This window comes from Rhinolophus hipposideros, assembly GCF_964194185.1.
Source record: "Rhinolophus hipposideros genome assembly, chromosome: 16".
Classification (NCBI taxonomy): domain Eukaryota; kingdom Metazoa; phylum Chordata; class Mammalia; order Chiroptera; family Rhinolophidae; genus Rhinolophus; species Rhinolophus hipposideros.
The window spans coordinates 42,695,658-42,767,746 of record NC_138062.1 but is presented as its reverse complement, the minus strand read 5'-3'; the positions used below and the strand labels follow the sequence as shown (position 1 = coordinate 42,767,746).

Here is a 72,089-nt window from a genome sequence, read left to right as displayed (position 1 = left end):
TAGTTTTTAGTGTATAGATCTTGCATATCTTTTGTCAGATTTTCCCCTAAGTATTTTAATAATTTTGGTGCTATTGTAAGTGGTATTTAGCATTTTCCTTTCCAATTTGGTTGTCTTTTATTTCTTTTTTCTTGTACTGGCTGGAACCTTCTATATGATGATGAATAGAAGAGGTGAGAGTGGCAATCTTTGCTTTTTGATCTTTAGGTATAAAGTGTTTAGTCTTTCACGATTAAATTTGGTATTAACTATAAGCTTTTTTTTTTTTTTTTTTAGGTGCCCTTTGTCAGGTTCCTTTTAAACCTAGTGTTTTAAGAGTTTTCTTTTTTTTGGTTTTTTGTTTTTGGAATTGATGTTAGATTTTGACAAATGTTTTTTGTCTCAAGATAATCATATGATTTTTATTTTGTAAATGTGCTGAACTGAGTAGATTGGTTTTTGAATTTTAAAAACCCTAGCTGGTCATGATGTGTTAGCATTTTTATATATTATTGACATGATTAGTGAAATTTATATAAGAATTTTGCATCTATGTTCATGAGGAATATTGGTCTGTAAATTTCTTGTAATGTTTTTGTCTGGCTTTGGTCTTATGGTTATGAGGCCTTATAGAATGCATTGGAAGTATTCCCTTCTCTTCCATTTTCTGGAAGAGTTTGTGTAGAACTGGTATTATTTCTTTTTAAATATTTTGTAGAATTAACCAGTACAGTCATTTGGGTCTGGAGTTTTTTCTTATTTATTTTGTGAGAGGGTTTTTAATTACAAATTATTTTTTTTTGTTAGACATGGAGCTACTCAGGTTAGCTATTTCTTTTTGAGTAGTCTTAGATATTTTCTGTGTTTCAAAAATTTACCTACTTAATCCCAGTTGTCAAATTTAATGTGTGTTGAATCAACTCTTTCACACCTGCTATTCGTATTTTTGTATTTCTTCCATTTTTGCCTCCCTGCTCAGTTTGGCTAAAATTTTATCATTTTTACTGGTTCTCTCAAAGAACCAGCTTTTGGTTCATTGATTTGTTGTAATGTTCTATTTCATTGTTTTTTGCTTTGATCTTTATTTTGTTCTGCCTACTTTGGATTTAATTTGCCTTTCTTTTTCTAGTTTCTTAAGGTAGAAGCTAAAGTCATTGATTTGAGACATTTTTCTTTTTCTAATATAGGTATTTAGTGATAGAAATTTCCCTTTAAGAGTGATATCAGGGAAGATGATGGAGTAGGAAGTACCAGGAATCTGTGTCTCCACCTGGAGAACAATTGTACTGGCAGAAATTGTCTGAAGTAAATATTTTGGAACCCTAGAGTTTATCTGAATACCTACCTATAACTTCCAGGGGATAGCTTGTAATAGGTTAAAAGTGAAAGGATGGAAAAGATATTCCATATAAATAGTAACCAAGAAAAGCTGGAATGGTTATACGAATATCAGACAAAATAGATCTTAAATCTAAAAGATTCAAGTGATAAAGAAGGATATTATGTATTAATAAAAGTTTTAATATAGCAATATGCTATAACAATTATAAACATTCACACACTCTCAAAATGTATGAATCAAAAAATTAACTGAATTGGAGAATTAGACATTTCTACAATAATAGTTAACACTCCATTTCAATAATGATAAATCAACCGGACATAAATAAGTACAAAAATAGAGGACTTGAACTACATAATAAAGCAACTAGGCATAACAGACACATATAGAACACTTCACCCAAAATTCTTTTCAATTGAACAAAGAATATTTTCCAGGATAGACCATATTTAAGGCCACAAAACAAGTCTCAATAGATTTAAAAAAGATATCACACATAGTATCTTCTCTAATCACAACAAGATAAAGTTAGAAGTCAATAACTGGAGGAAAACTGGAAAACACAAATATGTGGAAATCAAACAACACATCTTTGGGGACGGCCATGGCTCAGTTGGTTAGAGAGTGAGCTCTGAACAACAGGGTTGCTGGTTTGATTCCCACATGGGCCAGTGAGCTGCACCCTCCACAACTAGATTGAAGGACAATGACTTGGAGCTGATGGGCCCTGGTGAAACACATTGTTCCCCAATATTCCCCAATAAAATTAAAACAAAACAAAACAAACAAAAAAACCAACACACTCTTCAACCAATGGGTCAAAGAAGAAATCAAAAGGGAAAATGGAGAATAGTACAGGTGAATAAAAATAAAAACACAGCATACAGAAATCTATGGGATGCAGTGTTTACAAGGAAATTTATATCTGTAAATGCCTATTTTAAAAAAAGAAGAAAGATCTTAAGTCAACAGCCTAACTTTATACCTTAAAGAACTAGAAAAAGAAGACCAAATTAAACCCAAATCTAGCAGCATGAAGAAAATAATTTTTAAAAAAATTGGGCAGAGATAAACAAATAGAAAGACAATAGAGAAAAGCAATAAAACCAAACATTGGTTCTTTGAAAAGATCAATTAAATTTACAAACTTTTAGCTAGACTGACAATGAAAAAAAGAGAAGGCACAAATAACCAAGATCAGAAATGAAACCGGGAACATTACTACAGACCTTATGTAGATAAAAAAGATTATGTGAATAATTGTATTGCAACAAATTATATAAAGTAGAAGAAATGAACAAATTCCTTAAGACATTCAAATGAACTAAACTGACTCAAGAAGAAATAGCAAATCTCATCAGATGTGTAATAAAGAGAATTAATCTGTAATCAAAAAACCCTTCCCACTGAGAAACGTCCTGGATCAGATGCCTTCACCAGTGAATTCTACCAAACATTTAAAGAATTAACACCAATTCTTCTCAAACTCTTCCAAAAAATTGAAGAGAACACTTCCTAACTTATTCTATGAGGCTAGCATTACTCCGATACAAGAGCCAGGTAAAGACATCATAAAAAAAGAAAATTAAAACCATATTCCTTATGAATACAGATGTAAAAATCCTTAACAAAATAGTAGCAAAATGAATCCAATAACATAAAAAGTTATTCACCATGAGCAAGTGGGATTTGCCCCAGGAATGCAAGGGCAGTTTGATATAATTAATGAAACACAATTGATAGGAAGAAGAAAAAATATCCATATGATCATCTCAACTGACGCAAAAATAGGCATTTGACAAAATTCAATACCCTTTCATGATAAAAGCTCTCAGAAAATTAGGAATAGGGGGAAAATTCCTCAACCTGATAAATGATATTTATGAATTACCCACAGCTAACATGATATCCAATGGTAAAAGACTGAAACCTTTTCCTCTAATATCAGCAACATGATGAGGATGTTGTTATTCTCTGTTACTATTCAACATTGTACTGGAAGTTCTAGCCAGAGCTACTAGAAAGAAAAAAACCATAAAAGGCATCCAAACTTGACATGAAAAGGTAACACTATCCCTGTGTGTAGATGTATAGTAAATCCCAAGAAATTCATAGGAAAGTTACCAGAGCTAATAAATAAATTCCACAAAGTTGCAGGGTACAAGACTGATACCCCAAAATTTGTTTTCTTTCTATGCCTTAGCAATGGAAAACATGAAAAAAAATTAGGAAAGCAATTCCATTTACAGTGACAACTAAAATAATTAAATACTTAGTAAAAAATATAACAAGAAAGTAGAAGACTAGTATACTGAAAACTACAAAACATTGTTGAAAGAAATTAAAGACTTAAATAAATGGAAATACATCTTGTGTTCTCTTGGATAGGAAGACTTAACATTGATAAGATGTCAATACGACCCAAATGAACCCAGAGAGTCAATGCATTGCCAATTAATATTTCAACTGCTTTTTATCAAAATTAAGAACGTTTGTGAAGCAAAGGTTACTATCAAGAAAGTGAAAAGACAGCTTATTGACTGGGAAAAATATTTGCAAATCATATATATGGTAAGGGATTTATATCCAGAGTATATAAAGAATACCTAAAACTCAACAACAAAGAGACAACCCAGTTTACAAAGTGCTTGAACAGACATTTCTCCAAAGAAGCTATACAAATGGCCAGTAAGCATATGAAAAGATGTTCAGTAACAGTAGTCATTAGTGAAATGAAAACCACACTGAGATACTACCTCACACTATTAAGATGGCTACTATAAACAAACAAACAAACAGGATATAGAGGAATTAGAATCACCGTGCACTATTCTTTTGAGTGGGTTATGTTTCCCTACTGTATGTCTGCCTTGCGATTGTTTGTTGAAATGTGAGCATTTGGAAAAAGCAACCACTTCTTCCAGTCTTTGCAGACTGCCTCCATGCAAGGGAGGCCTTCACTAATCAGCCAGGCCTGAAGGCTCACATTTGTCTTAGGGCTTTTCTGGGAATGCATTTCTCTTGGGTCTACGGCGTGTGCTTTTCCCCGTTTCCTTATAGATATCACTGTTTTCAAATGTCTTGATTTTCTATGAGTCTTACATTTGTTTCTTGTCAGGGCCTTACGTGTTCTGTTGTATTGCTCTTCCCATAATCTCTTGTTTTCAGGTGGCTGTGGATCTGCAATCTCCTTGCAGTGCTCATTAACTGCAACACCTGCCACTACTTTTGAAGAGTTCCATCTGCTATTTACACTATGCCATTGTTTCCATCAGTGCTCTAACTCCTGCGAGGCAGGAACCAGTTCCGTGGGTGGCTCCCAGACAAGCCAGAACATTGCAAGTAAGTTCTACTCTTTTTCTCTTTCTGGAGGTTGGGGACCAGGAATTGAATAGGTTCTACTTGATTGTGCCATACCTTGGCAAAGGCAAGGAAAAACGCTACAAAATTCCCTACCTGTTTGAGTGTGGCTTTTTCTTGGTTAGGCATTCGCTGGGTCGATGCCACTTCTGAACTGGTTTCTAGAGTTCTTACAAAGCTACTTTGGTCTTTATGTTATTGTTTATTTGGTGTTTCACGGGGCATGAGGGCCTGGAACTTCCTAGTCTGCCCTCTTGCTCACCTATCTTTCAGTTTGTTCCTTTTTACCACTGGTCTAGCTGTACCACAATTTGTGTAGCCATTCATCCATGAAGGATACCTAGGTTGTTTCCAGATATTGGCTATCATGAATGAAGCTTCTATGAACCTGCGTGTACATGTTTCTATTTTCTGGGATACATGCAACAGATTTTGATATGTTGTATTTTCATTTTTATTCAGTTTAAAATACTTTCTAATTTCCCTTTTGATTTATTCTATGGCATGTGAGTTATTTAGAAATGCATTACCTAATTTGCAAATATTTGGAAAATTTCCAGGGATAATTCTATAATGATTTCTAATTTAATTCCATTGTGATTAGAGAACATATTTTATATAAATTGAAACCTTTTGGATTTATTGAGACTTGTTCTGTGGCCTGGAAGATGATCTACTTGGAAACTGTTTCCTGTGTGCTTGATAAGAATGTGTTTATGCCGTTATTCAGTGTGTTTTTCTAAAATGTCAATTAAAGCAAATTTATTCATAATCTTCAAGCTTTCATATACTTTCTGTTTTTCTGTATACTTGTTTCAGCTTTCTTTTAATGAGTGTTTACATAGTATTTTTTCCCATCATTTTAATTTTAATCTATTTGTGTCTTTATATTTAAATTGCATTTCTTATAGGCAGCATATATGGTTGAGCCATTTAAAAAATCCATTCAGTTAGGAAGTACAATTTTCCAGTTATAAAAATAGTCATGCTGTAAAGAACAGCACAAGGATTATCGTCAATAATATTGTAATAACTATATATGGTGTCAGATGGGTACTAGGTTTGTTGGGGTGATCACTTGGTAAGGTATATAAATGTCTAATTACTATATTGTACACTGGAAACTAGTATAATATTGTATGTCAACTATAATTGAAAAAAATTAACAAAACAAAGCAGTCCATTCAGACATTATCTCTTTTAATCAGGTTTTAGACCATTTACATTGAATATGATTGTGGATATGTTTAAGTGTATCATTTGGTTATATGTTTCATTTGCCTTATTTATTCTTTGTTCTCTTTCCTCTCTTTTTCTACCTTTTTTTTGGATTATTTGAATATTTTGTATAATTTACTTTTATCTCCTTTTTTGATTTATAGCCATAACTTATTGTTTTGTTATTTTAGTATGTGCTCTAGGGTTTATAGTAAGCGTCTCTAATTTATCACAGTCTACCTTCGATTGCTACCATACCACTTTGTGTGCTAGGTAAGAACCTTGCATGGTATCATTTCATTCCTCCTCTTCTGGCCTTTATGCTATTGTTGTCATATATTTTAATTGTACATACATTCTAAACCCACAGTACATTGTCATAATTTTAATTTAAACAGTTAATTACCTTCCAAGATATTTAGTAATAGAAAAAACAAAAACTCTTACATATCAACACACAGTTACCATTTCTGATGCTCTTTATTTCTCTGTGTAGACTCATATTTCCATGTAGTTTCTCTTTCCTCTGTCTGAACAACTTCCTTTAACATTTTTTGTAGTGTGGGTCTTCTAATTATGAATTTTTTCAACTTTAGAGTGTCTGAAAAAACTCTTTATTTCACCTTGGTTTTTGAAAGAAAGTTTTTGCTGGATATTGATGTCTAAGTGGATAATATTTTTCTTCTAGTTCTTCAAAGAGTTTGTTGTGTTGTCTTTTTACCTGTATTGTTTCCAAAAAGAAACCTGTTATCTTTTTATTTTAGAATAGTGTTAGATTTACAGAAAAATTGCAGTATGGTACAGTGAGTTCTCATATACTTTATTCTCAGTTTCTCCTATTCATATCTGTTCTTAGTATGGTACTTTGTCATAATTAATGAACCAGTATTGACTAAAATCTATACTCAATTCGCATTTTCTTAGTTTTTACATGATGTTGTGTTTCTGTTCCAGGATCTCATCCAGGAGACTTCATTATATTTGTCATGTTTCCTTAGTCTCCTCTTAGGTGTTACAGTTTCTCAGGTTTTTCTTGTTTTTGATGACCATGTCAGTTTTGAGGAGTATTCGTTAGGTATTTGATCGAATGTCCCTCAATTAAGATTTGTGTAATTTTTTTTTCACGGTTAGACTAAGTTTATGTGTTCTTGAGAGGACTACCGTAGAAGTTCAGTCATCGTGTTAGAGTCACACCATGTCAAGGATAAATGCTATCAATATGAATTACGGCTCATGATCACCTTGATCACCCGGTTGAGGTATGAGGTAGGATTTTCAGGTTTCTTTGCTGTATAGTTGCCCTCCCACCCCTGTTTTAATATTGTATACTTTGAAAGGAAGTCATTATGCAAGCATACATTTAAGGAATGGGGACTTATGTTCCATCCTCTTGAGATCAGAGTATATTTATAAATTATTTAGAATTCTTCTGTGATTTGTCCCATTTATTTATTCAATTATTTGTTGATATCAGTGTGGACTCATTTATATTTATTTTATATTTTGGATAATAACCCAATGCTACTTAATTTATTTTGTTACTCAATGTTTCAGAAAAATAGTTTTATTAGCCATTATTTTTTAAAATGTTTTTTCTCCTTCCTCCTTCTTTGGGGATTCCCAAAACATGTATATTAATCTAATTAAACTCGATAGCTGATGCTCTTTCACTTCTTACCTCTCTGTCTCTTTTTATATCACTTCTATTGCTATATCTTTAAGTTCGCTAGTCTTTTTTTCTGCAATGTCTGATCTGCCATTAATCTCGTACAACATATTTTACAATTCTGACATTGTAATTTTAATCTCTAAACATTACATTTGTGTCTTTTTTGTAGCTTCCATGTCTGGAATACTGTTATATGGACATATGGAATACTGTTATATGAACGTATGGAATACTGTTATATTTTATGTTTATTTTAACGTTCTTGGATACTAATTCTAACATCTATGCAGATCTGGATTGGTTTTTATTGATTGGTTTCTCTCATAAGACATCATATTTTTGGTGTCTTTGCATGTGTGGTAACTTTGATTGGATTGTAGACATTGTGAATTTTACTTTGTTAAAGGCTGGATATCTTTGTATTCTTACAAATGTTCTTAACCTTTCTTCTGGCATGCAGTTGAGATACTTGCAAATATTTTGATTCGTTTGGTGTCTTGCCTTTCAGAGTTCAGTGGTACAAGGGCAATGTTTGGTCTAGGGCTAATTATTTCACATTACTGAGGTTAAGATCCTTCTGAGTACTCTACCCAACACTTTGTGAATTATGAGGTTTTCCAGTCTGACTGTTGGAAATAGACAATATTCCTGACCTTATGTGAATACTGGGTACCTTTCCCCCTAATTCTTTGGATAGTTCTTTTCTTGGCTTCAGGTAGTCTTTTCACAAGCATGTGCTGGTCAGTATTCTGCTGAATACACAATAGGGACCCTTGGCAGATATCCAGGTTTCTTTCCCTGTGCAGCTCTCTCCCTTCTGATACTCTGTTCTGTGAGTTCTAACCACATTGGTCAGTTTAGTTTCCTCAATTCAAGGAGTCCTCTGGGCTCTGTCAAGGTTCCCATCCTCCCATGCCGTAGCCTGGAAATTCTCTCAAGGCAATATACTGGGACAATGGTAGGGCTCCCCACATTTGTTTCCCATCTGTCAGAGACCACTGCCCTTCATTACCTGATGTCCACTTTCTTGAAAGCTTTTTTTCATATGTGTTGTCTTTTTTGTTTTGTTTGGTTTGATTGTTCCAGGCAGGAGGTTAAATCTGGTTTTTGTTACTCTGTCTTGGATAGAAGTTGAACATCAATTTGCTCATTTGCTAAATACTTGCACATAATACAGAATTTAAAAAGATATACTGCAAGCAAACAGAAAACATCTGGGGTTGCATTTAGCCCTTAGGTCATCAGTTTGTGATCTCCAAGAGAGAAGATTACAAGGACAGGCAAAAATGGCACTTTGCAGACAGTACAGTAAGAGCTATGACAGAAGTTCCTGTGGGAGACTCTTCACCCATGCTGGGTGTTGAATTCAGCCTTCTTGGAAGAAATGACACTTGAGTGAGCCTTGAAGACTGGCAGATATTATCCAATAAAGAAAGCATCGTAGTGGGAGAGGCTAGTTCTGGTCAGAGGTCCACTATGAATAAAAGCATATTAGTGTGGAATCACATGACATAAGATGGGAACTCCAAGCAGTTTGATTTTTACCAAAGCATAATAGGAAAGGTAGGAAATCATAGAGTGAGACTGGAGAAATAGGTAGCCAGCTCATGGAGAGGTTCATATGTCACGCTAAAGCATTTATACTTCGTCTTGTAAGCAATGACGAACCACTGAAGGGTTTTAAGCAGGGGAGTTATAAGTCATGTTTGCATCTTACAGAGGTCACTGTGGTAGCAGCGTGGAGGATGGAGTTGAAGTACAAAGATTGACTTTGAGGAGACAGGTTGGGAAGCCGTTCTATTAGCCCAGGGAAGAGATCGTGGAGCCTGAACTATGATGTGTGGTCAGGGTTGGACATTCAGGCAGATGTGTGAATTATTTAGGATGTAAAATGTCAGGACATCTTGACTTACTGTGTGTGAGGGAGTGAGGGAATGGGTGTGGATATAAAATAAGTTCCAGGCCTTTGGCTAGAGTTACCACATGAAAAATGCTGAAATGAACTGTTAGGAGCTGTTAACGGGAGAGGGAAGTTCTGGAGTATGGAGAGTTCAAGAAATGCTGAACGTGACATGGCTAGGAGAGGATATGTTTGTGTTGAACTGTCTTTGACCCTTGCTTTTACACCGTTCCCCTAACCCCCATTCATTCCTTTTGAAGTTAAATCTGCCATAGTGGATAGAGTGCCGGGTTCAGGGAAACTTTGTCCCCAAATCAGTTGCCTTCTTGTAGAATTCTGATCATTGGTACTTTAATCAGTAGTCTCTGGGGAAGCAGCTTAGGGCTGCCATCCTAGATTGTGGAGATTGTCTATAGCTCTATTCTATAGTCACCATTTATGTATCATAGGACAATGAATCATGCTCCCTGGAATTGGACAGTCTGCACTCTAAGCAGATGTATGTGGTGGTGCATTGCTGTGTCATAGAAAAAGCTTATCTTGGACACTTTACACATGGGGGACCTTGATCAACTCACTTAAATTTTGTGGCCTTCAGTTTCCTTTTTTGTACTGTAGGTGTGCTCCTACAGGGCAGATTGTTAAGATGAAACATGTTATAAATTCTAAAAGTGTTAGGTATTCATATTTCCATCCCATCTTTTAAATCTATTTGCTGATATTAGGGAGATTTAATGATAAGCTTTGGGTGACATATTTGTTCCATGGCAAAGGTGGCTGCAGCCAAAGTAAAAGAGAAGAAAGAACAAGATTCAGAACTTGAGGACAGACAGAGTACAAGATCTTAGTTGTTTGTGTTGCCTTACTCCCTTTAACCCAACCACCTTATTCCTAAATCTCCCTTATGCTTCCTAAGAGGATTGGGCTTGCTATGAAAATGAGATATAAAGGCTAACAGTGGTTTTCAACCCTGGATGCGCATTAGAATCACATGGGGACCTTTAAGAAATACTGATGTATAAGAATCACCCCAAGTGATTGTGACATAATTGGTCTGGAGTGTGACCTGAGTATTTGAATATTCTAATGAATCCATGGTTCTAATGTGCATCTGGGAGTCCAGGATTTAAGTTGGTGCTGGGGCAGGGAAGGGTTCTGTTTGTTCTCTTTTTGTTTTGAGATTAGTGTTTATTATTTAAAGAGGCTGGGCTGGAACATGGGTATGAAGATAAGAAGGGGGCTGGGGAGATTTCTAAGCTCTGAGCTTTTGCCTTTAGAATCTTGTTTTGAGAAAAATACTGAATGTATTTATGAAATAAATACATAAATAAAAAGACATTCTATATTTTCAGGAAGAATGAATTTGGCAGCTTATGTCTCCCTTTCTGTTGTAATGTTGGCCAAGATCATTACTATATTGAAAATTTTGGGGTATAGGAGAAGAGGTCAATATACGAATAAAATAGAGTTGCTAGATTCAGCAAATAAAAACACAGAGCACATTTAAATTTGAATTTAAGTTAAACAAGGGCTACATTTTTAGTATAAGTAATGCCATGCGTGATTTGGAACATATATACACTAAAATATTATTTGGTGTTTACCTTAAATTCAAATATAACTGGATACCCTGCTTTTTTTTTGGGGGGGGCAACTCTAGGATAAAACTACTCAATGAAGTTGGGAGAAGAACCTGAAGCAAGTCAGGGTGAGCTGACCTAGGAATCAAAAGTCATGTTTTTACTATAATCCTAAGTAGGTTGTCACTGGCTTAGGTCTTGGGATTAGCTTGTCTTTGAAAGAAAGAACTGAACACCAAGTAGCCCACAAAACTGTTTTAATAATATGATTTCTTACATTGATATAACACATATGCTTTTCCAAAGTACTTCCACAATGCATTCTCATTATCCCCCAAACTACCAGAAGTTTAGTTCACATTAGCTGTAGCCTGACAGCAGAAAAAAACCAAGGGCTAGGGAAAAGAGGGTACTGTGAAGTCCCCAAACGGTTTGGTGTTAAATCAAGACCTAGAATCTCTTTTTATCGTGCTTGTAGCCCATAGTCATCTCTAGAGGAGGAGTTGATGGTTTTAACATAGAGGTGCCAAGATTCAGACTGTGTGTGTGTGTGTGTGTGTGTGTGTGTGAGTGTGTGACTGTGTGTGTACACAGACAAGTAATTGTGAACGTGTTGACATTCCTAGCAAGGGAGAAAGGACTTAATCTGCTTAATATGTGCCCAATCCTGTGAGTTTAAAATAGGCTACCGTCTCCACCTCTATTTCATAGCTGAAACTGAATCAAAGTCGGTTTTGGACATCACGGCTCTGGTGGAGGCATTTCTTTTGGTCGTGCTCACTTCATTTCTATTCTTCTTTCTCCCTCTGTTATGGCCTCTCTTTGCCTCACAGCCCTTGGATTTGTCTCCCATATCTGGATCCACAAAGACAGAGTTCAGGTTCTTGGGTTTCATAGCTGTCATCCTCTAGATGCAGCTTGACTTGTTCTCACCTTCCGGTACTTCCTGTTTCTGCCATCTTGATTGAGCTCCAGCCCCCAGGACTGGACCCCAGCCTGCTGTTGACGTGGTGAGCTGACATTCTCACCAGGGTTGGACATTTGAAAGAAGCAGGTGGGTAGTAATCTTGATCTGTGACGAGGTGCTTTGGAAGCAGCCAATTAGCTAGAGATCTTCTGCAAACTGGTCTGTTGGCCATTTCTGAGACTTGTGACGTGCTGCTAGTCTACCCACCTCTTAGTCTGGAGTGCTATGACACAGTCCACAGCGGTGAAGGCAGGAGACTTCCTGGCGACTGGCTCTAAGTGTTCACTTAACCCAGGGTCATCAGCATATGACCCCTAAAGTTTACCTCTTAAGCTGCCAGCAAATGTTTATTGAATACTGTAGTTTCATTAATTTATTTTCATTCTCTTTCTCTGTTTTTGCCTTCTCTTTACCCCCCTTCTTTCTTTGCCTCTCTCTTGGCTTTTCTCAATTCAATCTTGAGCCATCTGAATGGAAATCAGGAACATACTACAGTATGGAAGGTACAGCTCTTTCCAGTAATATTTTTCACTTTTTCTCATTTCATATCCATCATGCCCCAAATCCAGTACTAAGCCAAACTTGGAGATGTACCTATAGCAATGCATTTTTATCACCTGCTTTCAGTTAAGGATAGAATACAGTGGCTGCTTGAATTGGAATTTTTTATGGACACTTACATGTATATAACAAATAGGGGTATGAGGTGATCGTTTGTATACTAGTCAAAGAAACTCCCTGTATTGACCTCCAAATCTGAAAATTTTAGGAGAAAATGACATATGGGTGTCCAAATTCTCTTAGTACCAAGTAACTTCGGAGTTGGAAAGGGCATGGTAGACTCTGAGATATTGACTGAGGTAGACTCAAGGCAAAACTCAAAGCCCCTGCGCTTTATGATAATCTGCTGTTGTAATGTACTTCCTTTTGTTTCCTTAGTTTTTCACTTCACTCTGTGAAGCTGAGAAGTTTCAGAACAATGTGGTGGGGTTAGGTAGGTGGGACTAACCCAACTGAGAGTCTAGGTCTTCATCCCATTAGGATAGACCTGATTCTCCTCTAATTCTCCTCTACAAGGCAAATTCCAAATTCCTTGGCTTGGCCATTTAAGATCACTCCCCCCCTCCCCCCCCTGAAGGTGATCTCTACCTGCTTTTCCATCTTTACTCCTGATGAGTACCACCTGCTTTCCCAGACTGTTTCCCTTGCTGCACACTGAACACTCTTCATGCTTTGTTTCCTCTGGGTCTAACTTTGTTTCTGGAATGGGCGTCTCCTTTCATGCTATCTACATCCTACACCATCTCAAGGCCTAACTCAGATGTCATCTTTATGAAACTTATCTGACATCCTGTGATCTCCTAGGCCATTTTTGTCTGCCCCATTCTTTGAAGATTTACTATATGCCAGGAATGATATTCAAGATAGTGCGCACTAATTGATCAAAATGGCACCGGCACAGGGTTCTAAGGACCCTCCCTCTCTTTAATTGCTAGATGATGAAGTCTTTGGGGTCTCGAGGATGGGACAGAGTGGCCAGAGTAGCAGAAGCACAAAGGTAGGAGGGCTTTGGGACAGATGACATTTAACACCCAGAATAAAGATATTTCAAAACTTTAAGAGTCAGCAGAGACATAACAGTGCATACCAGATGAATGTCATTTCTCCAGATTGTCTGATTATTTCAACCTATTTCTATGTGTATGTTTTATATAGCTTTAGAACTGAAGATCTATTTCAGAAATCATTCAATCCAGGGATTCTTAGCCTAGGATCTGTACTATAGACTCTAAGGGAGTTGACAGCTTTCATCATATTTTCAAAGGTACTTGTAACGCAGAAAAGGTTAGGAACCACTGGTCGCTCCAACTCTTCCATTTACAGATCAAGAAACCATAGCTGACGGAGGTTGAGTGTAAGTGCTCTGCGTGCAGTAGTTTTCAGGGGAATGTTTGCTGCCTGCAGTGTAATTTATGTTCCCTTATCGAAGGTACCATTATTAGTAAGCTTAGTAAAGGTATTCTGTGACACCATGGTGATTGTCCACACATTTTCTTCTGTAGGGAGCCCTTGGAGCTTGCCTGCTAGGTCAGGGTTCTTGGTTGGGTGGGAATGCGGAGCTGATGGAGGCACTAACTCTTATCTAAAACAATGGGTGATAGTTACACTGAAGTGGTACGTAGACCATGCAATCTGTTGGGAGCTGCATTCAGAAGAGTCTAAAATGGGTTGTCAGGCCATGGGAGGGGTTGAAAGCAGATATTAATAATTTGTATGTTATCTATTATATTAATAGAGTACTTACTATCAAATAGGTACTTTGCATGTATTAAACTATTTAACCTTTGGGAGAAACTGATGAGGTAGGAACTGCCATCTCCCCTCTAAAGAGATGAAGAACTCGAGGCTCAGAGGGGATAATGTAACTTGCCCAAATTCACACAATTAGGACAATTAGGATTGGAGCTGAAATATCCCTGTTCCAGCATCTTTACTTCCCACCGCTATACCAACTACTGCCCCTTGCGTTGGCGTGTAGAGGCAGGGAATGAAAAAGTAAGGAAAGCTAGGTTTAAGTGGTTGGTGTAGAGGGGCATGGAGTGGGGGAGGCTGGCTGACGCCTCTATCACGTGCTGCTGCCCACACTGGCTTTTATGGGGCGTGGTGCTGGGATCTGGCATGGTATGAAGGGCAGTGATGGGGTGGACAGGGTCTCTTGAGAGTCTGAAAGCAAATGGTATTTATTCATCCACATAACTCCTGTGCTTGGTATAAGGCACACCAGCTGTACCTACTGCACGGTACCAAAGAAACTGGGTAGTTCTTTCCGAAGGAATAGAAAACTACGTAAGAATCTGCCGGTTTATCTTTGGGACTATATCCTCCCCTTTCTTGGACTTTCTGCTCCATGATACCTTTCTCCTTTCTCTTCTTCAAGGTCCAGTGCCCTCACCCGTGCTTCTCCTCTGTCAAACATTCTGCTGTCAGGAAAGGAGGGGAAACCCTGAGGTGTACATAACCGAGGGGGCATAAACGATGACACTGCCCGGATGTTATTTTAAGCATGTTCTGTCTAGCGCTTCACGTTGAACTCCTTTGCCTCCCTGAAGAAGTATGTAGTCAGGACCACTGTGCCTAAGTTCCCCCATCTTGTTCTCAACCCAAGTCTTGGACCCTCTTGGCACTGGGTCTGGCTTTTCCTCCTTTCTCTGTGCCTGCACTGTCCTTGGATCCGATGATAGCATCTGTCTCTTCCTTGGCACTGCCTGGCTATTGTCCTTGTCCCTCTGCCCCCTCCCCCAGCTGTGTCAGGATGAGCCTGGATGGGAAGGGGGACTGGGCTGGACTGCCTTGTGCCAGGGCAGCTACTTAAAGTGCTTGGGATGGGGAACACCCAGGGGACGAGTGTGACCATTCCTGAGGTCTTACCAGCATCTGGACTTTACACACTTCATCTCATTTCATCTTTCCAGTAACCCTGTGTGGCTGGTATTGGTGAGCTCATCTTACAGATGAGGAAACTGAGAATCAGAGAGTTTCAAAGAACTTGCTTTCACAGCCAATACATGGCAGAAATGGGACTCCATCCTTCTCTATCTGATTGCAAAGCCTATGTGTGATATTTCCCCCACTGAATACCACGGAAGCAGAATCCCATTGTCTAGATCAAGGTGGCAAGGAAGGGACCAGAAATGAAAAGGAAAAAATGAAAGGCTTAGAAGTTGAGTGGACATTGAAATGGAGCAGCCAGAGAAAAACGAGAAAGGGCAAGGATCGAACTAGAAAGTTGGAGACAATCACACTGAATGAAGCTGGAGTGCCTGAAGCTTTGTATGTATCGGTCCCATGATTTGTGGGAAGGGTGACCTGGTGAGGGGCTACTCCGGAGGTGGGTAGTCCGCTGTCATGCTTTGACTGTCACTCTGGGCCTGTTCTACTGCACCTGACTCAGCTTTGTCCCCCAGGACAGTGCAGCAGAATTGGACAAAGACTGTAAGCCCACAAGCAGAGCTGGCAGCCTGGGATCTTAGATATTAGCAAGTTTGTCGGGAAGATAGTCTTTTTCATTCAGGGGGGTGGGGGTGTCCTTTTCAATATCCCTAGAATTCTAGCACTGAATGGCAGCTGTCTATTTTCCAAAAGCCTGAGGCTGGCTTCAGATACAGTTATAGAAGTGACATAGTCACATTTTGGTTTTCTGATTTCCTCTACAGTTTCTTTCTAGGGAGCATGCTCTGCCTCCCTTTCCCTGCCCAACATTATATACTTCCTGGCTGAGATGTGAAATGGAGTCTGCAGATGGCTTGGAGGGGCCCCAGTGGTCCCTGGCTTGGCTCCTGAGGCTGGAACTAGAGGATTCCGGCTCTGCCCTGAATGGCTGACTAAACTCAGCTCCACTTCTAGGGCTCAGGGTTGTGCTGTTCTCTGCTTCTGGGCTTTAGGCAGTGTCTTGAGAACTGCATGGCTCAGAGAGAGGAAACAGGTGGACACCACGTGGTCTGGAGGAAGCCCAAGGTCACCAACTCCCCCTGGGGCCAGGAGGCGATGGCTCCCTTTGGAAAATGGTGTGTTAATCATCAGATCGCAGAGATGTCAGGCTGCAGAGAGACGAAAGTTAGTCAGGGCTTGTTAGGTTTGCAACGAGGAACCAATTTAGCACCGGCTAGAGTCACTTTCCGACCTTCTTGTCCTCAGCAATGAGTTAGATGCTGGCAAGATTTGAACATTGTAATTTACACCAGGCAAATTGCACTGCTCTCTACATTTTGGAGGTGCTTTCCTAGAGCCGTGAAACTTGATCGCTGCAAGAGCCCGCCTGGTCCAGTGCCTGGTGCTGAGTGGCTTTCTGTCAATGTTTATTGAATCATAATTTTATGGAGAAGGGACCTGCCCAAGGCTGTATAGCATTTTAGGACTGGAGGAGATGGGTCCCAGCAGGGAAGTCCTTCTCCACAGGGAATCGTTGAATTCTGCATCCCTGGAAACCTCCGTCATAAATATGATTACCAGGATGAACTGAATGGGAGGGAAAATGTAAATAAGAATGTCACACATTACATGTTACTTTCCGATGGATTTATTAATCTTAAAGATAATTTATCTCATTCATTAGTTTTAGCATTAATAGGCATTTAGATTTCTAGGCCTTCTCCCTTAGCTGCTCTGCCAGGCTTGTTTGTTTGTTTTGGTGTTTAATACTCAGCAGACATCACATGTTCTATGGGGGTCTACATATTAGTTGGGGAGGAGTGTGGTTTAATGGAGAGAGAAATAGGTGAGGAACCAAGCAGTCCTGGGGTTCAGATCTTGTCTCCACTAATGATTAGATATGTAAACTCTGGCTGATTACTTAACTTCTCAGCATTTCTGTTATCTGTGAAATGGGAGATAGTAAGAACCCTTTCAATGGGTTACTGTGAAAATTAAATGAGATAACACATGGTTAGCATGGCACCTGGGATACAGTAAGCCCTCAATAAAAGTTACTGCTATTTAAATGTAAAACTGAGTATGTGACATTAATTTTCTTCTACTTACAGGACATTCTGTTTTCAGCGTAGGATCCTCCTTTTTGAAATAACCAAAATAGCCATTACTTTGTAAAGCTGAATGTTCTTATATTGGCTCACATGAATGGAAATACACATCTGTATTTTAAATAAGATCACCTGGTGTTTATAGCATCTCTAGGGTATACAAAAGACTTTTACATCAGTTTTGTTTAGTTTTTTTATAAGGTCATTAATTTTCACAGCATTCTTATGAGACAGAGATTAGACGTGTTGTTCATGAATGAATGAAGGCACGGAGAGGGTTCGGCACTTGTCCAACATCACAGAGGAAAATCAGTGACAGCCAGGAGTAGCATGGACATCTCCAGGTTGCAAACTCAGTGGTGGCTTCCTCTCAGCTGACTGTGTGCTGGTGTGCACGTCTTTGCTCCTGCCCTTTGGTTGTGCGTATGTTAAGTCCTCTGGGGTAGCACGCAGGGTATGAAGGTACACATGAAGCTTCTAGCAGATGTTGACCACTGACCATTCCCACTACCCACCCCCCCAATATAGTTTTGATTGGATGAGAAGGAAAGGGCCTAACTGGAGCAGCGCTGATGAAGGTAAGATGGAGCCTGTGTAATAGCCAACTTTCTTCTGTTCCACTTCACTTTCCACACCTCTTTACCTTCCATGATGCCCACAACCTTTCTGGAGCCAAGTTGTCCTTCCTCTCTCACTCTGTTCCTGGGGACAGTGCTCCCTATTCTTCTCTCTCTGTCTATAGCATCTTAAGTCGCATTCTTATTCATAAAAGCCAGCAAGTTCTATTCTATACCCAAAGGCGTTTCAGACATTGGTGTGGAGGTCGTGGTGGTAGAGATTTTGGTGACCAGCAGTGCCATTTTCTGTGTTCTTAAAATCACATTGTAAAGATGGGGAATTCCTGCCTCTGGGTGAGATGTACTGGTTGAGATCATGGCATCAGATTCTTGTCTCCAATTGTCTTGCTCTAAGGGTGGATACAAACCCTTCTGTGGCAGAAGAGGTCTGGTTCTCATAGATAGCCTTGGAATTGATTCTGGAATGACCAGGTCACCACCTGCTCCCATACTTGGTCTCCCTGTTCGTGCTGGCCATCTCAAACCCTGGGGTTGACTCATTTACTCTTCCTCCTCAATGTTTTCTTCAAAACTTGATTGTCTTCCATTGCCTTGTCTGTTAATTAGACTTGGGACCAGCCCCCACTCTATTTTGGCTGTTGTAACTGTGTTTTGATTTCCTCCTTTTAGTTTCCTGGCAGCCTAGGCCATCTCTGCTTTTGGACTCAAACACCTCCCTTGGTTTTGACTGCTTAGTTTTGTCCCTTCTTGCTATAAAATTAGAAGGAAGAGGATAGCATCAGCTGATGATTCACACAAAGTTTCCTGTACGAGGTAGGAATTAAACTGGGTCTTGAAGTTTGAGTAGCATCTTAATAAGCAAAGGGAGATGGAGGGGGCCTCAGGCAGAAGGAACACAAGTGAGGAAGTGCAATGCTGCAGGTGTCACCGAAAAAAAAAAAAACATGGATTGATGTTAGATAGAACTGGATTCAAAGTGTATGTGGGCTGTGGTACTTAGGAACACATATGCAGGCTTTCTGTATGTTTTCATCACAGTGGTTTTCTTGCCGAGTTCGGGTCAAACAAGAGGGGTGCACTAAAAAAATTCATAGGAAATTCTTTTCTCTTTCCCCAAACTAAATACAAGATTGAGGATGTGGTTATACATGTTTGTATATACATGTTTGTTTTTAACTTCTAAAGCTCCTTTTTCCATTATAAAAGTTGCACAGTCTCCATATGATTTGTTTTTTACTGTGAAAGAATAAGCTTCTAAAAAATGTATTACTAGTGCTTTGAGTATGAGAAATTGTCAGAAAGGTTCTTGGGAAGATCCCTTAACTTCCCCGGACTTGGGCTTTCTTATCCGTCATAGAAGGTAACACAACTTACTTGTCAGTGTTGTTGGGACTATTAAATAGTGCATGTGAAAGCAGCTAGTCCAGTGTTTTGAGTAGGTTCTCAAAAACCTGTGGATTTTATTTCATGCTGCCTGAAATGCTGGTTTACTTAGGTAGGCTGGTGAGAGCTGGAGAGAAGGAAGAGCTCCTGTTTCTGCTTCAAACACTTGTCTGGCCAATTGCTCAATGCCGAGCAATGAGAATGCTTCCTCTACAGTTGGGCCTGTTCCCCTGGGCCCTGGCTTGAGTATCTTGATTGCTAGAACTTGCACACTGGGCTAATGATGAGTTATCTTGCCCTTGTTAAAGTTCAGCCTGTAGATGTAAAGTGAGTCAACTCCTTCTTCTCCCAAGTGCCTGTGAACCTGTCCTCTTCTCTAGTAATGATGAATTCTAGCATCGGTGGCCTTGTGCCTTTAATACAAGGCATTGTTATGGAAACTCCTGCTTTCCACTGAGTTCAGGGTGACCTGATGTTGGGAGTAGCTTGGGCTCTTAATTAGCAATTATTTGCTCTTGTTAATTAGATGTGCTTACATGCTTATGCTGGCATGTCTTGTACTGGCTCAAGAACCATGATGTTTTGTCACGAGCCCCTTCCCCAGAAGACCGCAGCCCCCCATCATGTCCATCTTGCTGCTAACTACAGCTCTTTCTATATTTATTGATCACCTGCTCTGTTGCTGGCTTCTGATTTTTGTTCTAGGATTTTCGTCTTTGGACTTGAACCTCTGCGAAGAAGATGCAGCCATTGTCCTTGGTCTTCAATTCCTAAGTTTTTATTCTTCTATTTGATCTAGAAGCCTCATTGGGCTCCATCTTTTCTCTTTAGTAACTGAAAGTTACTAAAGCTACTAAAGATCATTGTCCAGGTACCAATACCTGGGTCGGTGACATTGGATGTCCAGGATTCCACAATTCTAGTTTTTAGCTGAGTCCCTGGAACCAAAGTCTTTTATAGATCAGAGTCGACCTGATCACCTATATCCACCTACCTGTCCAGAAATGCTTTGCCAGAAATGCTTCTACACCTCAAACTCTAAACCCCAGCAGAGATTCTGATTCCAAACTTTTGTTAGAGAAGGGGCTAGGGTGATAGATAGCTAAGGGAGAGGGGTGCAGCCTAGACCTTCCTAGAACTCTGGGTGCTTCTGACACAGGTGGTTTATGGATCATTCACTCTGAGCCACACTGACCAATACGAAAGTTTCTAGAATCTGACTTCCATGTCAAGGGAAATGTTGTCATGTTGACCAACTGAGTGTGAAAGGCACAGGTAAGAATGACCTGTTTTAAATCAGAGCTTCTTCAGGGAATGAAAACAATCTAATTTCCTAAGTAAGTTAGACATTCTCTCTCCCTACGTTTGTCTATCCTAAGCATTTTGCTTGATTAGCTTTTTATTCAGAGGAAACTAAGAGAGGTGAATTTCAGGCCATGATTTGTTTGCTCAAGTAACTTTAAAATTTGAATTTGCTCAAGTCTGTGTTTATGAATTATGTCTGGGCTTACAAGGAATAAAGTGTATTCTCAGGCCCATTGTCACTTTTCCCCCCTCCAATCCTTGCCCTTACTCTGCCCCATACTCCAGCTGGCTCCCACTAAATGTCAGTAATGCTTTTTTGATAAGTGCTTCATGGGTGATCTTTCTCTGAGCCATATTTTTAGAGGAAGAGATAAAAGGAGACTGAAAAATTAAAATCAAGATAAGCGGTCTCTCCCTTGGAATGTTATTAAGAGGATGTGGTCATTTAAAAGAACTTTTCCCTCTTCTCCCCACTGTTTGAGAGCTGAAGTCATGGAAGATGCTATCACACCTGGCTTTATTAACATAGCTACAGTCACCTGTTTCAAGAAGCCTGGGAATGTTAATCTTAAATGAAAAGAAACTGGAACGAAAGGAAGGATAAAGGGAAACTAGGTTTTGGCAGCAGGAGATGCCGGCTCTCAGCCAGGCCCCTGCAGCTACTCTGTTAAATGGCCCCATGAATTTATTTTACAGGGAGATCGCTTCCACTATCTGAGTATAATGAGTCTGCCATTGTTCAGACAAGATTCAGAAACCCAGTTAAGTTATATAATGTGTTGATCTTCCAGGAGAACTAGGGAAGGGGGTCGTAAATTAGGGAAGGGAATAGACAGTAGAGATGGTCAGGATTGGCCTTCTTTGGAACCCAGCAGGACTTGCCGAGAAGGGTCAGAAGGTTCAAGAGAAGTTGGATAGAAGATTATGTACACTAACACCACAGTCTTCGAGCCTGCGGCCAAGGGCGTGTGCTGGCAGAGCAGGGCTCACGCAGGAAAGGCGAGGGGGTGAACTGGAGGTGTGGGCCCTGCTGCTGCTGGCAGGAGACTCAGAAAAGAAGCTGGTGCTAATTCCATTTCTTTGCACTGAGTGCTGGGCTTACCAGTTTATTTCTTGTTGTTAGAGATTGAATGTTCCTGAAAGATGGATGGGGTCGGGATGGCGTATGACTAGTCCTTTTGGGTGTGACAACATTATAGGCCAGATTTTATGAGACATGCAGATTCCCAGTGTCCTTCTTCACTGACTTCATAATTCACCTGTCAAACCACATGTCCTGATTTGAGGGATGGAGACCCCAATGCTTTGTTTCTCTAACAGCTGGTGACAGTGGCTTTGGGTCCTGTAAAACTTCACTTCCAGGTCTGCTTTTTTTCCCCTCTAGAGTCTAACAAGGCAAGTCATTTTAGTCCATTAGAATATTAAAACAGCTTGTTGTTCAATAGAATAGAGAACACTCGGAATGGGTTTGATCAAAAGCGGGGCAGTTGGTTTTGCTGGTTCCTGAGCACAGGCAGAACCTACCTTTCAGCAAGCTACCTTGCACATGGTCTCCTTTGATCATAACGCCAAAGAGAGAGTGGGGTGCGGGGCAAAGATTGGGTGTGAATCTATTTTCCCATTAGGGAAAACAGCTCTAAGTCCGTGCCATCCTCATGGCCTCATCATCATATGGAAAGGAAGCGCATATTTGTACCCTGGTAAGAAGTGTTTTTCACTTATAAAAATTAAGAAAACATTATGAACTGTTACCGTTTTGTGGGGGTGAAGGGTGTTATTGGTCCTGGACTGTGATGAGTACCGAGCTTGGCATTTAGTGGGAGCTGGCACTTAGTAGGATAATGATGTTGCGTGATGTATGAATTGACCTTGAATTGTGTGAATCAGAAGTTTTCTTGAAACACACATATCTCTTAAATATTAAACTTGTTGGATGTAAATATGAACAGCTGGTAATCAAATATAGCAAGGGTATTTGCTATGTTAAAGAGGCCTTTTATATAAATATATATGGTGAGAACATGGTATCAATATTTCGGATCCTTTAAGGTCAAAATAGAGTAGTTTTACAGTAATAAGTGACTTATTTGTTTAAGGCCTGCTTTTTAATTTTAATTCTTTAAATTTTTATTTTTATCTTATTAAAAAAATAGTAAATTGTAAAAATATTTTAAACCTCCTCCCCCAACCAAAGCCTAATGGCAAGTAACTTTGAAACAAAAACAATCACTATCAACATTTTGTTATGTAACCTTTTAGTCTTATATAGACATATATATGGGTACATATACATATATGTATATTTTTTACAAAAATGAGACCATATTGTACATACATTTTGCTAAGTTCTTTTTTCAATTATATATTTTAAACCTTTTCCTAGGTCTATAAATACGCTTTGTATCCTTTTTAATGATAAATATTGTTTTACCACAATTTCTTTAATCAATCTATTATTGCATATGTAGATTATTTTTGTTTATTTGGTAACAGAAAAGTTTTTGTGAGAAATATCGCCATAGTAAAATATTACATATGGATATTTTATTGTACTACATTTCTATGTGTGGAATTACTAGTTTAAAGGCTTTGTAAAGCTTTAGGACACTGTACGGGTATTGATAGAATATTCCCCCAAAAAAGTACTCCATTTTGCATCCCTATCAGTAGCGTTTGACAATTTTGTTTCCTTAAAACAAAACTGATCAACACTGGAAATTATTATTTACAAAAACCTTCCACTTTTATAGACGAAAGTGTACATATCCTGAACCTTTTTCATCTGCAATAGCCAATTGTATTTGTCCTTTTGGAACTTGCTTTCATTTCCTTTCCCACTTTTCCTACCGGAATGTTTATGCCTATAGATGCTAAGAACAATTTGTGTGTCTCACATGTATGTTGCTGTTGTCCCCCAGCAAAACCTGGAAAGAGAATGACCAGCTTTTAATTAATTTAACTACATCACATTCTCATTCAATTAAATCCAACAAGTATTGAGAACCTATTATGTGCCAGGCACTGTGCTAGACAATAGGCATACACTTTGGAAAAAAGACACTGACTTGCTCTGTCAAAGAACACATAGTCTAGTGAGGAAAGAAAAACAAGTCAACAGGCAATTTAATTCTCTAATAGAGAAGTAAGCACTGGAAGCTTTGGAAACAGTAGAGAGAGTACCTAACTCAGTCTTAGGTAGTCATAGAAGACTTCTTGGAGGAAGGGATAATTTCACTGAGTTCCAAAGGATGAATAGCTGTTAGCCAGACATGGAAGTGTGTGTGTGTGTGTGTGTGTGTGTGTGTGTGATAGAATAATACTAATGAAGTATTATTGAATTATTAATACGGTAGTAATAGAAAAGGTCAAGGAAGCAAAGTAAATGCATGGATGGAACTGCATATACTGCATGCGTGGCTGGAGCTCACAGTGAGAGGAGGAGGACAGTGGTTGAATTGGTTAGCAAGAGATGAGGCTGAAAAGTGAGAAGTGGCCAGGTTATGTAGCATCTTATATTACATGCTAAACAGTGTGCATCTTTTCCTGATGTTTTAGAGCTTCAATTGATGGTTTTCAAGCAGTGGAATGACAGACTCAGATTTAGTCTCTGGAAAGTCTTCTGGCCCCAAAGTAGGGAATGGATTTGTGGGCAAAGGCAGAGCATTCCTGGAATCTGAGAGAGAATTTAGGGAGCTCTTGAGAATGGTATTCAAATCAAGATAGTAGCAATGTGAATGTGGATAAGTGGACTGATTAGAGAGGTAATTAAGGGGGGAATCAATGGTTATTATTTCCTGAGAGGTGTGGGGAGAGAGGAGTCAACTGGTACCTATATTTCAGTGGGAGTGGGGTCGGGGGGTGGGGGGCAGATGTTGTTCAACGAGGATGAAGGAGTTTGGAGAATTCAGGTTTGGGTATGTTTTGGTCTTGGTGACTATCATGTGTCAGAGTGGAATTTTCCAGTTAGATATGTGGATCTGAAGCTCAATAGAGTTTTCAAGGAATATACAGAATTGGGGTTATTGACACATACACAAAAATTATTAATAAAATATGGGAGTAGATGATAGTTCCAAAGAAGAATATATAGAATGAGAAGAAAAGAGGGGCCAGGACAGAAAGCTGAGAAGCTCCAATTTTTAAGGAATTGAGAAAGGAAGTAGAGACTGAGAGTATTCATAGAAAGAGAAAGCATTGTCCTGGAATGCCTTTTAAGGAGGACAGATGTTCATCAGTGCCAAATGATGCAGATTAGTCACATAAGATAAGGATTTAGCAGCAAGAGGTATTTTGGTCTAGGTTTGAGTCATTTCAGTGAAGGTGGAAGCCAGATTATAAAGAATTAGAAGAGTGAATGGAAGGTGAGAAAATGAAGGAAATAAATGCAGACATTTTGTTAAGGAAGATTGATTGTGAAGGGAAAAGAGAAATAGGGTGGTAGTTGAAATGTGAGATGGCTCTGAGAGGAGGCAGAGAGGGAGAGGCTGCTGATGTACATTTTGTGGCAGGAAACATAAAAAAGGATAGGTGTGGATGGGTATGGTGGCAGAAAATTGAGGGATTTCCCATGTGATGATTTCAATTTTGTCTGTGCAGCAGGAGGCGAGATGTTCTGCTGGGTGTTGGAAAGGTGGTTGGGTGGGAGGTTTGAATAAATGGGAGAAAGTTTTAATTGTTGCTATGTAGAGTGGAAAAGGGAACTGAACTGGAGTGGATAAGATCGTCAGGCAGCACCGAGGGTCCTGTTGGGCTTGAAACTGACACATTTTAAGTGATACCAGATCTGGGCATGGCTTTATGATTTTCTTTCTCTAGCTGAGATGGTAGACCTCAGGGTTGGTATTTTTCCAGTTGAGTATGACAGAAGATTGATGGAGGCAAACTCTTTGAGGGCAATGCAATTGCATGGTTGAAGTGGTTAACCATGGGTTCAAGTCTGGTCAGGGAGAGGATGATGATAGGAGGGGGTCTGAAAGATCAAGAGATTGTAGAAGGGTGAAGGGCCTGGAGATTGGGGTAAGGTTAAAGAACTGGTATAGTGCAAATACATTGGTAGGAGAGTTGGAAGGGATGGTGCAGTTCGAAGGAATTTTGGATTTCAGATTTCAGAATTGTACCAGTTTCAGAAAAGGGAAATATTTAACACATTTAATCGGTCTGACACAGACAATGGCCAGAGTAAACCACGTATAGCCATACGTAGTGTGCATATGGGGTGCGGCTGAGGAAAGAAGAAGAGTTTGAGTGCTGCATGAAGCATGTCCATGGATATTGAATTTGTTCATACTGATGATGTGACTTGAGAATGACAAGGAAAATCATGAGCGTCTTACCAATATTGTTGATAAATGAGAGGCAATGCTTGTCACAAGCATTACAAGGTATTTTGGGGCTAGACAATAGTGGTAAAGAAAAGAGGACAGTGCTATAGCCAGATAGCCTATGTCTTAGTCCCTTAGGGCTGCTATAAGAAAACACCATAGACTACTGGGTGGCTTATAAACAACAGAATTTCTCATAGTTTTGGAGGCTGGAAGGCTGTTGGCAGACCTGGTGTCTGCTTCCTGGTTCATCGATTAGTTTCTCTACTCAGCATGGCAAACCCCATTCTCTAGCATACCCTGCTATTGCTCCTAAGGTCCCAGCATCCTACTGGAGGAAAAGTCATGGATTATTTGTTGGTGGAAAGATTTTTTTACCTCCCTTCTTCCCTCCACTTACAAATGCTTATTGGCAATGCTGGAGAAGGCTTCCCAGGTGACATGGACTTTGGTGAATGAAAAGAAGTTTGGGCAGAAGAATATTCATTGGAAGGAATGATAGAGTGAAGGTGACATATTAACGTGATGAGGCAGAAAGGGTCATGATGTCTTTGGAGATAAATGAGAAGTTAGCATTAACAGAATCAAGGGTGCATGCTGGAAAGAAGGGCCCAGATTTTGAGGGGCTTGTATTTGAAGTAGAGATGCTTGATTTTTATCTTCTAGGCAATGGGAGGCTACTAAAGCAAGGACATGAAATGATCATACTTGCACTTGAGGACCAACCTTTTAGTCGCTGTGTGGAGGTCTTTAGGATTGAGGAACTGATTCAGTCATGTTGAAACAGTTGAGGCTTTGCTACTCAAAGCATCCTCTGTGCAGCAAGAACATGAGTGTCACCTGGGAGTGTGTTAGAAGTGCAGACGCTTGGGCCTCACCCAGAAGTACCAAATCGCTTCACCGAGATTCTCAGGTGATTTGTGTGCATGGTAAATCCGACAAGCACTGACACAGGAGCTACCCTGATAGCTCTTACGGCATTTGTGTAGGTCCCATGGAGGGATGGCCTGACCTTTTTCTCCTCTTGTATCACAGATTTACAGACCATTCCATGATCTTTTTTTTAACCCAAGTTTTGAAAGGCTGATAGAAATGTAAACAAAATTAAAGTATATGAGAAATTCTATCCACTTCAGCCATGACTTTTCAAAAACAGCTGAGTCATGGATTGTTAAGGTTTGAATGATTTCAGGGAGGTGCACGAAAGAGACTATTAGATCTGTGCTGTTTCATTTGTTAAGCTTGGTGATGGGATGCAGATGTTCGTATATTTGCCATTTTTGGTAGTTTGCAGCATTTTATGAAATGCATAAAATCTTGATTAAAAAGTAATGTATAGTGATCTAAAAAGACAAAAGAACAAGAACCTTCATCCAAAATGGTGCCTCAAGGCCCATGTCACGGGTGGAAATCGAATTTAAATGATGGCGATAGTATTCATGTAAATGGTAATAGTTAACATTTGTTGAGTGCTCAATAAATATTATTTTGGGGGCACTTGCTATTTGCTAGGCACTGTTTTAAATGCTTTCTATAGAACTCAGTTAATGCTCACAATTCCTCTAGGAGGTAGGATCTATTATTTCTCTCTATTTCATAGGAATAACTTCATAGGTAAAAAAAAACTAATGTGTGAAGATATCAGACACTTGGCCCAAGGCCACAGAGGTAGTCAAGGAATGAGGATTTGAACTCAGTTCATGGAAATCCCAGGTCTAAGTTCTTAAACACTACACTATAGTGTAATATATAGCCTCTCTGTATAGGTAGACATAGATAAAAGAAGACTGAGGATGAAAGATTGTAATGAAATAAATATACTCTTTTTCCTTGGCCAGGTCAGAGAAAAGTAAATGCAATACATTTTTGACCTTGGAGTGACAACTCTTGTAGTGCTTATTAACTGTCCTGTTCATATCTGAACTTGGGAAAATGCAATGTGGAGTTAGAAAAGAATGATACTGAGAAAAATGTCCCTATTTGAATCTAAAGTATGAGAAAAATCCACTAATTAAAAAAAACGCTAAGACCTCTCCTTGAAAAAACTATACCATAGAAGCCCCCTTCTTTCTGTGACTGAACTTGTGATCATCTTTGAAGACCCAGCTAAATGGCATTCTGCTATGAATCCTTCCCCTATTTTGTGAGAGGGGGAGTTCCCTCCTTTTACTCTCAACCCTTTTACTTGTAATGATGATAATGGCTGAAACATATTGAGCGTTCCAAGTGTATTGGGCATGTAAGCACTTCACTTATTTTATCTCCTTCTAATAGCCTTCTGGATAGTTATCGCCAGCCTCATTTTATAGGAAGAAACTGATGTATTTTGACATTAAGTAATTCATCTGACAACAAGCAGTTAGTAAGTGGCAGAGCCAGAATTCAAATCCCAGAAGTTTGACCCAGAGCTGGACCCGTCTCATCACAGAGCTATCTGCCCCCCTTGTCACATTGATGCAATTGTCCCCTCTTCTGACTCTTTCTAAATCGTTCACTCATTTAAAGTATTAGTGAGGGCATCCTGCAAGCTGGGTGCTGCTTCAGGGCTGTGAACACATTGGGGAACAAGCAAAGGTGCTTCCAATCTAGGTGAACGACAAGGTCTTCTTGAAAGTGAGAAACGCATCAATAAAGTTCTACAAGGTGAGAGCGCGAATCCTTTCTAGAGCTCTTGCACCGCTGGGTGTAGAGTTCATTAAACTGGAGGAAAAGTGAGTTTTGAGAATGAGCAGAGACCATAAAGCTTCTTCTGAGCTTGTAATGAACTTGGGTTGCAATTTTACTGTGAGGGTAATGGGAGCCACTAAATGGTTTTACGGAAATTTGGAAAATGTTGATTTTTCAACTATGTTCATTTACATATTGACACTTTAAATTAGTGTCAATTAGTGATTTAAAAGAAATTAATCAGCTATTAACTTCATGTTCAGAAAGTCTCATTCAAGAAGTTTTTAAAGAATAACAATGAAAGACATTGGGGAAAAAAACCAATAAAACGTAACACTTTATTATTATTTTTTATCTTAGAAGGAATTCACCAAAGGTTTCATATTAAGCTATGGCATCTTTAATTATAAAAATAAGCAAATAAAATAACTTGCATCTGTCATTACCATGATATGTTTCATAACCTTTATATGCACATGGAGCTTAAAAATGTAATTTAACAATAAATAATGACATATACCAGATATGCTCACTGTTTATTCCAGTACTCAGCCAAAAACCTAAATATCATTTAAATTATAAATACATAATGCAAATATAATGGCACAAACATGTCTAAAGTGCAACCAAATCACAACAGGAGAATCATGCAAACTGTTCTAGGTCAGCTGGAATCACTCTGTGCAGGAAACATAAGACGAAGCTTTGGAAGTTTTAGAGGAAGTGGGGGGAGTGGGATGGGGAAAGAGAAGCAAAAAACTAGCAACATCGTGAGAACTGCTTCTTTCCGTATGTGTAGATATATGTATTACAGATACATATATAAATATCATTGTGGGGAGAAAAGGGGGGTACCACGGTGTGAAGAGGTCACAGCAAAAAAAGAGAATCTACTGGACTAAACTAAGAGAGAATTTTGCTAGGAATACTCATGAACGACTTGTCGCATTGGGGTCCTGGTTTCGTGGGTTTTGCGAAATGGACACAACACACACACTTTAATAGCGTTTCTGGTTCGGGGAAGTCAGCCTTGCCTGGTGGGGGAGGGAGGGAGGGAGAGAGTCAACTTAGAGTATGGTCTACCTGATTTCCAAGAGGCTAAGGCAGTGTCCATATGTTTGGGGACCTGGGGATAGGACAGTTCTGAGTATAAAAATGCTCTTAACAATCTGATGTCAGCACGCTTAGAGGCTGTATGGGGACAAAGGCAGCATTGCTTGTGCTGCTGCTGCTGGGTCTGCTGCAATCGCTCTTGGTCCTTGAGCAGCACGTTACTGGTTTTAAAGGCTTTATGGTAAAGTTGTATTGCTTTTCATTTTTCTGGAGATGTGCCCTCCCTCCTCCCACCAGGATCCCTATCACTCGATTTGGTCAAATCTTGAGTTTTGCCTGGTAAGAGTCAAGCACCAATAGTTTCTACTTGAGCAAGTTTGGAGTGGCCCTACAGTCCTACCCCTCCTCCCTCCTCCTTTCTCAACATTGACCTTTGGTGGGCAGTGACGCTCATAAGGGACTGTTGGGTTCAAGGACAGGGACCCTGAGAAACTACTGTTGTTCATAGATAGGTTAATCGTTTGGCTTTGGTGGTCGCCATCTTGTAAACATCACGGCAGAAATGATCAAACCACCAGCACTGTTTTCCCTCATTCTTTTTTTTTCTTTTTCTTTTTTTTTTTTGCAATCCTACAGAGATGGCCCAGCTGCCAGGACTACTTTGGCAGGCAGCGTGCTACAGGACAAAAATGTAAGAGGAGTCTATTAAGGCTGGACAGCCCAGGGTTGTTTATACCCCCTCAGCCCCATGGCCCCTGAACTAAAGACCCAAAGGCTGATTGACTCATTCCTGATTGATTTCATGAAACTCTCCCACCCATCATCAGTTTACAGGCATACCAGGCACTGAAGAAAGGTGGTGAGTCAAGAACTGCCACTTCTCAAGGTGTAATAGGCCTTATCACACTCTAAGTGGTCCAAGCCAAAGGGATGCTCTTTTTGGTTCCTGTCATTTCCAGTTAGATGTGACAGAGCTGTTTCAGCATAGGTCTAAGTCAGAGTCGCCTCTGGGTTGAGGTGGGCTGGGAGATTAAAATCGTAACCTGGGGTCCTTCAGATAAACCTGTTGGTGTTTCCTATCTCATACAGGCCCATCTTAAGTTTTGATGTTGACGAAAACTACTTCTACCCCCTTAGTTATAAAAAAGGCCACAAGGAGCATTTATGTGGATATCTGGAAGTGAGATAGTTATTCCATTCCCAGGAAAAGAAAAATAAAGCTAAGTTACAAAACTAAATCTATATGCAATAAAGTTATTATATACTGCTTTGTTTAAGCAGAGTCCTCTGGAAATTTATGTACAGTACATTAGTTTTCAGCTATTTATATTCCACAGTTAGACCTTAAGATTCTCTGGTTTTAAGACAATTGTTAAAGATAACTTTTAAAGCTCTGAGCAGTTACAGTACATAAAGATGTTAGCTTTTTGTTTTTCATTAGATGCAAGAAGAGGCAGGCTCAAAGTCTGGTTGGAGAGCCAGGCTTGAGCAATTTGGTAAATGTGTTGGAAAGGAGATGAGACATTGGAGAATCAAGACCATAAGACATTGGCTCATGAGAGATCAAGAATTCAAACATGACATTCATATTCGTCCATGGCCAGCACAGATTCATAACACGAATTCCATTTAACATCTTTATGAGCATTTAAGACATGCATTTAAATTAAGTTGCTTCTTATCAGCTAACTCTACTGGGGGCAACCATTCTAAAGGGCTCTTCAAATTACAATGACTGGGGAATTACATGAATGTTTTATCTTTGAGAGTAGTTTTGAGGGGAGCTGGGAAAAGACATGGTAGAGGAAAGTGATAAAAGAGGGTCCTTTCTCCTGAGGAGAGGCAGAAAGACACACATGTTCTGTTTGTGGGAATACTGCCATCGTGGAATGTTGGGGTATTGATTACAGAAGCCTAGTTTCATGCAATTTTCTTTAAGGGGGGATAGAAACTACTTAAAAAAAAAAATCAAACCAGGCACAGTACACTCAAAGTTGGAGGGTGAACACCCTTAAATGGGATTAGTTTGGTGAGGTTGTGAACACCTCTCCCCGGTTACGCACTCTCTTGTGAGGTGCGTTTCATGTGGGTGGGAGAGGCCACCTCACCTCGGAGGTTCCTGAGGAGGACTTTCAGCTTCTGTGGCTCACTGGTGCGCCTCCTGTTGAAGTCAGCTCGTGGGTGTGTTTGGGCACAGTGATCTGTCTGCAGGATGTGAAAAAGGCTGGCCATGTTGGGCCCAATTTTCTCCATCAGGCTGTCTCTGATTGTGCTGACGGTGTCACCATCACATTCCAGTAGGCTTCGGACAAGTCTGTTATAGTATCTGCATTGAGAAAGAGAACACGTGAGACAGTCATTCAGTGAGAACAAAGCCAGAGCGGGCTTTCTTTGGGGCTCCAGCCAACACTGATCCCGAATGGCCAGACCGTGCAAACCCAAAGAGGTCATCAGCTGACAGTCTCTTTGGAATCTAGCCTTCGTGCAGTGTCTTCTTAGTTGGAGCACGCACGCCTCCAGGATTTAGCACACAATGCAAGACAGGTCTGCCTTCGTGTGTAGAGCTCATGGGATCTACTTTGGGTGGTAGGCTGACAGCGATGTGTAAAAGTTTTAAAAACAGAATCATAGAGCTAGATGAAATTGCAGAGATCGTTTAGTGACTATTTCAGCATCTCATTTTATAGAGGAGAAACTAAGGTGGAACCGCTGAAGTGACTTGTCTAAGGTCATACAATGGGTTAGTAGTAGAAGTGGGACTTAGTCAAATATCATGGGGTGAGCCCAACACTTGGGACTTATATTAATAGTTATTGCACATAGATTTGCAGTTATTTTGATGCCTCTTTGCAACTTTCCTTTTTCTTGGTGCCATATGTGTGTAGGTATCCATGCATGTGAGTACATATTCTAACTAAACTTGTATTTGTAAAGGAATCTCCTGTCTTCAGTGTCAATATACTCCAAAGGTATAGTGTAGTGAGAAGGCCAAATGCCAGGCAATGAGGATATTACATGGAACGATTTATGGTCTTTAATGGTTCATGCCTCAATAATTCCAGGAAGCCTTCTCTCACTGCTCTAGCTTTTTCTGGCCTTTTCCTTTTTTTGGACATTTAATAGATGTGTGGTTAGCAGCACATAGGACAGCATTTGGTGGTTAGTGATGGTTTTGTTTTCCTGAACTAGACTCTAAACTTATTGAAGGCAGGATTTGTGTCCTTATTCTTTGTATCCCTCATGTGCCAGTAGCATAGGGGAATATCACCCATTCACTGTTGACTTATTTTGTGGCCACAGGGGAAATGAAGCTTTAAAAATATAATTCTTTCCCACAAGTCATGATTCGATCAGAAAAATTATCTGTAGGTGTGGTAAATATTACAAAAAAACCCTTGTGTTTTGTATAAACTACCTTCATTTTTGGTGCAAATCCTTTAAACATCCGAAACACTGCCGCTGAGTGTTATGGCTCAGAAAGGATTTAAACTGTCTAATATTTATACCTAGAAGTTATTTGTCCTGTTCTGTGGGAGGACAGTTCAGGTATTTTCTGATTTGAGTTGGGCTGCATTTGCTCCATTTTGAGGTGGTGACTATTGTGAAAAGCCATTATCTCTGTGTTCACTATTAACAGACTCTCCTGATGACAGTTATCTGCAGTATTTATGTGGAGAGACCCTTTCCTCAGAGGAGCTTGGGGATCGACAGGGCCATAAGATCATCCGTGAAAAGAAACCTATTTATTTTTAACTCACCTCCCAGAGCACAGGATCAAACATCTTTCCAGAATAACTTAACCCCCCAGAGAGGTCCTTTCAAGGATGTACAATAAATAGGGTGGAACGTGGTTAATGAAGCAAAGCAGTCACCCTTCTGTGAGTGAGCAGAATGAATTTGGGGACTGAAAGACGAGTGGCCTATCTGGGTCTCAGACATAGACCTGGCTCTATCTCTCCCACGAGGATGGGGGGTTTTATATCCAGCTGTTGTTAAAATTGGGATTCTCTGGCAGAGAAACACATTTTCCAACTCCTTGGAATTATAAAGCACATGAGTCAAAGCAGATCTCGCTTGGATGGGGAAGTAGGGAGAAAAATGGTTTTGGAAAACCAGAGAATAAGCCACTTGTACCAAACACTGAGAATAAGCTACTTGTTCAGAAGTCTACACACCCACATCGATCCCCAGGCATCTCTTTACTTGTGGATTCTGCTAGGTCATGGGCCCCCTGGATCAGGGTGATTAGATCCTAGAGAATAAGGTTTCTGACCCTCCCTCCCCTCTCCAATGAGGACTTTATAACTTAGAAGTTAACACTTCCACTTCTAGAAAGAACTATTTATACCAGATGACCTCCCATATGGGCTGGAGAAGATAGTCTTTCCTTAAATCAACATTGAAAGCTCTTGCCTGGGTGAAGAAGTCTAATGCCAGTAAGGTAACTCAGCTTCTGTAGCTGGCCATACCTCTTTAAGGCTAGGTGTGTCCCTCTGGCCCCACTTTGTCCAAGGGAAGGGCTTACTTTCTTTCCCCGAGGGCTCCCACCTTTACTGTTGGCTTTCTCTTCTGGCCTTAGATAGGATATCTGTTCTTGGTGTTTCTTGGTACCTTGCCATCCTGCTCTTAGTGACTAAACCCAAACCTACCCTTAGTTTCTCTCATGGAGCTTTGTTACCTCAACAAGGGTAGGCCAAGAGAGCTCCTTGGAATAGAAAACATTCATGGCTCCATCAGCAGCTCCTCTAAGTAGAAAACCTGTCAGGCGGCCTTGATGTCAATACCATTTGCCAGAGCAAGAAGTAGGCTAATTCTGTGCATCTCCATTAAGGGATGGAATATGACATTGACCTCTGGGATTGTGTGAGTTAATGAGACGGATTTGTCCTATATATAAGTCACTGAGATTATTTAGGAGATTAGGTCTCCAGTAAAAGATGATTTAGCAATTATCACATATTTATTGAGCACCATCTGGTACCAAGTCTTGATGTTTCTATAGCTATTGGTAAGATGTGCCTTCTCTTTGAGGAGAGGATGTACACAAATCTAATTGTTGATCACCCTGGGGCACATTTATTCAATTCTGCTTGGTTGGTATTCTATTTTTGGATTATCCTGCAGGTTTTATTGGCTGCCATTTTTGAAGTAGAAATCAAATAGCTTGGCTTGAGGCCATGGGAGTTCTAGGCTCAACTCTGTCATTTACCAGCTGTGTGACCTTCAGCAGGTCGCAACCCTCTCTGGGCTTTTGTTCTTTAATCAGTAAAATGAGGCAGTTAGTCTAGATAACCTCTATGACATTCTGTGTTCGTCGGGATTTGATACATATGTTCCTTCTCAATTTAACAAAAAAAAATAGTGCAGCTCTGCTTAAGGCCCATCCTTTACATGATGGGCCTTAAGATTTCAGATTTCTGATTTAAGATTTAAGATTTCTTCATCTTTATGAGAGGTGGTGGGGATCTGTTGCAAAGACTTGGTGAACTAAGCGTTTTGATTAACCCACCCTGGAAGGACCTTATAAAGCATCTCTCTTCTTTCCCAGTTTGGAAATTCCATTACTGCCTTTTTTTTCCTTGGAAAAGAATAAGATCAGATATTCTCCATAGCTACTGTTTCAGCCATGCTTACCCAAATACACACAAACTGCCTAGAAACATACTGTGTGAGAGTTTATAAATAGTCCTTTGTTTCCCTTGATCAATATTATTCTTCTGTTTCCTGTTCCCTATCCATGCCCTAGAGAGCTGGAAGCTTTGTCAGTTTTCCCATCCTGGATCTGGGTTGGTCAGATTCCTTCCCAAGCCTCACACTGTCCAGCGTGCTGGATCAATTTTGCCTGCTTCCCTCATGGTTGAATGAGTAGTTTGCCAATTCAGCCAGGGGAACACTCCAGCTATCCTGCCACTTCTAAGTGCATTTCTCTCATGGAAAACTTCCCTGTGCTGGCTCCTGGTCCAGTCTTTTGGATTCTCCCAGGCCCAAATCTCAGGCTAGATAAGTCACAGGAAGGTGGAATGAACCTGTAACTACTTCCTTTCACAATTCTGTGCCAATTGGCACAAGTTAGCGTGAATCTATGGTGGGACAGAGGCTGGGAAAGCAGGATGTTTCAGGAGAGTGAGGAGCTTAAATAGAGCAAATCAAGCCCAGAATGGAACCGGAAACCTCTACAGTTCTCAGCAGGAGTAATATTAGTAGTTGAAGTGCAATAATTGGAGAAAGGTAAGAGTTGCATGGAAGGTTCTGGTCTTCAAACCAAGATTCTGGTGGACATTTTCCCCCCAATTTCCTAATACATGTGATTCCCCTACGATGAAAGAAGGTGATAACAAGATTCTTTGTGATCATTTTATGGAGGTGAGAAGAAGGCACCTATTAAAAGGAATAGTGGCCTGATTAGAACTATTACTAGTCTCTTCTTACACAGTTAGGCTCACCAGTCCAGAATCTGTGTCATCCTTTCTATAAGACCTCTCTTCATAATGGAAGATGCTACCTCAGTTGAAATAGAGAGATGATGAGTATTGCCTCAACATTGGTTGGTTATATGCCATATTATAGATTATGAATTGTGACAGGCTCCTTAAAGGTCTACACTTATAATAATTGCTTCACTACCATACCCCTTGCCCTCCAGCTACCACACTAATACATCCTTTGTCCCTAGCCCCTGTCAGACTAAGAATTCTTTATTTCTCTTCCTTATGGTAAAGGGAGTCTCCAACAATTAGCCAGGTTCTTTTTCTCGCCAGATGTAATAAGAATCTTCCTAGGAAAATGTTAAGACCAAGGTCAATATAAAGGGATAGGCCATTTGAGATAAATGCTGGATTTGATTTTCCTGTTCTGAGTAAATCAGTTAGGACCTATGACAAAGTGGCTTCCAAGGACCAAACAAATGATGTTTATAAATTGACACCAGGTTCTGAAGACTGACCTACAGTTAAGAGTGAATCAGAACTTCTACAAAATTTTAATGTCAAGGGTCTTAACCTTTCTCTAAGGAGGAGCTACTTTTCCCGTTTTCCAGTTGCCTTTACGTACATGCCTGAATCACTGGGAAACCCCAGAAGGACAAGGCTGTAGCCACTATCTGAAGAAGGGTGGCTGCATCTGGTTAGGAAATTAATCAGGCAAGTCTGCATTAGCTCCCAGGTGGTCAGAGTAACACGAATAGGACTGATCTTTGTGAATATGTGCAGCTTTGGCTGGAGAGTTAACGAATCACAGCATTTAAGGATTGAGAGTCGAGTTTTAGCCTGTGGGGCGTCACAGTAGGCTGAAGTCTGCGTTGCCTTGGTCATACCTCCATGCGAGCCCCATCAGCACCTCTGTTAAGTTGGTCACAGATAGGGAAGCCCAGGTCTTGCTGGGAACCTTTCTAGGCCATGGAACAAGGATGTCGGCCCTCTCATGTGGTAGGGATCCACTCCTGACTGGTGAAGACCTTGAGTCAGGGGCACAATAAGGCATGATGCTCAGATATTACCAGCTCAGTGGCTTTGGGTGGCATTAGATTACTAAGATGAGACTGTGATCTGGGCTGTCACCAGAACCTCATTGCAGGAAATCTAGGAGTAGAGGAATGGCATAACATTGGCCTGGAAGAGAATATGGGAATCTTCTAGTCTAGCCATTTCACTTTTCGCAAAGGAAATGTGAGTCCCAGGGAAGTGAGATGGCTTGCTCTGGGCTACCTAGTGAAATATCTGATTGGGCTTGGGGCTGTCTCAAAATCCATGCAGATTTAAAAGACTGCTCTATGACCTTTGATCAGGGTTTTTATAATGGCCTGTTGTACTGTGCATAGTCATTCTGCTAAATTTGATGTCTCAAAAGCTTGTTTCCATAGACTTCACAATTCCCTTCAGGCTTATGGCAAGAAAGTGACAATGAAAGTGCACCCAGGGATGCTGAAAATAAAGCTTTCTATTAGCTGCATGGGGAGACTTTTCCTGTCACAGTGGGGGAAGGAAAAAAAAAATCCCAGCCTGCTTAAGCTGTCACAACCAATCACAAACATATTTTTCCTACAAAAGCTGGGAAGACTGCAAGCTAAAATAACAGCATGACTGTGGCAATTTTGCCCCCTTTCTGTGTCTGGCTCTGTCAGCCAACCACTCCTCATCCCACCCTAATTGCAAAAAAGTGGACTTGTTTCGTACCTGTTGGAGAAGTGATTGGGGAGCTGGACGACTTCTGTGATGGCTTCGGGGTTCCGCTTGGCGATACTGCACACATTCAGCTTGCTGTAGCACTCCTCCTGCACTTCGGCAATCATCCTCTGGAAAGTGGAGCACCTCCGAATGGCGAGGAAGACCTTGGCGGTGACCCCATTGGCGATGCACTTCAAGCTCTCTTTGACAAATGCTTTTCCCTGCCAAGGAAGGGGGTAGGAGGAAACGCTTCAGCTCAAGCTGACAAGAGAGGACAGGGCATACACTGTGTGGAACTTAAGGGGCCTCTTGGCACTGTACCATGGCCATCTGCATATCCTTGCAATGAGAAAACTGTATGCTGTGGCCAGGATAAAAAATGTCCCTACTCCCTAAGATTACCTTAAGAACCGAGCTCCACAGAAATGAAATGGGACAAGAGAAAAAAGAGGTGAACCTTAATCAACCACCCTGCAGCTTAAAAATAGTCATGATGTGGCTTTGTATTCTTGGGATTGAGACTTTGATAACTCAAACCACAAGCTAGTAGGCTAGGTCATATAGTGAGAATAACTTCTTTGCTAGAAGAACATTTTTATTTCCCCTTGAAGAGGCAAAGATTTTCTGCTCATCACTCCTCCCTTATAAGACATCCTCTGTCAGCAGCATGTTACAATTTTGCCTTCGAGTGGGCGAGGAGTATCTTATACAGAACCTATTTCCAGGCCAAAAATGTGTGTGTGTGTGTGTGTGTGTGTGTGTGTGTGTACGTGTACAAACATTGGAGATGAGAATTTAGAATGGGGATGATGAGAAGAACTGGTTCCCTACAAGACTGATTCCTCAGAACGATAGTCTAACACAATGTTAAAGACAAGCAGCCAGTGGGAGTCAGGGTCAAGGTCTTATTACCTGAGTGTCAAATTTAGCAGCGCTGTACAAGAAGGATTTACAGATGTCGTACATCCCATCTGTGTCACAGGTGGAGTTTTCCAGGCATGCAAAAGCCCCACAGCCAACCTGCAGAGCACTGTTGAGGCAGCGAACCACTTCAGCTGAAAGAGACAAGTCCATCCAATCTAGGTCAGATAGTGAGGGAGGTTGGTTCCAAAGGCTCAAGATGGTGTGGTGGCAAAATTCAAGGACATGGGGTCAGAAGAACTTAACCTAGAGGTCTGTAATGGGGCCAGTAAATAGACCCATTCAGAGGGGAGTGGAGGCTGAGAAAGCGAGGGGATGGGCAGATCCCTTTGGCTCATAAGAGCCAGAGCACATGGATCAGAGAGAATGCATTTCTCCTCTGAGATACAGGCTCTTGGTCTCACCATTCCCACGCAGTTTGGGGGGCTGGAGAGTAAGATTGGAGTCCTTGGAATGCACAGTGCTTGAAGCAGCTCTGCAGAGCCAAAGGGCATCACTTAGAGCCTGAAAGCATGGGATAGCAAAAGCAGTGGCTGGTAGTCAGGTTTAGGAGGTGGAAAGGTGAGGGAGTCCATTTGGCTCCTGAAAATGCACTTCAGAATAATAAGGATGGAATTTTAGTCCAAATGGCAGAGAAGTATTTGCCAGGAGTCCCTTCCGAATTAGGGCTTTTAACTTACCTTCATATTGGCAGAAAGGAATCTGATCCGTTCATGTTTCACCCCAACCCCCCACCATAGGACAGTGCTTAGAGGTATGCATAATCTCTCTCATATTAAAAGCCATTTTTTTCTAAAAGAGAAACACAGGTGTGGAATAATAAGGCCAAGGTACCCCTTGTGCAAGACTGGAAGAAAAACGCAAAGAACTTGCATGAGGCTTTCTACGTTCTGGATAAGATCTCCCATAAAATAATTTCTCTCCTACAGAAGGGGGATGTCCTGGCAGGCAGCTCAGCAAGAAATGATCTGCTTCGGCCTTCATACCATAGGATTCTCCTCTGAGATCAAAAGCCTGGTTCGGTTAGGCTTCCCCTCCCCCTCCCACCACCCGCAGCCTCTGGGATGTTACAAGTCATTTCCCTAATTATATATTTCCACGGGTTCAAATTATAACTTTGCTTTAAGCAGTTTTAATATGCATTAGGGTTGCTATTGTTTTAGGCAAGCTCGAATTGTGAATCACTGCATCTCTATAGCAACTAAGTACAAAAGGAAGTGAAGCAAAGCCCTTCTCTTGGCAGGGACCTACTCTTCCGAGGGAAGCATGGTCTGCAGCATTTGGACACCTGCGATCCCATCTTTGCTGACAGTTGGGGGAGCCAGGGCAGCAATGGGAGAGGAGCAAAGGGGACAAGCAAAGTCAAAAGGCAGAGGTGTCAGTGCTGGCTTCCTCAGGATTCTTTTCTTTTAGAGGCTAAGCTTATACACAATTCACTGCTCCAAGAGTCAGGACTAGAGTGAGACCTTCCCCTTGCAGAAACAGCTGCTACGTTTCACAAATACTCCTTTTCAAGGGGCTCTCTAGCCACGGGCTGCACGGGCGACTGAATGGAGCCGGAGAGAAAGCTGGATGGAAGAGAAGGAGCAGTGGTGGGGGTGGGATGTGTAGGGTTTTCTCTGAATCTGTCCTGGGTTTGTGAGACTTGAGGGCTATGGTTCCGTAAACCAGTCTGCAGAGGGTGCTTTCGGCGTGTTCTCTGAAGGGGTGGGGAAGTCAAGTCTTAAGGGTGAAGGAAGAGGGACAGCATCAGCCAAATCATGTCTCACCTTACGATCAGCTTCAGCTTCTAGAAAGTATAGAGAGCGCTTTGAAGCATGCCAACATTCAAGCCTTCTCCCCGCCCCTCCCCCCCCAAGAGGGTACGTGCCAGATTTCAGGCAATCAGGCTAGGCTTATGCAATGAAATACCCTCAGCAGAGCGCCCAGCTTCTTCGTTAGTTGCGTGCAATTTATTAAACAAAGGAGCTCCACTTCCTAGGGCTATTGCATTACACTGGCAGTTTATGGCCATCAGGCATGAAGCACGTTTATTATCAAGATCAGCGGTCACAGACACAATTGCAAAAGCGAGAGGCAAATGAGGACAGCTCTTTGGGGGAGAAACCGGTCCTGGGTTTGCCGCTTACCTGAGTTCTGCGCTGCCACCCGGGATTTCCTGGGGCTCACAGAATCATTCTGCTCCGCCTCATGGGTTGCAGAAGCACTGATCACCAGCACCAGAAGCACTGCTGAGTTTTGGAGCATTCTCTGAGAAGTTTCCGCTAAGTTGTCGGGGTTTTCTTTGGCCTCCCCCCTTTTCTCTTTCCCTCTCCCGGCTTGAGGGAAGATGTGGATCTGGATACACTGCAAGCCTAGGTGAGGATTTGACGAGGATTTGCTGCTGCTGCTGCTCTTGCTGACGCTTTTGCTGCTGTTGCTGGGGCTGCTGCTTATGCTGCTGCAGTCGCTGCTTCTTGCACCTCTTGCTTTTGCAAACTGGGGGCCCAAGAGCTGCACCCAGGGGTTTTATAGCCTTCTTATCGGTCCTTAGGATCAGGGACCAATCAGGTCCCTCAACTGGTCTGGGTAGCCAATCAGAGGGCGCACTCATTGGGCTGGAGCTGTTTGACTTCTTAGAAATATTTTCCAGCAAATTAAAAGTACCTGCTGCCAATGTTTCATATGTGTGTGTGACTGTGTGTGCATAGATATGTGAGAAAGCCATTTTTCACAGAATTAAAGGATAACTTTGCACTGATTGAACGAAAGGAAAATCATATGACAATCTCCACGAGGTGCTTTGGGAAGCTATCCATCTTTGTACAAAATGAGCTAGAGGGCAGGGAATGGGCAGCAGCATTGGCAGGATGGGTAGTGTGGTCTCTTTGGATTCGAATTCAACCTCATTAGAGCACTTTGACCCTAATGTTAACAGGACATTGTCTGTGTTGTAAGCTACAGACAGGCACAGCGCCTCCCCATCTCCTCAGCATATCCATGTTCACGGGTCTGTGATACATTTTGGTTGGATGTGGGCATCCTGAGTTCTCACACATGTGATCCCTTGAAAGGGGCCATGTATGAGCAGAAGGGCCCTGATGGACAGGGACAGCACAGCTTTGGGCTGTGGCCCCAGTTCCTCTATTTCTAGCCCTGTGGCCCTGGTCAAGTCCTTTTACCTCGCTCTACCTTTGTTTTGAAAGCTGCAAAATGTCAAGGTTGGAGTCCAGCATTCCTTAGTCCTCTAACACTGTGATTCTCTAGTAACAGGAACCTTGACTCCATCTTTTTAGACACCAGCAGGGTTGCAAAGTCCAGGAGTGTTGGCGACCACAGGGACACATGTGCACCCCTGCCCACACGGAACTCAACAGGGAGGTATCATAAATGCCTGGAAATTCATAAACTGTGCATTCAAGCCCAGCAACTTCATCATCACGTTGAAACAATAAGCTGGCCAACGCAAGGCTAAACCTGCTGGGGAAACCAGTTCATTTCTTGGGGGACAGGGGAGTGGAGGGGCCCGCAGGACTGGGAAGAGAAGTAGGAAAAGCCCAGAATATGTAGGAGAGGAGACTGATAAGTTCTAGACTTACTGGGAAAATTTCAGATTATGCCTAGTGTAGATACTCGTATTTTCTTATAAGTTGACTAGGCAACACTGAGGCTTGTCCCCAATTTGTGAAGGAGGGTAATATTCCAGGAGAGGACTTATCAGGGGGGAGAGGTGGTCATTAAGGGCTGGGGTGAAATGAAAGGATTAAGAGGGGGAAAAAAAAAAGAACCTTAAAAATTTCAGGAGGTAAATGAGAAAGGGTCATTGGAGATTCATAAAAACACAGACAGGATGGTCTTACAAAGAAACAGAGGCCGCCAGTGGTTTCAGTTTCAATCCTAAAATCTTCAGACAAACGTTGAAGAAAGAGTGACAACTCCATTAGCCACAAAGCAAGAATCAGCTGTGTATGTGTGTGAGGAGTGGGCTTGCTGAGCGATGACAGGCCCCCTTTGAAAATAAATGTTGTTTGGAAAGCATGACGTTTGCTATTAGGTTGGCGCAAAAGTAATTGCGGTTTAAAAGGTTAAAAATAATTGCAAAAACTACAATTACTTTTGCACCAACCTATTAGAAAAGGAACAGAGGAAATAAAGGACAAAGGAAACATCTATGGAAAAGAAAGAAATGTGCGAATTTCCATGAAATAATAAGTACATTTCAATTTACATTAACTGATGTGGTTGGTATTCCTCAAGTACGTGTATCATCTGGGTTGGGTGCTAGGGGAAGAATAGGGCGGGTAAAAGAGAAGAATGAAAAGTAATGGTTCCTGTCCTAGAGGAGCTTGGGCAGTCAAGTTGGGAAGATGGTCAGCCTCAGTCATGTTTCCTGAAGGATCAGGATGTCAGGACCTTGCATGGTTAGAGAAGGCCATGGTCAACACTGGCTAGGGATGTGGGGAAGGCTTCATGGAAGGGTCTTCAGGGAAGGATCAGGGAGGAAAAGATGTGAATTGCTGTTATTGCTTTTCAAGAATTTAGACAAACGCTATGACGTTTCGTTTTTTTTTTCTTTCTAAGTTTGTGTTCTAGAAAGCTGAGAGGTTGCTTTTATTGCTTCAGGCAAGAGTGGTAGATGTCTGGCAATGTATACTTCAGTGTTCTGTTCTAGAAGGAGGACAAGAGGACAGATACATGCATTTTCTCCCCAAGGATCTTGATTTCTGTCCCTCAGCATTGGCTACCTCTTTAGCCATTCTTCATCGTTAAATGTAGTGCTGTTGGTTTCTCTTGTTGGACTTTCCCCATGTTGGGGATGATGATGGCTTACTTCCCATCATCCACATTCTTTTTCTCTGGTGCTTCCAGCAGAACACAGTGTCCCAGTAAGTGTAAGGAAGTGCTTTGTGTTTTCTCTGATGTTGATTTATTGTTCCTCTTTGTTTTGCTCCCTTACTGTCATGTGTCTGGATGTTCCTTGCTGGGTGTGCAAAGTATCTCACAATGACAGATAAGCTGTCATCTGAAGAAATTTAACAGTGGTCAGCTATTTTGGTTTGCATATAACTAATGTGAGCGTTAGTATAATACATTTGAGGACATCAAAGGGGAGCTGAAGTAGAACTAAATAGAAACACCCAATGTCAAGTTTCTTCCCAGGAGTTCAAGGATATTTGAATGTCCACCGTTATTGTGCTTTTGTCTTGAACTTTAATATAGCAAAGGTAGAAGTGTCTTGGGAACTCTGCAGGTGATGTCCAGTTCCTTTGTAACTTCTCCTGGGGGGTATGAGGGAAGATAGAGGATTTTGAATATCAGATTTCAGAGTTTGAATCTTATCCTGCAAGCCACAGGGGTCATTCAGGGTTCTTGAATAGGAATTGTTAAATGATGTGTTGATATTCGTGTTTGGGGAAGATATTTCAATCATACTTATGATGGTTTGGAGGAAGAAAAGAATGAAGGTTGTAAGACTAGTTAGTAATACCAGTTTGTGTGGATGAGATCCTGGGTAGCGATGGTAGCAGTAGGAAAGGGAGAGAAGGAAAATATGAGAGAGATTTTTAAATAAAATGGAAACTTTTAGTTAACCTAAGAACTCTATTGGAAAAAAAACCTGTCTCCCAGTTTATTGATAATGGAGATCATGTACATTCGTTCCCCATTTATTGGTTATCATTTTTAGCCGATAAGACTATCTAGCTTTTCCAACAGGCAGCCACTTTCTGGCATTCTGGTAAGGTAGTAGACTTACCTAACAGAATGACTTAACTGGGCTTCAGAAAGATAAGAAACCTTCCCAAGCCTGTCTACACGAGTTGGAGGTGCCCTCAGGTGCAGTGGGTGGGAGGGGAGGGGAGCCTTTGCCATCTCCCCGGAGCAGGGAAAGTGCAAAGAAGTGGGTGGGAGAAGCTGCCAACACCTAAGGCTGGGTGATAATGCCCTGGCTGTGCCCGTGCAAGGCTGGCATGAGTTCAGTGAAAGATTAAGCCAACAATCTCTGGGGCTTTGTTGGATTTGGCTAGCTTAAAGCTAGGCAGTGAACGGCTCTTTGCCTTTCTGGTGAGAGGAGCCCAGAAGCATCATTTCTTGGTAAATGTTCCTTTTGTTGTTCACAGAGTACGAGATCCATCAAGGTTGATCTGACATAGTGATCAAGGTTGGAGTGTCATTGTCATTCTTGTTTGGGAGTTCTGGGCTCACTGTTGAGTCATGCCTTCCTAACCTCAAACTAAGGTGGAAGGGGAAAGGAGGAAGTTGAGGGGACACATTTTTATTTTTGTCTTCATATAAAGATACCACGTTTTCTGTGTGTACAATCTCAAACTCCGGAGTGAGTCTTTGCCTTTTTATTGGTCTTTGATTGCTTTAAACGCTGCCAAAGAAAGAGAGAGACTATATTAAGAGGGCAAACACTCCCCACCCTCCACCCCCACCCCCACCGGTTTATGGAGGGGTACTCTGTGCCTGGCATGAGGTCAGGTGTTGTGAGAAATGCAGAGAAATGTTTGACCTTTTCCTGTGCTCCATGAATTCCCAAGCTACTTCTAAACGCATGAATGTTGTATTTGAGGAAGCATATCTGTTTTCTGGAAATATAATACAGCAAGTGGGTTGGAATAGAGTTTACAGGTTTGGATTCAATTAACATTTACTGGGTGTCTATCTACTCTATGCCAGGCATTGCTGCAGATGCTTCTTATCTGTGAGAGAAGAACTGCAACCCTCTCTTCCTGCAGGAAGAGCCAGGACCCAGAGGGAGAGAAGAATGGCTTACTGGTGGTCGTACAGTGTGGATGGGGGAGCCAGGTCTCCTGAGATTTGCTTATTATAGATGTAGTTTGGCTCCTTCAGTTGTTTGACCACTGCAGTGGAGGGGGTTGGTATACATGCTTAGAGCTTTGCCCCTTGGGGTGGGCGTGGGGAAGGAGGGAAAAATAAAAAGACAGGATGACTTAACATGTTTAAACCAGAACAGGCAAGTTGAAATTAGCCTCCACTCCTGTGAACACTGGTTTCGCATTCCTTCAAGTGTAAGTTCTGATGTCACTGTACATCAGGGAGGACAAATGCATAGTCTTAGGGCAGCTTTAACAGCTTCAGTTTCACACAAGGCTCCTGAAACAAATACGAAGAGGATATGGTGCGTGTGTCATTATATCTGCCATTAGGAATAGCCCTTTCGAAGACCTAAAATGACATTACTCTGTAGAGACACATGAGGGCGCTCGAACCAACCAACTAGATGTTTCTTCTCCATTTAAAAAAAAAAATGAATCCCAGCTTTGTTAGAGGGGCCCCTGTTTCAGGCTTCAGGATGCTTTTTAGGGGGGAACCTTACGTTTGTGGTCTAGGTCACTTACCTATACTTAGTTGGTGAGCTTACAGACTAGCATGGTTCTGCATATTTGGAAGTTTTGCTGTATATAACGTTTTGTATGCCATCCTGTTATTGCCTGATAGGGACACGGTTGCAGGCAAATTCTTAAATATTCTGCCTCAATGCTAAGGGGAAGGATGATATCTGTACCTAACTGTTCAGGGCAGATAAGAGGATGTGTTACTCTGAGCTCCTTTGTTTAAAAAGAGATTCTATTTCCAGGTAGTAGTGAGCATTGTTCCTCACTGGTGGAGAAAACAAAATTTCTTTGACCCGTTTTTCTAGTGAGCGTTCTTTCTTTCAGTGGTCTGCAGACAGAGGTCAAGGCTGAATAACTTTCATTCTATTTCTGACATTCTTTTGCGCCTATCCTACTGCTTGGAAACCTTCCAGGGGAACGTGGGAGGTGAGGTGGGGGCCTACCTGTGCGTGAGTGGTCTCCTGCTTCTTGGTCCTGTCCCCAAACATCTTTGTGAAGAAGACATCCGAACTCGGTTAGATGCAGGGGCTGGTTTGGAAAGCCCGAGGGCTGGGGGCAGGCCTGTCAGACTACACAACATCTGGGAAGGCCTTTCACCCACACGCTTAGTGTCTGCACCCCTCCAGTTAGAAATCAGGACTTGCTACTTGCAGCCGACGGACCCATCTACTGGCCTATACTCACTCCTTACGCCCTCCGTGCCTGCAGTGGTGTCAGTGCTGTGAAAGCACAGACAGCGCAGAGTGGGGCAAGGCATGGTGGCGTGGACCTGATCACCAGGCAGCAAACACACAGTGTTAAACCGTGAGCTTCAATGAGTGCGTCTGATGGTTGATGCCAGTGCGTTTGTGAGATGGAAATGAAAACAAGAAATCCACTTCAACAACCCGCGCTGAAGCATCATTCTGACATTTGTAGCCTAAGGCCAGCTTGTCATTTACAAAGTGCTGTCCAAGTATAAAGAAGTGTCTTGCAGCCATTTCTGAGTGCTAGACACATCTATGATTACTAGTTTATTGGCTGAGAATGGGGGGACAGGCAGAGGGAGCAGCTTTTATACAAAGTTACCTGGCAAGTCAGCAAAGGGGCCAGACTAGGAGATTATAGATTTCTTTACTTGATGTTTGGAAATGTTGCCAAGAAGTTTATTATGGCAATTCAAATGCATTTTATAATCAAGTTGCATTTCATATGCTTTAGGCTAAAGTGCAATTAAGATAAACCAGTTCCTGGCCCTGGATGGGTATCATGGGAGTGTCAACGTATTCTGATTACTCTATCAGACTAATAAAGTGAAGAATGCAGAGTCAGAATGTAAGCTGTAAGGCTTTTATAATGGCACCAAAAATGGTCACCAAGTGGCATTTTGTTTGCTTTCATGGAACATGGTTTTTGTCAGCTGTTTGGGAAATGAACTCTCTCAGCCCCTTTAAAAATTAATTGTAAGGAAATTTAGTGGAATAAATGGAAATCCAAGTGCAAAGGAAACACACTCTGGCCTCAAGGCAAAGCATTTTCTTGAACATATCATTCGGCACTCTCTAGTGACAATAATAGGAAGGGGGAGGAAGAGAGAGAAAAAGTTACAGCTTCAGAGGAAGCGGTGAAACTCTTAAGGGCAAAAATGTCATCAGGGGAATCACTGTGCTAAGACAGGGCCACTGAGCTCAAAAAAGTGTGGAGCAGTGGAATATTATTCTTTTCATACTGCAAATGTTAATAATATTTTCATTGCCCCTTTTCATATTTGTACTTATGATCATTCATTGTCTCTAATGTTTCTCTTGTTAGATTAACAAAGAAGGGCAGTTTCCTGTGTGTGTGTGTGTGTGTGTGTGTGTTGTATATTGTGTGTTGTATGTGTGTGCATGTGTTGGGTGGAGGTGGAGGTGCTTTATTCTTCATTTGGTGTTTAAATCACTCACAGCAGACTTTGGAATATGGAAAACAATGAGAAATGAGCCACACTGTTAAAGTCAAACATTGGACGTGAGAAGACTATTTCCTAACATGATATTAAACAGACCTGGAAAAACATTGATTTGAAGGAAGGGTTAATGTTTTGGGCTTCTTTTTAGTCATAGCTCCCCTCTTCTCTCTCCCCCCCCACCCCCCCGCAAAAGAAGTAGAGGAACAGACTGATAGTTGAGACTTATTCTGAGTCCAGATATCTTTCCAGACCACAGAGAAAGTTGCGTGATACAGAATCATTTCTCTTATGACTTAGTTATTCTCATGCACACACTCCTCATCTCAACCCAGGCCGAGCAAGAGCCTGGCTTGAGCTGCCTTCTGTCCATAGTCACAAGTCTTTGAGAATTTGTACCTCTCCTTATGTGTCTCCTTTCAAACAAATGAAATCTCTTTAGAAGACCTTTAGAAGCTGTGAAATTTTCTTTCAGCCCCTCTCAAACCCCTTCCCCCACTCACTCCTTAAAAGGTTGCCTTTTGCTAGGAATTGGAAAGAAGGACTAAAAGCCCACAGCTCCTTTTAGAAGCCAGGAATGCAAAGCCATCAGCTGCAAAATAGGTACCTTGAATGGCTTTGCACTGGGTGGGGGCAGATTTACTGAGAAAGAGCTGTGCCTTGCTGCAGGATTCTGTGGCTATTGCCAAAAAGGATTTGCTACATGGTTGAGAATCCAAACCCACTGAGTCCTTTGGCACTGTGCGCTGTGGAAGGTGTGTGTGTGAGGACCCCCAACCTACCTCACTATTAAGTGACTGAATCTGACTGCTGCTCTCATGTTAAGAGCTTGATTTATAATTTTGGTTCTTAATTGAAATTTCTGCAGCCTCAAGGTATGTGTGTGTACATCATATGGTGTATATACATGGTTTAGAGGTATGGTCCTTATCAAGGTAACCAATAGCCTTTCCAAACTCTAGGATCTCATTCTCATGGAGCCCCTGAATCACAGCATAGCAAATATATTTTGTTGTAGCTACATTCCATGCACAGTGTATTTCTATGTAATTATACATGATGTGTAGAACAGCGGTTCACTAGTTGGCATAATGTTACATTTGTAGATATTTACTTAAATATCTGTTTCAAATTTCTGTAGTTTTATTATTGTAATTTTTTTCTTTTAGAACCAGCGAATTCGCTTCCCATTTCTCAATCATCTTTAAGCCCTTGAAGAGCTCAAAGTAGCTGGGTACCACTGCGGACGGAAAAGGGGCCCCATACTTAACCTGACAAGGGGAGGCCTGCATGCTGGGCTCTACAAACTCAGAGACCAAAGTAACCACATAAAATGGTCTGGACATAAAAATTCCTAACTAAAAGCAGGTCATGGCGAGTATTCACATCCTAGACCTGTAGCTTCCTTGACAAAAGTCAATCTTTAGCTTAAGTGAGCCTGTCTGTTGTCTTGTTGCATCTAAGATAACATACCTTTGAAATGTCACAGTAATCTTCTTTTCCAGATGCATCCCCCCCCACCCCGCCCAAAGGCACCATCACCAGAGCAGGAGACCACAGAACCCCTTGTTGTTCTTGTTCCCCTCATACCATCTCTGTGTGCTATAAATGTCAATTAATAACTAGTATCTGCCAATGTATGAGAAGTATGTGTTACTATATTTTGCCTTTTTATCCAATCCCAGAGATTTCCCCCACTTTGCTTTCTCCTGCCCCCTTAATCTACTACTAATGAATTTCATGTAACCCTTCTTTTGTTTCCTCCTTTTATTCTAATATATAAAATAAGCTGCAAAACTGCCATTCTCCGGAGCATTTTATCAATCCCTTGAGATTTTTGTTTCATGGCAATTGTCATCAGTTTTGTTCAAATAAACTCAGAAACGTTCTCTACAGGTTTGGACGTTTCTTAGGTCATCAGTCCTGTAGTGCCTAATGAATAAGTTGCTTCTGAGTTTTTGGCTTACGGAGTTATCAGACAAGACCCAGAGAGCCATTCATTTAAAGCAACAGTTCCGAGAGTGTGTTTCAAAAGGTAAACAACAGTCCTATAAATGCACCAAGATAAAAGGACCCCATGCTCAAATTCATTTTTTTGTTTTGTTTTTTTTGTGGAGATGGGTTTGGTTCCCCATGAGATTCAGCATATTAAAGTTACCCAGAAATCCTGCAAAGAAAGCGTTTCAATTTTTAAAAGAGATTTTATTAAGATTTAGCTAACATACAATATTTTATTAGTTTCAGGTATACATCATAGTTATTCAACAGTACCCATCTGGCACTATACATAGTTATTACCACATTATTGATTATATTCCCTATGCTAAAGAAGTGATCACCATGATAAGTCCAACAACCATCTGACACTGTACCATGCTATCACAATATTATTGACTGTATTCTATGCTGTATATTACATCCCTAAGACTTATTTGTTTTATATCTGTAACTTTGAACCTCTTATTCTTCTTTATCTCCCCCCGCCTTTTTAAATTTTCAATTAGAGGTGACGTTCAATATTGTATTAGTTTCAGGTGTACACAAGAGTGATTAGACATTTATATAATTTAGGAAGTGATCCCCCTGACTGGTACCCACCTGGCACTAGACATAGTTATTACCATATTGATTATGTTCCCTGTACTTTACATCCCCATGAATATTTTGTAACTACCAATTTGTATTTCTTAATTCCTTCACCTTTTTCACCCAGCCCCCAACTCCCCTTCCATCTATCACCCCGCTAGAGCTAGCACCCACCTGATACCGTGCATACTGTGTTTCCCCCCAAAATAAGCCCCAGTTAAGATCATCTGCTAAACAGATGCTTTTAGTACATTATGACGATGTTCCAGAAGATGACATGACTGTATTTGAATAAATATAGATTAGTGTACGTGAAAAAATAAGACATCCCCTGAAAATATGCCCTAATGAGTCTTTTGTAGCAAACACCCCCATGACTACTGTGTAACAACCAATTTGTACTTCTTGATCCCTTCCCCTTTTACACCTACCCTCAAATCCCCTCCCATCTGGCAACTATCAAAATGTTCCTTGTGTCTATGAGTTCATTTCTGTTTCATTTGTTTGTTTATTTTGTTCTTTAGATTCTACTTATAAGTGAAATCATATGACATTTGTCTTTTGCTGTCTGACTTACTACACTGAGCACAATAACCTCTAGGTCCATCCATGTTGTTGCAGATGACAAGATTTCATTTTTTTTTTCTTTTTGGTTGAATAATATTCCATTGTATACCTGTACCACCTCTTTATCCAGTCATCCATTCAGGACACCAAGGTTGCCTTCATATCTTGGCTATTGTAAAGAATGCTGCAGTGAACATATGGATGAGCATGTCCTCTTGAAGTAGCATTTTTTGTGTTTCTTTGAATAAATACCCAGAAGTGGGATTACTAGGTCCTTCTTTATCTCTTGTTATATAGTCTTTGTTTCAAAGTCTATTTTGTCTGGTATAAGTATTGCTACCCCAGCTTTTTGTTAATTTGTTTGTTTTAATTTTTATGAAATATCTTTTTCCATCCCTTTACTTTCAATCTGTGTGTCTTTCGATCTGACATTAGTCTCTTGTAGGCAGCATATGTAAGGGTCTTGTTTTCTTATCCATTTAGCTCCCCTATCTTTTGATTTGAGCATTTAATCCATTTACATTGAAAGTAATTGTTGACAAGTATGTCGTTATTGCCATTTTATTACTCATATATATATGTGTGTGTGTGTATATATATATTATTATTTTTTTCTTTTTTTCCTTTTCGTCTTAAAGAAGCCCCTCTAAGATTCCTTGTAATACTGGTTTGGTGGTGATGAACTCCTTTAGCTTTTTCTTGTCTGGGAAGCTCTTTATCTATCTTTTGATTCTAAGTGATAGATTTGCTGGGTAGAATAATCTTGGTTGTAGGTCCTTGCTTTTCATCATGTTGACTATTTTGTGCCAATCCCTTCTGACCTACAAAGTTTCTATTGAGAAATCAGCTGCTAGTCCTATGGGAACTCCCTTATAGGTAACTAACTGCTTTTCTCTTGCTACTTTTAAGATTCTCTCCTTGTCTTTAATCTTTGGAATTTTAATTATGATGTGTCTTGGTGTTGGCCTCTTTGAGTTCATCTTGTTTAAGACTCTCTGCACTTCTTGGGCTTATGTATCTACTTCCTTCATCAGGTTTGGGAAAGTTTTCTGTCATTATTTCTTCAAATAGGTTTTTCAATTCCTTGCTCTCTCTCTTCTCCTTCTGGTACCCCTATAATGAGAATGTTGATATGCTTGGGGTTGTCTCAGAGGCCCCGTAAACTCTCCTCAATTTTTGGATTCTTTTTTCTTTTTGCTGTTCTGATTGGGTGTTTTCTGCTACCTTATCTTCTAAATGGCTGATTTGATCCTTTGTTTCATCTAATCTACTGTTGATTCCCTGTAATGTATTCTTCATTTCTACTATTATGTTCTTTATTTCTGACTGGTTCTTTGTTATGTTTTATATCTCCATTTTTGTATTTCCTATCTCTTTGTTGAAGTTCTCCTTGAGATCACTGAGCATCCTTATAACCAGTGTCAGGAACTCTGCATCTGGTAGATTGCTGGTCTTCATTTTGTTTAGTTCTTTTTCTGGAGGGGATCCGCTGCAGGTCAAGTTTAGCCGCAACCAGTGCCCCACCCGGGTCTACCTGACAGGTGTCACAAAGAAATCTGAAGATGGCCACCACCTGTGCAATGCTTGGAAGTGCCTTGAGAGGCCACGTTGATAACCAAGGCCAGCTGCCTCTACTGCTGGGCTTCGGGTTGTTCAGCTAGAGGTACGGGACATGCTCAAGCCAGATGCTGCTTTTCTGGTATCAAACTTTTGAGAGATCCTTGGAAAGTCTGTAGCATAAGCCGAGGCAGGAGGTTTGTACAAAAAAGCCACTGGAAGTGGCTTGGGTGTGCCTGAAAGTTGGGCGGGGTGGGGTCTCGACTCCAGGGTGTGGTAAATGAATGGCTTAGCCAGCTTGATGGAGACTCAGAAATGCTGGGCGCCTGTGTTGCACAGGAGAAGGGTTCAACAAAGAAACAATGGCTTCCACCAGCTCCTCCAGAAATTATGGGGACTTCTCTCCCTGGCACTGGAACCTTGGGCAGGGACTAGGAACTCTCACTCCTTCAGGGGGACCTCTGCAGCTGAGATATCCCTCTCAATTTTTAATGGTCACACACAGTTGTGGGAACAGCCCGTTCCACATCTCTGTCCCTTCTACCAGCCTCGAGGTGGCTTCTTATGTATGTCCTTAGTTGTAGGGCTTCAGTTCAGATTTTAGGCAGTTCTCAATGATGGTTGTTTTGTAGTTTAGCTGCAATTTTGATGTGGTTGTGAGAGAAGGTAAGCACAACATTTACCTACTGCATCATCTTGACCAGTAAATTGCTTTTAAATGGTTTAATCCAATGTTTCTTAAATGTATTATTTCAACAGCTTTTAAAAAAATGAGTACTGCTTGTTAAGATCCTACAGAACTAGTGTTCCGTGGAACTAATTTTGGGAAATGCTAGTTTTAAACAGATTAGTTCCCACCCACCTTATCTGAGTTTCCCTTGGTTCTGCTGTGAACCAACTTTACCCCTGCAGCCTCAAGCTCCTTTCTTTACAGCCATACTCCTAATTAGACTTCCTATTACCTGCATGTCTATAGGACTTTCAGTGTTTGACATATCTCATTTAATCTTCATAACAATGGTGTAACAGGTATTATTATGCATACTGTACTGACAAATAAAGCAAAGTTCAAAGAAGCATAGTCATTAAGAAGTTGTCTTGATTCAACATTGGGTCTGTCTGACTCTAGTGCATGATTCTAATGAATGGTATTCTGTAGGATAAAACTGAAACAATTAGGAAGACAATAGAAAGCATGTGTTTCTCTTTATGTTCCTGAAAACTCTACCTTCAACTGGACAAAACTCTTTCTGCCTGTTGGAGCAAAGCAGGGAGGGCAGGGACACAGGCTCTCCTGAATGGTATTTCTCTTCCAATTTAGAAAATTCTCCCTCCTGCTACCAATGGGTCAGGGTTGTCAGGCCAGGCTGCACTCAGATGTTTAGAAGTTCTGGAATTTTGGAATTTCTCTTTTGGAGAAATTCTTTTGGGATTTCTCAGCTGAGTTCAGTGCCTCATTGGCTGTCTCCCTACACTGATTCTTGTAGAAATCACTGCTGAGTTTGCTACTGGCTACCCAAAATACTGCAGCCAAACAAAATCATCTGGATTGCTTTTGTCTGTGTATCTTTCATTGTCCCATTAAAATTGCTCTTGCCTCTCTCTATGGAATGGCTCAATCTCTGATTGAGCATTATTTTCTTGTCTTAAAAATGGGGAGGAAGAGCACGATGACTACTTCGATAAGTCTGGGAGAGGGCAACGATTGCTTGGCTTTTTCTCTACTGAAAGAACTTAGAGCTACAGGTATCACTGCTGCTCCCTTCTGGGGAAATTCTGGGCTTCTGCCTTTCCCCATTTGTGTGTAGTGGAGTGGGTATACTCCTGGTAAAAGTTACAAAATCTAATTTTTAAAGTACCACTTTCATAGAAGGACATCTGTGTGCCATCTAAATAATTGATTCTTCATTAGTGAGGGAGAATCACTAATCACTTGATTCTCCATTAGTGAGGGAGAGAATCACTAATCACTTGATTCTCCATTAGTGAGGGAGAATCACTAACCACTTTGGGCTGGTTTACAAGGCTATGTACAGTTTTAGCCTTTCCTTGCTTCCTTTTAGGGGAGTAAATATGGAGGGAATAGAAATTTGCACATATATACTTTCCAGACTTTATAACTGTGTGAAATGACAGTTTTAGAAGCCAAATTATTGAAACAGAAAGGATTATCCATGTTACTTTATTTTTTTCTTTCACACTATTTGTAAACCAAGAACATCAGCAGGGATGCGGGAAAATATGTGTTAAGTATTACTTAGGCATTTGAGATGTTATGAGGGAAAAAGTCCAACCACAATCTTAGGTATACTATTATGTTTCATCCTCTGTTAGTTTGGTTAAGTGGCAGTTACAGGCTAGTATAAATAGGTAATTATACATGTGCTAAATGTGACAACTCAAAAATTCAAGACAATAATTAGAATGAACCGGGGAGGGTGGTCAAAGTTTCCTAGAAGAGGAGGTGTTTGAGCTGAAATCTGAACAATAACTAAGATGTAGTTAAGCAATAGTGGGGATGGGGAGGAGGGAAGGTGTTTGGGTTGCACAACTCTAGAGATCACCAGTCATAGCCTACTTGCTCTATGTATGATGACCTCTAGTTATTTAACTCTGATGTGGAAGCAGGTGAAGTGGGAGAGGTTTCTAGTCAGAAGGAAAAGCATGCATGGTGATCCTGAGATGCGGTACAGTGGGTCCAAGGAACTGAAGGATGTCCAATACGGTGAAACTTAGGGAGAGGAACAGTGACACTAGATGAGACTGAAGAGGTTGGATGAGGCTAGGTTAAGCATGATTTTGTGGTCTATGTTAAGACTCCTTCCTAAGAGCAATGAGAGGCCATTAAAGGGGTTTAAACAAGCAAGTGTTGTTGGTAAGATGTGCATTAAAAAAAAGTGTATATATTTCATACTATAATATGAAGAATGGATTGGTTGAGAACTAAAATAGAATAGGTACACCAGCAGGACATGAATGAAAATGAATGATGTCTGGACCACAGTGATAGTGGAGTTGGAGAAAAATGAACAAATTTAAGAGACATAGGAGTATATGGTATTGGATTGATGGGACCAGGCGATTGATGTTTAGGAGGAGAGTGAGGTGGAGGGTGGGTTCAAAGATAATTTCTGGGTGTCTATCTTAAACTAGAGAGATAGAGGTGACATTAACTAAGATATGGAACATTTGGGAGAGAGTTTTTTGTGTGTATGAACGCAAAATGCTAACTTCAGTTTTGGACAGAATTAAGATGCTAGGAAATCTAATGGGAGAGTTTGAGTAAGTGGTTGGATACATGGGTCTTGAGGTCAGGAAGAGAATCTGAGCTGGAGTTATACATTTGGTCCTTGTCAGGGTGTTGAAACCATGAAAAGTGTATGAGATTATTTAGGGAGAAAGTGTTAGATTAGTATCACAGTCCAAAAAAGAGAGATTTGTGGAAATCACATAGGAAATGCTTGGATAGAGGACGAGATTACAAAGGAGATTTAAAAGGTGAGTCTGGAGGGATAAGAAGGTGCAATTGACAAAAACAAGGGAAGAGGATGTTTCATGAAGAAGGAAATAGTTAACTGTGAAATGCTGTTGAGAGATTAAGGGTATAAGGTAGGATATCTTCAGCTGCAAATAACAGAATCTGATTCAAACTTTCTTAAACAGCCTGGATATGTATTGACTCTTCTAACTGGAATTTTAGAAATATGCAAGCCTTCAAGTTTATCTTATTCTAATGGTTCTGCCTTCATTACTCTGGATTCCCTTAGGTGTACCCTCTTCTGTGGGTTGGTTTTCTCTTTAGACTGTTTCCCTCATGGAGACAAAATGGTTGGAGCTGCTTTTGGCTTCATACCAGTACGTCCTGGGTGCCAGAGGTAAGGGTTTGTCTCTTCTACTTGCTCACTGTTGAGAGCGAAAAAACATTTTCCAGAAGACCTTGGTGCACTTTTGGTTTATTGGACTGACTTGAGTCACATGCCAATTTCTGAACCAAACCCTGACCAGAAACATACCTTGCATTTAATGACTTAAATATTATTTGCTGAAACTATTATTGCTAAGAGGGTGAAGATAAATAATGAGCTCATTCCAGGAAATAGGGATGGAGTTATCTTCTCTTGAGGCACAAAACTGGAGTTCTTTTGGAAATGATGAAGAATGGATATAGGTTGGGCAACCATCAGTGTTCACTATATTACATAAGCAAGGGTAGAAAATTGTACATTAGAATTAAAAAAGTATACATATTTATTGAGATATGATTGACATACATTGCATCATACATATCTAGAAGTGTACCATTAAACCATGACCACAATCAAGATGAAGAACGTATCCATAACCATTGAAGCTTTCTCATGGCCCTTTGAAATCATTCCCCCATCTTCTCCCCATTATACCCTTCCCAACTTGTCCAGTCCTCAGGCAAACACTGTCTTCTAAGGAATTTATCCCTTTCATTTAAGTTGCCTAATTTATTGATATGAAGTTGCTCATAATTTTCCCTTATTTCCTTTCAATATCTGTAGAATCTGTAATGATATAACCTCTCTCATTGCTGTTACTGGTTACCTATGTGTTTTCTCTTTTATTCTACATTCTGGCTAGAGATTTGCTCATTGGATTTCTTTTATTTTCTTCTTTTTTAGGTCTCCTATAGGTTATTAAAAAGTGGGAATGAAAAAATGCATTAAGTTTAGACACCCACCTAAAGGAAATACCTCTCCGGTCAGCAAGTTTTAACAATTCTTTTGAAAATGTTAAGTTACTTTATTTAAGATAATCATTTTCACATTGTGACAATTTGTAGCATGCAAGATCAGAAAATAAAAATTAAAAGTACTATTTTGTTTTTCACCTTTGTTCCTCTATACAGTTTCCACATACCTTGAACTCCCAATGTGATTGTTCTTAAGAGTTTGGTGAATATTCTACTAGATACCAATGATCTGTACAATGTTCTCATTGTTTTAAAATTTAAATGGGATTACATTGCGCACATTGCTCCATTATTTGCCTTTTTTTCTTTAAAAAATGTTATAGACATTTTCACTTAAGGTTACATAGACATTTTCACAGGATGAATGTGCAAAATATGTAACCAAACCCCTAATAAGGGGACATTTAGCTTGTTCTAATATTTCAATATTACAAATTATTTTACATCATTGTAAATGCCTTTTGGACACATCTAACCTTTTCTGTAGAATATTCCTCAAGGTGAAATTTCTGGGCCAAAGAGTAAGCACATAAAATTTTATGGAGGCTGAAAAAGCATCCTTTTTTACGCATTCTTTATTGAACAGTCTGAAAATATTTGGTGAAGTCAAATTGTCATTTTAATTATACCCTAGATTATTATGTTTTTTAAGGTGGATCTTTTTCTCTGTTTTTAATTTATTTTCACTTATTTTGCTTTATTTTGATTTTCTACTATTTTTGAGTGAATATTGGCAAATTATGTTTTTCCCAGAAAAAGTCATTCATCTGCATTTTCATTACATTGGTATAAATTTCTCCATTGTATTCCCTTTGAATTTATAAAATTTCCCCTGTCCTTGTGACTAAGACCATTTGTTGTCTTTTAGCATAGCTTATTTATATCTTTTCTCTGTTTTTTATTCAGACTTGGTAAAGATTTGTTCATTATATTGTTTTCAAAGCACCATTTTTTTTTGTTTTATTGTCTTCTAGCTTTTTGTTGTAGATTATTCATTTATATTTTTATTAATTATTTTCTACTTTTAAGATGCTTATTTTGCTGTTATTTTTATAGCCTTTTTGATTCACAGTTTAGTTATTTATTTGAAAAATCTTGTTATATAATGCATTAAGTGTATTTCCCTGAAAACTATTTTGGTCACATTGTAAAAATTTTGTTATCTGGTACATTCATATATCATTTTTTTCTCAATAATTTGTAATTTTATGTTGGAGTCCCATTAAAAATAATTATTTAGATCAATTCTAGTTTACTAATGGTAGCATTAATATTTTTAAGCATATTTTGACTCATGTTTTATAGTGATGGCTAGAATTAATATTCTTCCTCAAGAATATTAGTGTGCTACAACTTTTACTTCTCTCACTTTTACCACATCTCAAATTGTTATCATCTGGGATTTTAGATATAGATTCATATTAATATTTTAAAGTTACAGATCAATACTTATTTAGCTTTAACTATAGATTTTGTTAAAATTGGATTCTCTAGTAACCACTATCTACATATTCCATGTTTTCCTATTTTTGGTTACATTTATTTGGCTCATTTGTTTTAATGGAGCAAATGAAATATTAAGTCATTCTTTCAGAGAGGGTCTCTGGTAAATTTTCTGAGATCTTACATGTTGAAAACATATTTAGTTTGGTTAGATATAGAACTCTATATTCAAAATAATCTTCTCTTACATCATGACAATAGTTCACTACTTTTCAGCATCCTGCGTCACGGGTGAGAATTTTGATGCCTATTTAATTTTCATTCAATTGATGATAAGCTACTTTAAAAATTTTTTTCTGGAACATTTTGGTTTTCCTATTTATTTTAGAGATCTGAAGTTTTGTTAAATTTGTCCAGTTGTAGGTTTTTTGTTTTGATTTATTTTTATTTATTTTCATTTTGATTTTTTTGAAAGATAAAACATTAACATGATTCAAAATTTAAAAGGCAAAAAAGGTTATTTGGTGAAAAGTTTTCCTCCCGTTCCATTTCTAGCTCTCCCTTTCCCTCCTGCAAACTGATGTAATCAACTTCTTGTGTATCCTTTCAGAGCTATCCCCCCTTTGCCACCCTGTGCCTCCTCTCATGCCAGTAGCATATTATATATATATCGTTCCTTTCTCTCTCTTTTTTTTCCATTTAACACTCTGGAGGACAACATATTAGAATATTCGATGAATATTTTTTTCTGAAGGTAAAATTCCAGGTATAGATATTTTTTCTTTAAGCACTTAAAAGATGTCATTCCATTGAATTCTGATCTCCACTGTTTTTTTAATGTAATGTAAAATTACAGTTTACATTCAATATTATTTTATATTAGTTTCAGGTGTACAGCATAGCGGTTAGGCATTTATACAATTTACGAAGTAATCCCCCTGATTAGTCTATTATGCGTCTGGCACTATACATAGTTATTACAATATTAGTGACTATATTCTCTATGATGTACTTTACATCCTGTGACTATTTTGTAACTATCAATTTGTACTTGTTAATCCTTTTACCTTTCTCGTGCAGCTCCTCCAATTCCCCTCCCGCCTGGCAACCATCAGTTTGTTCTCTGTATCTAAGAGTCTGTTTCTGTTTTTTTGTTTATTTTGTTCTCTAGATTCCACATATAAATGAGATCATATGGTATTTGTTTTTCTCTATGACTTATTTCACGTAGTATAATACTCTCTAGGTCCATCCATGTCATCACAAATGGTAAGGTTTCATGTTTTTTTTATGGCTGAGTAATAGTCCATTGTATATATGTACCACATTTTCATTATCCAATAGTCCTTTGCTGTGCAAAAGCTTTTTAGTTTGATGTACAAGTCTTATTTGTTTATTTTTTCTTTTGTTTCCCTTGCCTGAGGCAACATATCAGAAAAAAATATCAGAGAGTTTACTGCCTGTTTTCTTCTAGGACTTTTATGGTTTCAGGTCTACAGTAAAGTCTTTATTCCATTTTGAGTTTATTCATGTGTGTGGCATGAGAAGGTGGTCCAGTATCATTTTTTGGCATGTATCTGTCCAATTTTCCCTATGCTATTTATTAAATAGACTGTCTTTAATCCATTGTATATATAGGTGTGAGTTTATTTCTGAGCTCTCTATTCTGTTCCATTGATCAATGTGTCTGTTTTTATGCCAGTACCATGCTCTTTTGATTACTGTAGCTTTGTAGTATAGTTGGTATCAGGTAGCATGATACTTTCAACTTTGTTCCTCTTTCTCAAGACTGCTGTGGCAATTTGGAGTCTTTTATGGTTCAATATAAATTTTAGGATTGTTTGTGTTCTAGTTCTGTGAAAAATGCCATTGGTATTTTGATAGGGATTGCACTGAATCTATAGATTGCTTGGGGTAGTATGGACATTTTAACAATGTTAATTCTTCCTATCCATGAGCACGATATATTTCCACTTGCATATATTTTCTTCAATTTCTTTCTTTAGTGTCTTATACTCTTCTGAGTACAGGTCATTTATCTCCTTGATTAAATTTATTCCTAGGCATTTTATTTTATTTTTTGATGCAATCACAAATGGGATTGTATTTTTAATTTCTCTTTCTGATAGATTACTATTAGTGTATAAAAATGCAACCAATTTCTGAATATTAATTTTGTATCCTGCTATTTTACTGAATTCATTTATCAGTTCTAATAGTTTTTGTTGGAATCTTTGGAGTTCTATATATATGTAGTATTATGTCATCTGCAAATAATGACAATTTTACTTCTTTTCTGATTTGGATACTTTTATTTCTTTTTCCTGTCTGATTGCTGTGTCTAGAATTTTCAATACTATGTTGAATAAAAGTGGTAAAAGTGGACATCCTTGTCTTCTTCCTGATCTTAAGAAAATTGCTTTTAGCTTTTCTCTGTTGTGTATGAAGTTAGCTGGGGGTTTATCATATATGGCCTTTATTATGTTGAGGTATGTTCCCTCTATTCCCACTTTGCTGAGAGTTCTTATTATAAATTGTTGCCGAATTTTGTCAAATGCTTTTTCTGCATCTATTGATAAGTTCATATGATTTTTATCCTTCATTTTCTTTATGTGACATATAACATTAATTACTTTGTGGATATTGAACCAACCCTGTATCCCAGGAATATATCCTACTTGATCATGGTGTATGATCTTTTTAATGTATTGCTGAATTTGGTTTACTTATATTTTATTGAGGATTGTTGCATTTATGTTCATCAGGGATGTTGGCCTATAATTTTATTGTTTTATAATATCTTTGTCTGGTTTTGGAATCAGAGTGATGGTGGCCTTGTATTATGAGCTTGGGAGCCTTATCACCTCTTGATTTTTTGGGAATAATTTGAGAAGGATAGGTGTTAATTCTTCTTTGAATGTTTGGCAAAATTCACCTGTGACCTCATCCAGTCCAGGACTTTTGTTTGTTGGAATGTTTTTTATTACGGATTTGATTTTGTTAGTAGTAATTGGTCGGTCAATCCCTTCTGGCCCGCAAAGTTTATGTTGAGAAATTAGTTGACAGTCTTATGGGAGCTCCTTGTAAGTAATTAATTGGCTTTCTCTTGCTGCTTTTAAGATTCTCTCTTTGCCTTTAACCTTTGCCTTTCTAATGATGTGTCTTGGTGTGGGCCTCTTTCAGTTCATTTTATTTGGGACTTTGCGCTTCCTGGACTTGTATGTCTATCTATTTTCTTCACCAGGGAAGATTTCAGTCATTATTTCTTCAAATAAGTTCTCAATCCCCTGCTCTCTCTCTCTCTTCTTCTTCTAGTACCCCTATGAGGCAAATGTTGTTTTACTTGATATTGTTTACTTGATCCCTTAAAGTATTCTCATTTCTTAAATTCTTTTTTCTTTTTGCTGTTCTGATTGGGTGTTTTCTGCTACCTTTTGTTCCAAATCCTAATTTGATCCTCTGCTTAATCTAATCGACTGTTGATTCCTTCTATTATATTTCTCATTTCAGTTACTGTATTCTTCACTTATGACTCATTGTTTTTTATGGTTTCTATGTCCTTTTTATGCTTACTATCGCTTTCTTGAAGTTCTTACTAAGTTCCTTGAGCATGCATATAACCAGTGTTTTGAACTCTATATTTGGTAGATTGCTTGCCTCCATTTTGTTTAATTATTTTTCTGAAGTTTTGTTCTGTTCTTTTATTTAGGACGTGTTTCTTTGTCTCTTCATTTTGGCTACCCCTCCGTGTTTGTTTCTATGTATTAGGTAGATCTGCTATGTCTCCCAGTCTTGGCAGGGTGGCCTTATGTAGTATGTGTCCTGTGGGGCTCAGTGACACAATCTCCCTAATCACCTAAGCCAGGTACTACATGAGTGTCCCTTGTGTGGGTTGTGTGTACCTCCTGTTGTAGTTGAGACTTGCATGCTGTTTGAACATCAGTGGATGGGATTACCCTCGGGTTGACTGGCTCTGAGGATTGGCGACCATCATAGTATATGGGCTGTTTTTCTGGAGCTGACCTCATAGAGCAGGATTCACCCCAGCAGGCCTGTGAGACCACCTTTTGGGTGTGCCACTTGTCGGGGTATTTGAGTGGTGCTCTGTTGTTGTCTGAGCTGCCCAGTGGGTGTATTGGTTCTTGGGCCTTTTCAGAAGGGCTTCAGTATAGGCCATGGTCAGCTTCTGCCTCTGACTAGCCTTATAAGAGATACAAAGTGATCTGTGGTTGATAGCTGCCTCTGCTGGACCTGGAAGTGCATGGGCGAGGTCATGTGGCAAATCACAGCCAGCTGTCACCAGTACAGGCTTGGGGCAGCTTGGCAAAAGGCCCAGAGTACCCCTAGGTCTTGCTTCCACCCGAGGCTGTCTGTAAGGCTTAACTACTGAAAAAGCCTTGGGTGGTATGCGAGTTGGGTGAAGCCAAGTCTCAAGGAGTCAACAGATTGGGGAGAATGGTGTTTAACAGGTTAATGTAGATTCAAATTTGGTGCCTGTGGTAAGCGTGGGTCTGTTCATCAAAAGCACAGAGCACACTGAGTCCAGCTGCCATTGGCCTGGGGCCCATGGATCTCTAGAGTTCTCTAAGGAAGATTGCAGTGTGGGCCACTTTTTATATTTATCTTGCTTAAAGTTTACTGAGCTTCTTAGATCTGCAAGTCAGTGTTTTTCATCAAATTTGGGAATTTTTCAGCCATTATTTCTTCAGATATTTTTTCTTCCTCATCTGGTTCTATTCGCCTCCTAGAATTCTTATTGCCCATGTCAGACCATTTTATATTTTCCCACAGGTCCCTAAGGATGTGTTCATTTTTCTCCAATCTTTTTTTTCACTCTCCCATAGATTTCTATTACTCTGTCTTCTAGATGGCCTGGGCTAAACACCCAAGATGATCCATTCACCTGATTAATAGTTGATGCTGGCTGTCAGCTGGAAGCACAATTGGAGTTGTCAAACATACCTACATGTGACCTCTTTATGTAGATTGAACTCTCATACCATGGCAGCTGCATGAATGTTTGAAGAGACACAGTTAGGAGCTGTAGGGCTTATGATCTTTCCAAAGAAATCTCATAATGTCACCTCCACTATATTCTGTTGGTCAAAATGTTCTAAGGTCAGACCATGAGAGAGTAGCACAGACACTTTGAAGAAGAGCACATAGGATGGAAATATTGTTGTCACGTTGTTTAGAAAATACAGTCTGTCACAACTTCTTTAGAGTCTTTGTCTGCAAGTATACCATCTGGGCAATCTTGGTTTTGGTTCCTACTGATTACTTTTTTTCCTTGGTGATAAGTTAAATTTTCTTGTTTCTTTTTGTGTTTAATGGTTTTTAATTGAATGTTAGACATTTAGAACAATACACTGTAGAGACTCTGTATTCTATTATCTCTCTCTGCAGATTATTGAGGCATGTTTTAGCAGGCAGTGAAATTATTGGCTGATCCTTTTGAATTTGCGTAAGCTTGATTTTAGTCTTTATTTGGGTGGATATTTCCCAAGCCCCAAGGAGTCTTGGCAGTCCCCTATAACAATATAGATCTAAACTTCCAAACTTTCACTTCCATAAAGATCTTATCAGGGCTTGGTTTAAGATATTGTTGGTTCTAGGAAGGCCTAGAATAAGTCTTACATTAGGGCATTATCCTTTCTCCTAAAGAAAGCTTTTTGGGTAGTTCAGTCTGATGGTGGCTATTAATGAGGGCACTACACTCCAGCAGGGTCAGAACTCCCTGGTACTGCTCTTACTGCAACAGAATCCAACCTCCAGAATCTCAGTTCTACTCTCAACTGAAGCAACTTGCTATCTGGTAAGCCTTGAACGGAATTGTTTTGTGCGGGTACAGCTTAACCATCATCATGGAGTTACCCAGCACAGATTTTCAGAAGCCCGCACTCTATATATCTTCCCTCTCTCTTGTGTCTTTCCCTGTAGAATCCATCATTTCAACTGATATGAACTTGGGTTTCTGTCTCTTCTGCTCAGCAGGACTGCCAATTTATGCTCATCGCCCGAGGTTCCCATCTCCTAGAAATTGCAATCTTATCCTCTCTATTATCCAAGGCCTTAAAAGAATTGCTTCATATATGTTTTCCAGCTTTATAGTTGTTAATGGTAAAGAGACTAGTGTAGTACCAGTTACTCCATATGGCCAGAAGCAGAGGTTCTATCTGTCTTCTTATTTATGAGTTCTCAGTTTTGGTTTATATTTAGAAAACCTCTCTCCATTCTGAAATTACAATAAAATATTCCCTCATATTTTTTCTAGTAGTATTTATGGTTTTAATTTTAAAAGATTTTAATCTCTGATCTAAGATTTACTTTTATGCTGTATGCTATGAAATATAGAGACAATTTTATTTTCCCTCAAGATGGTAGTCCTCAAACCATTTATTTCAAAAATCCTTAATTTTTAACCACTTACTTGAATGCCTCATATAATTTATGGTATTTTAGTACTTGAATATATTTCTTGACTTTCTAGTCTATTCAGTAGACTATCTGTTCACATACTAGTACACCACTGTTTATAATGTTATAATGCATTTTAATATATGGTAAAGCTATTTCCTCCTCATTAATCTTCTTTTTCACAATTGGAATAGCTCTTCTTGATTATTTATTTTCATATCAACTTTAAAATCAACATACTGTTGAAAAATGTCATTATGATTCATTTGGTTTATAAATTAATTTAGCAAGGATTGTTCCCTTTGTGAAGTCATTTGATTCAAGAATGTATGTTGCCATTTTAGTTAAATATTCTTTTGCATCCCTCAGTAGCATATTTCTTGTTAAATTCGCCTATTGGTATACCTTTGCTGTGATTTTTTTTTATATACGTCATTTTTTCTACCGTATCTTCTAATTGGTTGTTGTTTGTGTATATGAAAGCCTGTGGCTGAATGATATTTGTATGTATCTACCACATTTTCTTTATTCATTCATCTGTTGATGAATATTTAGATTGTTTCCACATTTTGGCTATTGTGAATAGTGTTTCAATGAACATAGGACTGCTAATATCTCCTTGAGATCCTGATTTCACTTCTTTTGGATAAATACCCAGAAGTGGGATTGTTGGTACATAGGGTAGTTCCATTTTTAATTGCTTTAGGAACCCCATACTCTTTTCTGTGGCAGCTGCACCATTTTGCATTCCCATCAACAGTGCACAAGGGTTCTAATTTCTCCATATCCTTGCCAAAACTTGTATAAAGTTTCAACGCTAGAGATCTGCTGTACAGCATTATACCTATAGCCAACAATACAGTATCATACAATTAAAAATGTATTAAGAGAATAGATCTCATGCTAAGTGTTCTTATCACAATAAAGTAAAATTAGAATAAGAGAAAGCCTTTGGGTAAAATATGGGTATTTTTCTCTCTATTTCAACCAATTTTTAATGACTTCCTGTGATGATATAGATGTTGCCCTTCTTATCTAGTACTATCACATTTGCAAAATTAAAAAGGAAATCCACAAACAATAACAAGTGATATTTATCATTATATAATCCCTCCACCTTGAAAAGTGAATAAATAATACAAATCCCCTTTTAGCTCATGAGGCAGTTTGAGTTTGTGGATGCTTTATATTTCATATTTCTCAGTTGATGAGATTGCTTTCATTTGGTTTTTCTCTGCCAGAGCTTTCAACGTTTCTTTCTGGACAGTTTTCTCTTAATGGGGTTCAACCCAAGAACCTGTCATTTGGAGCTCCACTCACCTGAATAGGCCATCAAACATCCCAGGATAATAATCATAGGCCATGACCAATGTGGTCACCAGGTCCATACAGAATGACCGGTGCATTCCTTTCATCCAAAACGACATCAGGATCTTTGGGAAACAGCCTATATGCCTTCGACCTCTTTCCTACTTTTTCAGTTGAATTTGGACCAGTTGGCTCTCTGGGTGTTTCGTGTTCACCTCTAGCTTCCTGGTCAGCTCAGTAGCAAATGTTGTAGCTGAGATTACCTACACTGCCATCTCCCAGGTCTGTGCTTTTGGGGTTTCCCCTACTTTCATTTGTATCCAGGGAAGCCAAGAACCTGGCCACCAGCATTTCTGGAAATATTGAGGAAAGAGGGCTGCAGTCTCATATCCTATCCTTTTGTGGAAAGTTCTTCTTTAAAACCCTCTACACAGACCGTGATACATAAAATAAGATGATGGTAGACCCTTTTGCAAGAACTGAAGGTGCTTAGCTCTAGCAATATAATTCCAGGGAGCAAGTTTCTTCTCTTTGATCCTAATGATATCAATGACACAATTTTCTCTAATTACTGCTACTGTTAATAATCACCATTTAGGATAGATGCAGTGGGTACGAGGCAGAGGTTCAAGATGATGGAACTGAAAGGATGAGGTCATCTTGATGCAACTCTGGATGCAGTGCTTTTCTCCACGTGCCTGTGAGCCATGTCTCTCTGCTGCCATTGCCAGGCAGCCTGCCCCATACCATGGCTGCAGACATTTGGAATGGTGTTCCCTTTCTCCTGTGCTTTCAAGAGGACTAGTGCATATTATTCAAGTTTGGGAAATGGTGGCGTAAAGAATTGTTTCTAGACAGTTCTAGTAAAAATGCTAACATGTTCCATGGCAGCTCCAAGGTTAATGTAACCCCTAACATGTACCAATGAACTGTAGATTGTATCAGATTAGCTATGGTAGTTATCCTGCATCACGATGTCATTGTAGAGTTTAACAAAGGCCAGCTGAATGAAGAAAGAGGCTTAGAATTTATTTAGAATTTACTAATCCTAATCGTGAGGTACTTGTTTTAGTCTGTTTGGGATGCTATAACAAAAACACCACGCACTGGGTGGCTTATTAAAAACGGAAATTTGTTTCTTATAGTTCTGGAGTCTGGAAGTCCAAGATCAAGGTGCCAGCATGATTACATTCTTGTGAGAGCACTCTTTCTGGTTCATAGCCAGCTCCTTCTCATTGTGTCCTCACATGGGCTAGGGATCTTTCTGGAACCTCCTTCATAACTCATTAATCCCATTCATGAGGGAATATGCACCTGCTGAAGTCCCCACTACGCATATCATCACTTTGGGCGTTAGGATTTCAATATTTGAATTTTGAGGGGAGACAAACATTCAGACCATAGCAGTGCTCAAGGTGAAAAATAATAGAATAGCAGAAGGCAATCTACATTTTGACTCTGTATGGGTCTAATTTGACAAAGATTTAATCAATACAAGAACTTATCATGACTGTAGGTGAGGCCAATTTTTATACCCTCGTACCCACTTTCTTCCTTACCTGGTCCTCAGGTGAGCTTGGTGATCCTCAGCTTCATTCTTCTTTTTACTCTGAGAGCATTATGTTGGGGACACTAATCTGGTTATCCCATTATATTTTATTTGAGGCAATTCAGTTCTATTTACTCAAAGTGACTTTCCCAAGATCTCTTATTTTGCAGCACAGAATCGTCATGGGCTCCCCTGAAAACATTAAACTCCATCGTCCAAGTACAGCGGGTGGTGGCGGACAGAGGTCCTTGTGAGTATTCTCCTTCTGAGACCAGCCTTAGAGGAGCTAAGCACAATGTTACAAAAGTTGCTGGTGAGCTTCTTTACATGAAGTTTGTTTTTCTTGGACTTTTTCAATGACCGTTAAGTAGAGCCACAGTAACAGTAAAAGCTTTGACAGTGACAATCTTGGGTTTGAGCATGCTACTATGAAGTGAAAAGAGAATTATTTGTGGAAAATGTGAAAACTGGTAGGTAGCTATATGATTTGAGACCAGGCATGTATGCAGGAAATAGAGAGGGATTTGTTTACCTACACATATCAGGGTAAATGTTGTCTTGAGAATACTGAGAAGAAAGTATTCTATGGAAGGAAAAAAGTAGATTTCTGGAGATTTCAACTAAAGAGCAAAGTCATGACTTACTGGTTTCTCCATGGCGACTTCTCATTTCCTCTTTGATAACCAACAGTTAGTTTTACTTTATTGTGTGTCCAGTTCTCTGTCATTTTTTAACAGAGACAATTTCCGAAGAACTTACCTATGTATCTCTCTACCTATTCATCTATCAATCATCTAGTATCACAATTTGGGCTGCTATAGCATGTTTATGGGGTTTTTTCTTTCTTATATTGTAGTGTAATAGTCAAATTATATGGTTTTTTTCAACACCAGACTGAATTCTTTGTGGAAAGGATCCAAGTCTTATTTGAATTCTGTATCCCTGAGGCCTAGCAGAGAGAGCGTTGGGATGAATGAATATAGAGAACATAATGTAGAGAACAGAGACTACACACCTTTATTTTAACTTTTTTTTTTTGTGTGTGTGTGTCTGTATAAGCTAAGTGGCTAACAAGTGATACCAATATAAACTAATGAAAGAGTTGAGAAAAACAAGAGTACAAGGAAGTGTTATAGGGATTAGGAACTCAGCTAGTCCTTGAAGGATGGAGAGGAACTGGATCAATGAATAGGAGGTCAGAAAATATTTGAGGAAGGGAGAATGATGTGAGCTAAGGTGTGGAGTTAGGAAAGTATAAGGTGTGTTTGGGGAACAGTTTGGATCAGCATGCTCAGGATGGATGATTTGTGTTAGGGAATGATGGACAGAGGCCCCAAGTTTTGTCTTGTCTGTAAACATCTGGAATATCTGTAAGAAATTCATTTTTTAAGCACAAATAAGAATGTTGGCTATGAAGTGGCATGGAAGGTACTGCCACAATGAAAGCATAGGGGTAAGAAAGAATTTAAAGGTACTTTATTGATCCCATACATTCTTTTATGCCATCACAATGCTAGCTGCTGGAGAGACAACACTGAATGAGAGTCAGTAAGTACCCACCTGCAAGAGCTGTATAAGAAGTAAACAGACATTTACAATACACGTGATAAGTTGTTAAGGGGTCCATATGAGGTAATTGGCCATTAGAAGAACATCTGACACGTCCTTGGAGAGGGGCTGGAAGGTTTCCCAGAAGAAGTGACATATCAACTGAGTGGTAAAGGATAAGTACCAAGTTGTGAAGTAAAGGAGGGTTTCTGAAAAGGAAAATCCAGAGTGCTATAGAAAAGAACATGGCACATTCCAAGTAGGTTAGCCTGATTTGAATATAGGAAAAAAGAAGATGAGGGTTTGGGGAAGTAGTGATTGATGGAATTGGAAAAGTGAGCATGAAGGGCCTGCCTTACAAACCTAACCTAGTTAGGGATTACATTATTAATATTTAAAATATCCTTCTTCCTTATATCCCTTCTGAGCTATTTACCAGGTTACTGTTTTTTTTTTTTTCATGTCATGTCATTTAAATTCATCGCATTCTCTTTTCCCCTAAGAGTAAGAGCTTATTTAGGTACTTAAGTCAAAACCACTGTCCACAATGTACAGAGACTCTGATTTTCTCTATCGATAGTCTGGATTCTATTAATAGATTTCTAATATTATTATCATTCTTAAGTTCCTGGAATAATACTTGTTTTATTAAGAAAAGCACTTTCCTGATAATTGGTGGATTTATTAACTGCTGCTCTATTCTAGATTTTTGATTATATATTTTGTCCAAGAGATTGTTTTTCAGCTTTGTTTCTGAGTGGTCAGATGTCAGAGAGGATAAATAGAACTTGGTGAAATAAATCACCAAGTAACTTTCCATTGTTTTCTATGGTCTAGCACATATTAAACAGTACAGGAATGATCTTTCCCTGAAATTCTGAAAGATTTATTATTTAGTAAGAAAGCTTCTAATGGAGTCTTTAGAATTTTCTCTATATAAAATTATGTAATCTGCAAATAGAGACAACTTCACTTCTTCCTTTCCAATTTTGATGCTCTTTATTTCTTTTTCTTACCTGATTGCTCTGGCTAGGACTTCCAAGTACTATGTTGAATAGGAGTGGTGAGGGTGGGCATGCTGTCTTATTCCTGATCTTAGAGGAAAAACTTTCGACCTTTAACCATTGAGTATGATGTTAGCTGGGGGGTTGTCATATACAGCTTTTTATTATTTTGAGGTACATTCCTTCTACACCTAATTTGCTGAGAATTTTTATCATGAATGGATGTTGAAATTTTTCATAAACCTTTTCTACATCTATTGAGATGATCATGTGCTTTTTTTTGGTTCTATTAATGTGCTATCTCACGTTTATTGATTTGTATATGTTTAGTGTTAAGTGCCTGACAGTTGTTTTTTTTCATGGTAATGCAAGTATATAACATTAAGGTTTTGATTGCTGAGGCATCCACTTCAAAGACAGCTATCTTGAATAAATATGTTGCCAGCCACAAGACTAGGTAATGAACCAGGCTACCCCATCTCTGAAGTTCCCTTTGTTTTAGAGATTTCTGGTTGACTTAGATAACTGAATGTTTGACTTCTTGTTTTTCCTTTAATTTCTGCTCAGATTTTTAAAATTTACCAATAATGAGTGAACCTGTCAAAATCTAGACAACCTACACTCGATTTCAATAAAAGCAGAATCCCAGACTCATTCTCTCTATCTCTCACTTTTTCCCCCCACCCCCGCCACCACCCTGTAACCTGGCTGTGGTCTCACATTTCCAAAGTTCCCTAATGGTTATTGCTGAAGTGTGTCTTGCAATCATGATAAGAACCACAGGGCTGGTCCAGACACAACTTTGGTTGCAAAAGGGAAAATGTCTGTGGAGGCTTGCTGTGGACCGAGGTGAGTGCTCCCAGAAATTTCTCGCTGATAACATCACTATGAATAGGTTGATACCAGCACAAAAGAGTATGTCGAACCATCCTTACATCTAGGAATAAATCCCACTTAATCATGGTGAATGATTTTTTTAATGTGATGCTGAATTTGTTTTGCTAGCATTTTAATGAGATTTTTGGTCTGTAGATTTCTTTTCTTATAGTATCCTTATCTGACTTTTGTATCGGGGTAATGCTAGTTTCATAAAGTGAATTTGGGAGTGTTCTCTCCTCTTCGATTTTTTTTGGAAAAGTTTGAGAATTAGTGTTGTTTCTTCTTTAAGTGTTTGGTAAAAT

At 39.7% G+C, this 72,089-nt stretch overlaps 1 protein-coding gene across 1 annotated transcript; it reads right to left on the bottom strand.

The window, feature by feature from the left end:
• Positions 1 to 29,116: 29,116 nt before the first annotated feature.
• Positions 29,117 to 41,416, bottom strand: STC1 (stanniocalcin 1). Its single transcript, XM_081076456.1, has 4 exons — positions 41,072 to 41,416; positions 38,934 to 39,076; positions 38,031 to 38,242; positions 29,117 to 32,185 (listed from the first exon to the last, which is right to left on the bottom strand). The coding sequence occupies exons 1-4, from the start codon at positions 41,187 to 41,189 to the stop codon at positions 31,915 to 31,917; spliced, it is 744 nt and encodes a 247-aa protein (XP_080932582.1). The 5' UTR covers positions 41,190 to 41,416; the 3' UTR covers positions 29,117 to 31,914.
• Between the last annotated feature and the right edge of the window lie 30,673 nt (positions 41,417 to 72,089).

Bases quoted from the DNA above. Each gene is read 5' to 3' on its own strand.
- STC1 (XM_081076456.1), bottom strand. From the start codon at position 41,189: ATGCTCCAAAACTCAGCAGTGCTTCTGGTGCTGGTGATCAGTGCTTCT. The intron at 39,077-41,071 runs GTAAGCGGCAAA...TGTCTCTTTCAG, and splicing joins GGTGGCAGCGCAGAACTCAG to CTGAAGTGGTTCGCTGCCTC. The intron at 32,186-38,030 runs GTACGAAACAAG...TTCTCAATGCAG, and splicing joins CCCAATCACTTCTCCAACAG to ATACTATAACAGACTTGTCC.